Source organism: Gracilinanus agilis, chromosome 5 (genome assembly GCF_016433145.1).
Source record: "Gracilinanus agilis isolate LMUSP501 chromosome 5, AgileGrace, whole genome shotgun sequence".
Classification (NCBI taxonomy): Eukaryota; Metazoa; Chordata; class Mammalia; order Didelphimorphia; family Didelphidae; genus Gracilinanus; species Gracilinanus agilis.
In genome coordinates, this window is record NC_058134.1 from 197,360,847 (window position 1) to 197,423,182 (window position 62,336).

At 43.8% G+C, this 62,336-nt stretch overlaps 4 protein-coding genes across 10 annotated transcripts; 2 read left to right on the forward strand and 2 right to left on the reverse strand.

Annotated features, from left to right (window-relative positions):
- Window positions 1–14,239: 14,239 nt before the first annotated feature.
- Window positions 14,240–16,761, reverse strand: CDCA3 (cell division cycle associated 3). The gene is made up of 5 exons (XM_044678311.1): window positions 16,642–16,761; window positions 15,662–15,806; window positions 14,933–15,223; window positions 14,677–14,780; window positions 14,240–14,567 (listed from the first exon to the last, which is right to left on the reverse strand). The coding sequence occupies exons 1-5, from the start codon at window positions 16,759–16,761 to the stop codon at window positions 14,418–14,420; spliced, it is 810 nt and encodes a 269-aa protein (XP_044534246.1). The 3' UTR covers window positions 14,240–14,417.
- Window positions 16,762–18,026: 1,265 nt separating this feature from the next.
- On the forward strand, window positions 18,027–32,754 carry USP5 (ubiquitin specific peptidase 5). 5 transcript variants are annotated; one of them, XM_044679927.1, is made up of 20 exons: window positions 18,027–18,137; window positions 21,920–22,045; window positions 22,291–22,357; window positions 22,550–22,680; window positions 22,840–22,985; window positions 23,273–23,457; window positions 24,017–24,111; window positions 24,510–24,703; window positions 25,521–25,592; window positions 26,135–26,222; window positions 26,325–26,450; window positions 26,848–27,001; window positions 27,338–27,512; window positions 28,048–28,136; window positions 29,862–30,053; window positions 30,528–30,671; window positions 30,758–30,903; window positions 31,111–31,264; window positions 31,585–31,669; window positions 32,299–32,754. In XM_044679927.1, exons 1-20 carry the CDS (start codon window positions 18,027–18,029, stop codon window positions 32,390–32,392), a joined length of 2,574 nt encoding a protein of 857 aa, XP_044535862.1. In that variant the 3' UTR covers window positions 32,393–32,754. The 5 variants fall into 5 exon arrangements, with proteins under 5 accessions (XP_044535862.1, XP_044535863.1, XP_044535865.1 ...); XM_044679928.1 differs by having other exon boundaries at window positions 29,862–29,984; XM_044679930.1 differs by lacking the exon at window positions 25,521–25,592.
- A 1,379-nt stretch (window positions 32,755–34,133) lies between these two features.
- Window positions 34,134–37,248, forward strand: TPI1 (triosephosphate isomerase 1). The gene is made up of 7 exons (XM_044677805.1): window positions 34,134–34,316; window positions 35,294–35,417; window positions 35,539–35,623; window positions 35,701–35,833; window positions 36,091–36,176; window positions 36,703–36,790; window positions 36,913–37,248. The coding sequence occupies exons 1-7, from the start codon at window positions 34,205–34,207 to the stop codon at window positions 37,032–37,034; spliced, it is 750 nt and encodes a 249-aa protein (XP_044533740.1). The 5' UTR covers window positions 34,134–34,204; the 3' UTR covers window positions 37,035–37,248.
- On the reverse strand, window positions 37,226–39,638 carry SPSB2 (splA/ryanodine receptor domain and SOCS box containing 2). 3 transcript variants are annotated; one of them, XM_044677801.1, is made up of 4 exons: window positions 39,551–39,638; window positions 38,443–39,216; window positions 37,562–37,670; window positions 37,226–37,472 (listed from the first exon to the last, which is right to left on the reverse strand). In XM_044677801.1, exons 2-4 carry the CDS (start codon window positions 39,110–39,112, stop codon window positions 37,226–37,228), a joined length of 1,026 nt encoding a protein of 341 aa, XP_044533736.1. In that variant the 5' UTR covers window positions 39,113–39,216; window positions 39,551–39,638. The 3 variants fall into 3 exon arrangements, with proteins under 3 accessions (XP_044533736.1, XP_044533737.1, XP_044533739.1); XM_044677802.1 differs by lacking the exon at window positions 39,551–39,638 and having other exon boundaries at window positions 38,443–39,227; XM_044677804.1 differs by having other exon boundaries at window positions 37,385–37,670.
- Between the last annotated feature and the right edge of the window lie 22,698 nt (window positions 39,639–62,336).

Here is a 62,336-nt window from a genome sequence, read left to right on the forward strand (position 1 = left end):
TTCTTTCTTTCTTTCTTTCTTTCTTAAATAACCCTTACCTTCCATCTTTAAATCAATAGGGTATATTGGTTCCAAGACAGAAGAACAGTAAGGGCTGGGAAACGGAGGGGGGGGGAGGGGGAGAAGAGGTTAAGGGACTTGCCCAGGGTCACACAGCTAGGAATCTGAGTATCTGAGTTATCAACAAGTATCTGAGGTCAGATTTGAACCTAGGACCTTCCCATTTCTAGGCCTGGCTCTCAATCCACTGAGTCCCCTAGTTATCCCCTCCCCTTCTATTTCTATGGTTTCATTACTGCTCTAGAACCCTATCCTTTCTCATCTCTCCACAACTACTGCCCCTGATTCTTTAGAGGGGTTGTATCCAGCAACAAGAGATCAAGGTAAGAAGTGAAGGAGGATTCCCACAATTTCCTGTTGGCCTTGGAATCAGAATGCTAGATTTAGAGACAGAGGATCTAAGTTCAAAGCCATTTAATAGCTCTGGGTGTCAGTTTTCTCAATTTTAAGATGGGGGAAGATTGGGCTAGAAGATGATCAAAGATTCCTTCCATCTCTCAGTTTCTGGTCTTCGCTATTCCCATTTCCCCCACTCCCCAGTTATCTAACCATGTAGGACCCATCCTATTTCCCTCATCAAGGGGCAGTGAAAGATATGGATGAAAATGCCTGAATATGGCCTCTTGTATAGCACCCACCATAGAGTGGTTAGCCCTGGCTTTCGGCCAAATCAGCCATAACAGAATTTAGCCCCTTGGGGGTATCCTAGAACCGATCCTCTCTCCCAGGATCTGTAAGTAGTCTGGGAGAGATCCAGATACATCAGGGTACCCAGAAGAATTTCTCCAAGGACTCCCTGAACTGTTCTTGACCCAAATGCCAAAGAGATAAGCTAGAACCAGCCTGGCCTTGGAGAATAGCCTTGCTTCTTCTTGTCCTCGCCTCCTCCAGCTTTCACCAGAGAACGGAGAGAACTCCCCACTCCTCCTTCTTTATAGCCACAAGACCTGGTTTTCCTTTGTCCTCTACCAGAGAGGAATGCCTTTTCTAATAAGCTCTTTGACTCACAGAAAATCCCACTGGCTTTTTTTAAAATCTTTACCTTCTGTCTTAGAATTGATGCTAAGTATTGATTCTAAGGCAGAAGAATTGGATAAGGGGTAGATAATTGTGGGAAGGGTCTAAGACCAGATTTGAACCCAGGTCCTCCCGACTCTACACCTGGTGCTCTATCTACTGTGCTCCTAGCTGCTGAGGGTAAGAGAGAACCCCTTCTTTTGGGGGGATAGTTCTTCTCCCCATGGGTGAGGGCTGCGGCTGCCATTGATCAGAATATTCTCTTCTCTGCTCAAACCCAGAGGTCTAGAAGCTTGTCTTTCTTTTCCTTAGGGACCCTCTCAGGCCATGACAACAGGGTCAGTTGCCTGGGGATCACAACTGATGGGATGGCAGTAGCCACAGGCTCCTGGGACAGCTTCCTCAAGATCTGGAACTGAAAAGGGTGGCAGAAGATGAGAGATAAGGGGCAACTTGGACTTCTGATGCCCACATCCTATTGAAGATTTGAACTCTCCTGCTATATTTCCTCAGGATGTCCACCTTAGAGGGCAGGTGGGGTTTAGGAAATGTAGACAAGAAAGAACATGCAAGTAGCAAAGCTTGGGTCAGAATGGCCATAAAAGCCGCCTTCCCTCCTACTTATGTGTAGCTTTCCTTCCCACCTTCATCAGTGATCATTTTGACCCCTACTTAACGTCTTCCTCTTTCTCTCCAAATACCCTTCACAATCTCCAAAGCAAGATGGCTAGCTCTGAAAGGAAGCAGGGATTTATAAAGTCTGAGATTCTTCACCAATAGTTCCAACAACCACCACAGAAGACCAGATCTAGAAGGTTTTGGGTAAACCAGAACTTCTTCCCCATCTCTGTGCCCTGCTTAGTGACCCTCTTGAATCCCTGGTCCTTTTCCTTGCGGCCCTTCTCTTCTAGCTCAGATTCAATAAAGGGTTGATTGAATAAAGCTCATGTTCAACAAAGGGCAGCTCTATTGTATAATAATCTTTGTGAACTGGCTCACATTCATTCTTCTTGGGCAATGAGGCTCCATACTTGCCCTTCATACACTGATTGCTGTAGGTGACCCAACAAGAACCTCGACTTCTCTTTCCATCAAAATGGAAGGTCCAAAACTCTAGGACATGAAACTTCTAGAACTTTCCAGAGATCCAAGAAGGGGAAAGGAAGAAGCCTGTGCAGATACTAGTAACAATAGTCCCCAGGCTTTATTTAATCTTGGGCAAAAGGTGGAATGAGGGAACCAACTCAGAATCCCTTATGTGAGGGCAGTTATAGGAAGAAGGAGTGAAGAGGGAAATAATGGTACCCATGGCTGCTGGGCAAAGTCTGGAGCTAGAACAGGTGACAGAATGAGAGGTCGAGAATAGAATCATTTTGCTACTTTGGAGAAGACAGAAAGTAGAAGAAAACGAGACTTGTCTCAGGGTCTCCTGCTAGTCAGGGGATAAGGAATAGTTTTATTGGGAGTTCTTTAATGAAGCTATAATATTATCTATGTAATTACTCCCTCCAGTGGTACATTTTATCACCCATCTACAACTTTTCCAAAACAACTCTGTCTATGTACCCTTATAAGCCTTTCAAAGAGGATCCTACTGACACAGTGGAAGTCTTCCCCTTTTAGCATCCCCTCAGCATTTAACTGAGCTCTGCACTGGTTATCCTTGCTCTTTCTATGTCACTAAATAACCTCCTTTTTCACACATTTCAGTATGTAACCCAGGATCAAGATCCTCTGAGTGCTGTACTCACCCAGACTAGGTCAGATCTTGGAGATGGGTCCAAAAAAAAGGTCATTATCTCTTTGGCTTGCATGCCCTTATTGAGAGTTTGCTCTGAGAAATCTCCAAAAGTGTGTGTGTGTGTGTGTGTGTGTGTGTGTGTGTGTGTGTGTGTGTGTGTATTGTCCACAAAAGTGATTAATGGGATTCCCAACTCTGGAAAAAGCACTCAAGGTAATAAGTATATGTTAGGTAGAGGATAGTCTTTATTTGACCTCACAGAAAAAAGATAGAAGGTACAGAAGACTCAGAAGAGCCTATAAACCAGTGATTCCCAAAGTGGGCGCCACCGCCCCCTGGTGGGTGCTGCAGCAATCCAGGAGAGCAGTGGTGGCCACAAGTGCATTTATCTTTCCTATTAATTGCTATTAAAATTTAAAAAAAATTAATTTTCAGGAGCACTAAGTAATATTTTTTCTGGAAAGGGGGTGGTGGGCCAAAAATGTTTGGGAACCACTGCTATAAACAAATAAGAAAACACACATGCCACTTATCCTTTAAGCTCAGTTGAAGGCCACATTCTGATATTCTAGTGAAATAAATTTCTCCTAGATGGTGCCACGTAGGATTGTATTTGGAAGGCAAACACACTTTGGAACTGCTCCTCAGGCAAACTCTTTCCCAATGAACCTCGTCCAAATAAGTCACATCAATGATAGAAAGTAAAGTCTTCTGCTTCTTTATCTTATTATAGCTTTGGTTTTTTACTGATGCCGTGGTAAGTGGCATTTGGGTAAACTTTTTCCTTTTCCAAAAGACATGCTGTTCAGAAACTTCTTTCCAAAAGATCAAGTCTCTGAACTCTCGGTCTTAGAGCTATTGTTGAGACAATTCTCCCCAAATGGTTGCCACCTAAGAAAATCACCCTTTCCTGCCAGAAGGATTCTGGGATCATGTAACCCAGAACATCTCCCTCCCCTTACTGGGATATACCGTACCTAGACTTCAACTGTAGGCCATAGTAGTGATCCTATATTTACCCCATCATATATTTCTGCCAGAACTCTTGACAATCTCTCACTGCCGTGCCTACAAACCAAAACAAACCAAAACAAACCAAAACAAAACAAAAAAAAAGCATCCGTGACCCAAGTTTGATGAAGGAAAAAAGCAGTCTCTTGGGTTAGAAAGTTCTCCTCTAACTTCTTAAATCTGGGGAGGGAGAGGCAGAGGCATACTGGTTTTGCCAGCCAATTACTAGCCGATGCTTTCTAAATGGGAATGACCTATCCACAAAATTCGCATCCTGGGAGGAAAAATATGCCTCAGAGTACATGAGCCTAGAGTGGACAAGTCCACCCCACTGTCCTCTGGTCTGTCAATTGAACAGGAAAAGTTAAAATTGGTACAAGGAGCAAAAGATGAGGTGAATGAGAAGACAAAAGCGTAATCTTTTTTTTTTTTTTTTTTAAACCCAACCCTTACCTTCTGTCTGGTTCCAAGGCAGAAGAGCACTAAGGGCTAGGCAATGGGGGTTGAGTGACTTGTCCAGGGTCACACCGCTGGGAAGTGTTTGAGGGAGGCCATATTTGAACCCATTTGAACTCCTGTCTTCAGGCCTGAGCCATTTAACTGCCCCCAAGGTTTGATCTTCTAAGGATATTGATTTATTAAGCGATGCTTAATGTGTCCATTGCTAATCAGGACTGGGCCCCTTCCTCAGCTTAGGACTGGACCCCAAATACAGAGGGAGACAGACTTTTAGACATGAAAAACAACTCATCAAGGCCAATTATAAGGAAATTCCTTACATCTGTCTTAGAATCTGACATTTTCCCGTCAACATATCCTAAGGGTGTCTAAACAGCGGGGGTCAGGTGGTCCCATTTCCCAGCTACACAGGGCTGGGTTCAAACAATGCAACAATGCAATAAGGTTTTCTCCCAATTCCCAAGGTTATATAGGCTTTTCTCACAGGCCCATAATTGAATAGAAGCTAAGCTAGCTCCAGAATTCAGTCACAAGATGGCGTCACTTCCTGTGGTTCACTCCATTCTCCCAATGGCCCATTTGCTGTCCTAATCTCAATTTCTTCACAGGGATGGAGGAGGGTATTGGCTTTCTGTTCTAGACCAGCAGAGAGGAGTCATTTGTATTCTGCCTCTCACCTGGACTATGCCTCTTAAGTGATCTTCCTATCTCACACTTCTACTCCTAGCTGCTAAAGTGAATTTTTTCTTTTCTTTTCTTTGGGGTAGAGTGGAGGGCTGGTAGAGGTGGAGGTGGTGGGGTGTAGGTTTGAATTTCAACTTTATTTATTTTTTATTAATTTTTATTGGGAGCTTAAGAAATACACACAAAAATGAGCATTTCTACAAACAAAGTAGGACAAAGAAGATTGTAAACATTTAGAAAGGATGAAATTGTGAATCTCGAATCACTTCTTTGTAAAAAAATATATGTAGAGTAAATTTTAACATATGTATTTATTTAACAAACCCCTTATCTTCTGTCTTAGAATCAATGCTGTTTATTGGCTCCAAGGTAGAAGCATTATAAGGGTCAAATAATGGGGGCTAAGTGACTTGTCCAGGGTCACACAGCTAGGAAGTATCTGAGAGAGATCAGATTTGAATCCAGGATCTTCCATCTCTAGGTCTGGCCCTCAATCCATAGAGCCACCCAAATGCTCCCTAAATATATTACTTTAAAAATTGTCCTGCTTCTCTCTGTTGCCTTCTATACTTCCATCTGTCCTTCCCTATGAGCTTATAAAAAATTGTTTTAATGTCCCTTCTTTTTTCTTTTTTACTTTTATCATTATCATCATCATCATCATCATCATCATCATCATCAACTCCTTCCTGCTTCCCCCTCCTCTTCTAAGTTAAAAACAGGGGTAAAAAACCTCTTATAATAAGTATAATTAAGCAAAACAAATATACATTTTGACTCTTCCCCAAAATGTATCTCTTCCTACACCTTGAATGGATAAGTCTTCAGCAAGGAAGTAGAATATAATGAATGTTTCATTAATCCTTTGAAGTGATGCTTGATTACTGTATTGACTGGTGTTTTTAAGTCTTTCAAAGGTGTTTTCCTTTAAAATGTTATTATTTTATATAAATTCCTCTCTTGATTATGGTCAGTGCCTGGCACATGTTTTGTTTTGTTCAGTCATTTCCATTATGTCCAACTCTTCTTGACCCCATTTGGAGTTTTTTTGGCAAAGACCCTGGAGTGGTTTGTCATTTTCTTCTCCAGTTCATTTTGCAGATTTGGAAACTGAGGCAAACAGGATTAAGTAACTCGCGCAGGGTCACACAGCTAGGAAGTATCTGAGACCAGATTTGAACCCAGGTCTTCTGGACTCCAGGCCCAGGGTTCTATCTGCTATGTCAACTGGCTGTCCACTTAGTATGTAGTAGGAGCTTAATAAATAAATGCTTGTTGTGTAAAATGACTGACGAATCTATTCTCATCTGAGGGTCAGCTCAAGACGCTGAGACCTTTTCCAAAGAAGAGCTCCAAACTAGCCAACATATTTCCAGTTCTAATCAGTAATTATTTTTGTCCTCTTCATAAGGTACCAGTAGGCACTTCTCTACTCCAAAGCAACAAGAAGGGGCTCTTTCAAAAATCCCAATTATGGGCTGCCTGCTGAGGAAGCCCATCTAGTTAATTGGAAACCTGTGTCGATTGATTCTGCTTACACCTTTGACACTCTTCCTTGCATACAAAATATCCTTGGGAATATTTCGTTGCCCAATATTTATGCCCAACGTATATTTTTCTGCTGCCTTTCGGGCCATCCACAAATCTGATTCTTAAGACCGTGATAGTCTTCGTTTCGCAGCCATAGGATCATCCAAAGAATCCAGTGTTGAAGGGAAGGAGCCTTGTTGCAGGAAGCAGCGAGGGATTGGTGAATGCCCAGCAACTTCTCAAACACCGCCTTCCATTCTGGATCCCAATCGCTCTTTACCGGTAATGTTTTTCCAAGAGCCTGACCTATGGGGAACGCATGTAGATCAACTCCTCTTGCAGTATTTTATTCTCCTCACTCAAATACAGATGGATCTGCCTGGGAGATCTTGATTCAAGCAAATATGGGAGATTTTTGCTGTGATCTGGAAAGTGTACTATATATTTTTGGTGATACTATTCCCATTCCACATATAACACCCATGTATGTCAAAATCTTGTCCTAGAGAACAAAATGAAAAGTCTAGGATAGTGTGGCCCCTCCATCACTCCAACCTCCAGGCATGCCACCTACAACACTCCCAAGTGATGCCCTAACTAGATTAAAATATAATTGGGGAAGACACTTCCCAGCTGTGTGACCCTGGGCAAGTCACTTGACCCCCATTGCCTACCCTTACTACTCCCCTGCCTTGGAGCCCATACACAGTATTGACTCCAAGACAGAAGGTAAGGGTTTTAAAAATATATGTAATTTGGGATAGGGGCAGATAGGGAGGCTTGGTAAATAGAATAAACCAGGTCTGAAGATGGGAGGCTTTGGGTAAGTCACTTGACCCCCATTATCTAACCCTTACCATTCTTCTGCTTTGGAACCAATACACAGTATTGATTCTAAGAAGAAAGGTAAAGGTTGGGTTTGTTTTTTTTTTCATTTTTCATTTTACAATATTTTTACATGTTTACATATTTCATTTTCTTTCCTTCCCATCTTCTGTAGAGATGAAAATTAATATACAAGAACTAAATATTATATTTTATAAGGTTTTACTTATAATAAACTAACATAAAAAAACTAGAGTGAAAAGGTGCTAAACTAACTTCAGCCACGCTTGTGAAGAAGAGAGTAAGAGGGAGGAGCTACAGAACTTATAAAACAATAACATGACCATGCAAATGTGACCACACACAAACATGGAGGTGCAGGAGAGATTAAAGGGAATTTTGGGAAATACTAAGGGACTTCTGGGGGATGAAGTCCAAGGTTCAAAATCTCCATTTATACACTTCTCTCCCCACTTCTGGATCCAATAAATACTTCCCCTGGATTATACAAATGTTATTACTTATACCTATTTCCATATTATTCATTTTTGCAATAGAGCAATCTTTTAAAACCAAAACCCCCCAATCATATATCCATGTAAATAAATGATAAGTCATTTGTTTTTCTTATGTGCTTCTACTCCCACAGTTCTTTCTCATGATGTGGAAAGCATTTTTTGTCATAAGTCCCTTGGGATTGCCTTGTATTAGCAAAGTCCATTGCATTGGATAGTCTCACAATGTTTCACTTTCTGTGTAAAATGTTCTCTTGGTTCTGCTCATTTCACTCTGCATCAATTCCTGGAGGTCTTTCCAGTTCACATGGAATTCCTCCAGTTCATCATTCCTTTCACCACAATAGTATTCTGTCACCATCAGATACCACAATTTATTCAGCCATTCCCCAGTCAAGGGACATCCCTTCATTTTCCAATTTTTTGCCACCACAAAGAACACAGCTGTGAATATTTTTGTACAAACATTTTTCATTATTATCTCTTTGGGGTGCAAACCTAGTAGAGGTGTTGCTGGACCAAAGGGCATGCATTCTTTTTTTTTTTTTAAACCCTTGTACTTCGGTGTATTGTCTCATAGGTGGAAGAGTGGTAAGGGTGGGCAATGGGGGTCAAGTGACTTGCCCAGGGTCACACAGCTGGGAAGTGGCTGAGGCCAGGTTTGAACCTAGGACCTCCTGTCTCTAGGCCTGACTCTCACTCCACTGAGCTACCCAGCTGCCCCTGGGCATGCATTCTTTTGGAGCCCTTTGGGCTTAGTTCCAAATTGCCTTCCAGAATGGTTGGATCAATTCACAACTCTACCAGCAATGCGTCATTAGTGTCCCAATTTTGCCACAACTAAGTATTGTTTTTTAATGTAATTGAATAATATTTAGGAAAATATATAAAAATAAAAAATAGACATGTTTACATTTTTTTTGTAGTTCTCTCATCTCAATTGTATCCAAGTCTTCTTGACCTTATTTGGGGTTTTCTTTGGGGTGATTTGCCATTTCATTCTCTAGTTCATTTTATAGATGAGGAAACATAGGCAAACAGGGGTAAGTGACTTGCCTGGGGTTATACAGCTGGTAGACTGAAACTAAGTTAATATGTGAATAGCAGAGATCCTTGTGTCTGGATTAATGGTCTCCATTTGAGTTTGACATCATTGGTCTAAACTAGAGGTACTTGCTTTGAAATAATGGATATACTTTGAGGAAACAAAACCAGGATGTAAAGAGGCAGAAAAGAATTCTCACTTAGGAAGCTGGAGGATGGAAGAACTTGACAACAAGAAGGAAGGACAGAAGAACCAATCGAAATCTGGAACATTATGATGGGCATGAAAAGTTCTTTCTGTAGAGGGAACCAATGGACCATTTTGGGGAAAAAGAGCTTCTTACTTTTCATGGAATGATGATGTAGACCCTTGGGTGCCATTGGATAAGAGATAATGGCCAAAGGTAATCTAATAATGGTCAGAGGAAGAAGGGAATAGTGGTGGATGGAGGTGATACTGAAGGATACTGAAGCAGCCATTTGTTGATGAGATCCTGAGAGGTCTTCCACCTTCTTGGGACACATAACTAGGACATGAAGGACAACATTACAAGAATTGTCTAACCTAATGACCAGTAACAGTGATTCATGCATGGACAAAAGGAACCTTCAAAAAATTTGAGGAACTGGGTGGGAAGGAAGAGGCCACATATGTAACACTTGCTTTATAGTGGAATAGTAACAAAGAAAGGAGATAGTAATACCCAAGAAGAAAGCCAGAAATAATAATTCTATAGTGCTTCGTGGCTTACCAAGGATTTTGCATAAGTGAATCCTCCTGAGCTATATATCTCATTCGCACACCCTAACAAGCCTAGGAGGCAAGAACTTCAGGTATCGTTGTTCCTAATTTAGAGATGAAAAAACTGAGGCTGAAGATCATTAAGGGATTTTCCTGAGGCCAAATGGGTAGAAAGTGGCAGATAATGAAATATGAATCTAGATCCTCTGACTTGAGAGTCAACACCTTTTCCATTCTATCACAGGGTATTTTCTGTCTCATTCGTAGTGGGCACCAAAGAAAAAGGATAGGGATGGCCACTAGTAAGAATGAGATACCAGTAGAACTGACCAGCTTCTGAAGCAGCCCTCTGCACTTTTAGACAACTCTAACTGTTTTAAGAAGTTTTTCCTGATGTCAAGCCTAAATCTGCCTCTTTTCATCTTCCCCCGACTGTTCTTAGTTCAGCCTTCTGGGGCCAATCTGTTCTCCACATGACAGCTCTTCTAACATTTAAAGGGAGTTAGCATGGCTGCTCCTCCCTACCAAATCTACAGGTGAAACATTCTCAGTTGGGTCAGCCAATAATTATAATAATAATAACCCCCAACATTTAGATAGCACTTTAAAGTTTGCGAAGTCCTTTCGTGGTTATTTCATTGGATCTTTAAAACAACTTTGGGACTCTAGAGAGACATTGTCATCATCCCCACTTTATAGATGAGAAAGAGCCTTGCTCAGAGGCACTGAGTTATTAAGTGTCATTTGGCTTCAACTCAAGTCTTTGTGACTTCAAGTCCAAACTGTCACTCTATCCTCTATGCCACCCAACTACTTTTTCCATCTTTGTTGCCCTTTTCTGGATACTCTCTAGTTCATCGATGTTTTGTTTTGTTTTTTTAGATGATAAGATTCACTTTTAAATGATAAGATGATAAGATTTTTTAGATGATAAGATTCAGAGTGCAGGGATTCCCTTGTCTCTTTTTGTATCTTCAGCTTTTAGCACAGTGCCTGGCACATAGTAGATGTTTAATAAATAAATTGATTGATCAATTCTTTTTTTCCCCCTTAAACTCCTATCTTCTGCTTTAGAATCAATGCTTCATATTGGTTTCAAGACAGAAAAGTGGTAAGGGGTAGGCAATGCAATGGGGAGTTGTGATTTGCCCAGGGCCTCAAAGCTAGGAAATGTCTGAGGCCAGATCTGAACCCAGGACCTCCCATCTCCAGGCCTGACTCTCAATCCATTAAGCCACTTAGCTGCTCCCTGCTTGATTGATTCTTAAAACTATGGCTCTCAGAATTAAACATAATATTCTAAATGTCTAAAAAGGGAGGACAGAACATGGAGGGACTATGACTAATAGCGTGATTGAAAAAGTTGAGAGAAACCTATCATGTCTCCTCTTTAAAACCTTTAGAACTTGGAAATGACCCTCAAGTTGTTGCAAGAGTTGTCCTAATTTAGGATGACATGCAACTGGAAAATGTCAAGAGGAAGGCAATCAGGACAGTGAAGGGCCTTGACATTATATCATGTAGCAGTTGGAGGAACTGAGGATGTTTGACCTAGAGAGATGTAAGAATTTAAATTTAGAGGTTTGACTAAATATGAGAATTCTGAAGTAATATTGTAGTCACTGATTTAAAGATATTATAACTTAAATCAAAAATGATTTTAGTAGCTTTATTTACAAAGAGGTAGAAAGAGTGAAAATGGAAAAAGGTAGCTAAAGAAATAGGTTTTAACAAGCCTACTAGCCCTTCTCTAGTGAAGTGAGGCTCAGCCCCGCTTCCCCACGTCCCGTGGTGTCTTCAGACAGTTACTCACCCAAGGCGAAATCCTCCAACACCGAAGTCCAAAGGAGAAGATCCAGGAGCAGCCCTCCAAGAAGCAGTCCAAGAGTCAAGGTCCCAAGTCAAAGTTCAAAGTCCAAAGCCACCACCAAGAGGCAAGTCACTAGCCAAAGATCCATGGACAGGAAGTTTAGGACTTTTTATAGTCCTTTTTCCATGTCACTTCTTGTCCCCTCCTCTACTTTATGGGAACCAATTGCAGCCTTTCAATTTGCTTAGCATTGCCCAGGGGGTGGAGCATGAATCATGTAACCATGTTAAAAATGAATATTAATAAATGTTTGAAAAAAAAGCGATGATTGATAGACAAAGAAAGTTTGATTCACTCTTCACAGAGAAGAAAACTTAGAAGTGTTCAGGTAGCTGAACAGTTGTCATGTGGAATAAGGATTAATTGTGATTGGCCTCTAAGTGCAGAGGTGGGAACAACTGGTAGAAATAGCAAAGCAGTAAATTTAGGCTTGGTGCAATGGAAAAACAACATTTTAGAGGCATCCCACAATGGAATGGGCTGCTGGGGGGGACGAAGGGAGGGAATAGTGGGTCTTCTCTCTCTAAAAGTCTTCAAGTCAAAGCTTAATGATTGCTTCCAAATGCAGATGAGACCCTTGTGAAGGTTGATTCTTGACACAAAAGTCAAGCCTTTGTGGTCCACTCCAGTTCTGAGATTCTGTGGATTTTTGAAACTGCTATTTGTTTTTCCATTTGGGAATGGGCTAGAAGGGGTGGGCCTAGAATATGGCATGGGGGTTAGGGTGACCCCCCTTTACTTAGGTCACGTGTTGAGAAGAGTCAGAGAATTCTCATTGTCCTTAGTACGGCATCAAAAGAGAGTGAGGACTTTGATCAAGGTCCAGAGTATGAACAAAATGGTGACTCCTTGAGGTCCTGGTTGGTGGCTGGAAGTAACAGAACTGATGGTTTCATTCTGCTTTTTTTGAGGGGAGGGAGAGGATAGGGGCAGGGTGGGCCAAAGTAGAACAAGGCAGCAGAAAGGAAGCCTAATCCTTTCAGGAGAGTTGTTGAATATCTCAGGCTTTGGTTAAATGCAAGAATGGAGGGAAAAGTTTTTCTAATCAGGTCTACTTCTACAAGGTGGGAACTGAGGAGTCAAAGGGCCTCTCTACTGTTCTGGTCATTGATTGGGTTTGAGGTAAGGAATTCTGGGACATATTTGGACATGGAAGCTAGGGAAATAGAGCTTCCCTCTAATTGGGGAATACAGGTGCTCCTGGAGCTCTGGTGGAAAGCAAAGGGTGGGTGAAGGACAAAGATAGGTCTCTGTACCCCTTGCCTTCTAAACCCAAAGAGGTGGGGAAATGGAAGAAAATGGATAATTTTGCTTGGGCTAAAGGGAGAAAGGATTGGAGGTAGCAATGAGCAGGGCTATGGAGGAAAGGGGCAGGAGATCTGGCATTCCAGAGAAGCAGGACTGGGTTTTTTTTTGACAGTGACTATCTCTTGGGGCAGTTAGATGGTACAGTGGACAAAAGACATCTTCCTGAGTTCGTATCTAGCCTCAGATACTTAGTAGCTATGTCAGCTAAGTGACTGGGCAAGTCACTTAACCCTGTTTACAACTTCCTCAACTGTAGAATGAGGTGGAGAAACAGCAAATCACATTTTTGCCAAGAAAACCCCAAATGAAGTCACAGAGGAGGGAAATGAACATCTCTTCTTCACATGATTTTTCAAATATTCCTTGCTTTTGAGGGGATAAAAGAGGCAGAGAAGAATGGAAAACTTTCTGTTTTGAGGAGTTTTGGACAGTGTTGGTTCCCTTATTTTTTTCCCTGTTCCTCTGAGGAAAACCTGGCCAAAGATCTCATATTTAGTTAGGGGTTTAGTCCAACCCTTTCATTTTACAAAGGAGGAAGCCAACATGCCCAGGTTATAAAACTATGACTTGTCTAAGATCACAGAAATAGTGAGTTAAATATTTATTAAGAACTTACCAGGGGGCAGCTGGGTGGCTCAGTGGATTGAGAGCCAGGCCTAGAGATGGGAGGTCCTGGGTTCAAATCTGGTCTCAGACACTTCCTAGCTGTGTGACCTGGGTAAGTCACTTGACCCCCATTGCCTAGCTCTTACCACTCTTCTGCCTTAGAACCAATACACAATATTGATTCTGAGGTAGAAGGTAAGGGTTTAAAAAAAAGAGCTTACTGCCAAGAGGGATTATAAAAGGGCTATAAAGAAATGCAGACAATTCTTGGCCCCAAGGAGCTTACAATCCAATGAGAGACACATAAATGACTAGATATATTCTAAGCAGCTATGAATTGAACTAAGTCTTAAAGGAAGTCAGGGAGATTTAAAAAGATGAGGAAAGTGTGTTCTGGACAAAGGGGACAGCCAATATAAAGGCTCAAAGATGGGACACAGTGTGGGTACACACGTGTAGGTCTGACCCAGCTAGATCACAGAGTGTACACAAAAGCAATATGGACAAAAACTGGAAATGTAGGAAGGGGACATGTGAAAAGACTTAAATGCTAAGAATGTCCTATTTTAACTTGAGGGCAATAGGGAAACATTGGAATTTATAGGACAGGAGAATAAGAAGTCAGACTTTAGGGGGAAAATTCACTTTAGCAGCCGAGTGGAGAAGATAGATTAGTAAAGGAAAGAGACTTAAGGCATAGGCTGTTCCCTGACTTTTCTTCAATTCTTGAGTCTTTTGATAAGCGCTTTTAACTTTTTCAACATTTTCTTTAATATAAATCATACATACTTCAAATACACACTGTACAAAGTGGAGATGGGGGAATTATCTTGAACACAGAAATATGGAGAGCATGAAGATAACAGCTGACAAGATATGCTCTCTGTCAGAGCTGATTACTTCAGTTTTGTGGGGAGGTGAGATGAACAAATGGGTTCATTTCTTGGCCATTAGGAGAGGAGATAAAATGAAGCATCAAAGTCTAGGAGCAGAACAAATTAGGCTCTAGTTCTCAACCAAGGAACAATGCTGGTTTTCTTTGTTATGACCCTGATCCCAGGCCCATCCAGTGATCTTCAGAGGGTGTCCAGTTACCAGAATAGCCCCTTCTTTCCGATCTCCCATATTCTCACTCAGCACTGTAGAACGTTTACTCTATAGGGGAAGGAGAGGAGAGACTTAATAGAAGCAATTCCAGACAAAGAAGCTGCTTTGCTAAGGACCAAACTACTCAGTAAACCCCCTTTCTCCCCACAACCTTTACCTGCCGAGGCATCAGGGGACCAGGGGAATTATCATCCTGCAGGGTGGTGAGGGGTGATCTCCCTAGGACCTTGCTAGCAGGTTTCCTTCTAGGGGGCTTAGAACCTGAATGGTGGTAGGGTGAAGGGAGAAATAAAAATCAGAGTTGTCCTACAGATACTCACCTCCAACATAGGTCACTCCCTTCGTTACATGAGGAGTCTTTCCCTCTGAAGGGAAACTTGTTTGCTACTTTTTCTCCCACTAGTATCTTGTACCTGAAGAACAAGGAGTCTCAGAGCCTCTCAAGAACTTATCAGGGTCCTGGCTGGTCATTCGAGGTGCTGGAGGCTGTTCTGTTACTTCTGTAGTGTTTGTCTGTTTTCGGGAAACCTCAATTTGGCTCAGGGAGGTTGGTGGTATTTGGCGTTCAAGGGAGAGTGGAGACAAGTCCTGCTCAGGCTGGGATGAAAACTTCACAGGTAGGGCTGGTTCAGTAGAATGCTCTGGCTTAGAGGCTTCAGCCCCAAAGGCCTCACTAAGCTGCTTTACCAGCTGGTTTGAAGGGTCTGGAAGAGACAAGCTGGAAATAAGAACTGTTTCCAGACTCTTTGTCAGTCATACAACAAGAGCATAGAGGGTAAGTCTTGTGACCTAGTCACTGGAGCAGGAATTTTAAAGTTTTGGTGTGTGTTATGGAATAATTTTTTAATGTATAAAATATATAGGACTACAAAGAAAACCAATTATATTGAAATGAAGTCTTCAAAATATTTTTTAAAGAGTTCACTGATCAGCCCAAAGTTAGATAAGGATCCAATCATGAAGGGACAAAAATTCATGGGATAGAAAGATATAGGGGGAGGGGTGAAGATGGGGAAGGGAGGAAAAGAGAAATCTTCGTTCCTTTAGAAAGAAGGATAAGAGTTTTGGATAGGGGGTTGTGGGGATAGTTTTATGTGAAATGGCTCTAACAGATCTGTGTTGGTCCTGGGTGTCATACTCACCCACAGTGCTGGTTTTCATGGGTGTTCGGATAATGCCAAATGTGGGAGAACGGGGATCTGAGCCCTGAGGTTGTTGTATGTATTTGATCCCCACTTTCTGCTGCTGTTCCTTGGCAGAGGGACTTAGTTGTGGTGAGCTCTCCACCTGCCAATATGACATAGAACCTAGGCCAGTTCTCAGGCCTAGGGTGGCCCCTACCTCCTCTCTTGTGCTTCCCAACAATATAATTGCATCAACTGAAGATTCACATGATAGATCCCTTTGTAGGCACTACTATCACCCTTTGTAGATAGATAGACAGATAGCTAGTTAGATAAAAGAAAGCTCAGAGAGATTAGATGACTTGTTCATGGTCACCAGGGGTAGATGTTGGCAAAGTGGACAGAGTTCAAATCCAGCCTCAGACACTTACTTGCTGTGTCACCCAGGGCAAGACATTTAACCTCTGTTTGATTCAGTTTCCTCCTCTGTAAAAGGGGATAATAATAGTACCAACCTCTTGGGATTGCAGTGAGGAATATATGAAATCTTCTGTAAAGCACTTAGCATAGCACCTTGGTACACAGCAAGCACAAAATAATCGTTAACTATTATAGAAGATAATTATGGTCACAACATGCAGATGTTGGAATTTTTGTGATTGAGACTTAGGTCTCTTGTTTCCAAATCCAGTGGAACTACCCTCTAGTCCATCTAGGGTAGAATGGAAAAGAACTCTCACTTTGAAGTCAGAAAGACCTGGGTTTACCTCCCGGGTTTTGCTATGATACCACCTTGAGCTAATTCATTTCACCTCTCTGAGCCTCAGTTTCCTCAACTATAAAATGAGTAAACTGGATCAAACAGTTCCACACTCGGGGATAGGGCTTGGGTTGCTCATCTCCCAGGGGTGGGGAGCACAAGGAGCCCCTTTACACCTACAGCCCAAAGGGATCTAGGGCAGACTGGGGGCCCTTCAAGCTTCCCACCTTCCCAGTACCTGGATGGGGGTGCGCAGAATGCCTGCGCTGGGAGAACGAGGATCTGTTACGTGTGCCAGGTGCTTGTTGCAGGGCGCAGGACCCGCCGGGGTGGCCGGGATGCTCTTGGCCGAGCCCATCCTCACTGCTCCGCTGGTCAGCGGCCCGCGAGGCCGGGAGGAGGGGAGGACCTAGTAGGAGAAAAGGGTCGCTCAGGGATCTGACTCGTACCCCGCGCCACTTCACTCCCACGCCAAGGGGATTGACCTTTGGCTTCTGACCTGCCTTGGTTCCCAGGAGTGAAGGCCCGAGCGCCGTCCAGACTGAGAGTCCCGGCGGAGAAATTAAGGATTTTAGTTGGAAGGAGATGGTCTTCTCAAATCCGAAAACACGCTCACTTTCCGAGTTCAGGGATCGCCTGCAGATCTGTTACCATTCGGTCCCAAATTCTAAAAGTTGCGTTTCAAACCTCCCGCCACGCCCCCATGCTACCTCTGATTGGCTGAACTTCCTGTACGTGAGACGCCTCTTGCCAATCTGGGCGTTCATTGGGCCTGCGGGCTGTCTGTCGAACGCATCACTGGGGCCAATGGGCATTTAAAACGGGACTCTGGTCCAGAAAGCCCACCTACTATAGTGAAAACCCTTAGATCTTTTTCGAGGTTAACCTTTGATTAAATGACTTTTTCTCGAATTCATGCCGGCTGACATTCCGTGAATCCCTCAAAAAGCGTTAATGAACTGTTTCGTGTTGGCTATCACTTAGTATTTTAACGGGGAACAGAAGACTTAAAAATTATGGATAAAATATGAATGAAAAGACAGAGCAAGCTTTGCCAAGTTAATTTTCCCCCTTGCCCCCTTCCCCCCAAAAAAGGTTATTCTATTGCATCTATTGGATAGGGCTACATCAATCATGTATCTCCTAAGGTTTCCTCCTCCTTAGAAAATGCTTTTCAAATGCCTGGAAAGAAGCTATTCTCTCAATCCTTCCATTTTTTTCGATTAGGCCATTCCCAGTAAACGTTTCACGGATTGATTAGTTAAAATATCTGTCAATTACTTGAAAAGTAGATTTGGATTGGTCAGCTGAAGGCGCGTGAGGGGTCGACAGAGGTGGCATAGTCAGGAGAGCAAAAACTTCGCTACCGGCCTCGCAATCCTATAAGCATTCTTTCTCTGGGGGTCGTGGATTGGCTAAGCCAGCTGCCAATTGCTGTAGGAATGATTTTCATTGGTTTCCATATAAAGTAGGGGAGAGCAATTTTACCTAACCGCCAGCCGCGCGCGTCGCTTTTTAGTGCGCGTGCGCTCAGAGTGGTTTACGGATTGGTGGAGGGAGTAGGGGCGAGGAACGGTGGGAGTCGCGGGAGCCGTTCTGTGTGGAAGCGCTGCTGCCGGTGTCATGGCGGAGCTGAGTGAGGAGGCGCTGCTATCTGTATTACCGACTATCCGGGTCCCCAAGGCCGGAGATCGGGTTCACAAAGACGAGTGCGCCTTCTCCTTCGACACACCGGTAAGCCCACTCCCCATGCCTGCGGCGAGCATCGCCCTGGTCATTCTGCCGGGGCCTGCACGACCGGGACTATCGCAAGGCACTATGGGATTTGTAGTCCTCCGCGCCCTCCTCCGCCGTTAATACTCACGAGCAAAAGGACTGTAAGCGACTACCACCCCCAAGTGCCCCTTATTCAACCCTTCTTTTCCCTGTCCTGTGGAGCACTCTGGGGGTTGTAGTTGCCCATGCCTTTCTCTGTCATTGCAAGCCTCAGGTGCACCCGAGCCAAAGGACTACATCTCCCGAGTGGTCCTGGCGACCAGCTGGAGAGTTCTCGCTGGGCGCGTGGGGCCCATCGGGAGTGGTAGTCTGCTGGGAGGTTTGCCTTTTCTCCCTTCCCCCCTTCTTCCCACACCCACCCAGGCTGCCATGGGGGTAGCTTTAGTAGTGCACTGCGCCTACCCCAGGTGCTGGTTCACTTTAGGATCAGTGATTGAGTAGGCCTGCCACCTTATGGGGAGGGGCTCATATTGGATCATGAAATGCAAGTGTTTCCTATCCACTGGCAAAGACTCATCCTTATTCCCCTTACCTCCCCTCCCTCTCTCTCCCCACTACTGTTATTGCTCCCCGAGTAAGGCCCGGAAAGACGGCTCGTCTCGAAGAAATGCAAAAGAATCTTACTCATCTCCAGTCCCGACTTAGATACTTCACAAAGCCACCACCACCCACACACTATGCTACATACTAATCACCCAGTGCCTCTTTTCCTGCTTGTATTTCATTCTCAACCAGAGATATCCAAGAACAGAGCATTGTGCAGTGTAATGGCAGTCTAATGGTGAAGGCTTAGAATGAGAAGGCAGTAAACTGGGTGTGTTCTCTCTTTCTCTGTAGCTCTTGGGCCTTGCCTTGAGGTGTTCAATCAAGACTAGCTCATATTTGAAATCGGCAAGTCAGAGTGGAAGGCCCTCATTATATGCATCATCAGGGCTTAAAATAGATAGTTCTCTGTTCTGAAGCTTTTATCTAATGCCTTAGTGCAGTTTTTATCAATTGTGATTTTGCGGTCTGGAGATCCCTGGAGCTTGTCTTTGACAGGTGATGGGAGAGGATTCCTCAGACTCGAACTCTAGAGACCTTTTTTTGCATTGTGAAAACCACACGACTTTTATTTCTAGAGCAGAAATTGAATAATGAATTCTATGATGCTTACTTAGTGTAACTGTTAGGCCTCTCCCTTTTCAGATTATAGGGTTTGAATAGTTATTTGTTTATATGTTAAAAGTGGAAGTTGAACTTCTTGAAGGCAGGGACTGATTTTGTTTTGTCATTTTATCCTCAGATAGCATAGGTAGCACCTTGTGTGTAATAAGAATTATATGTTATTAATACTTGTTGAATTCATAGATTGGGTGAAGATCCTACTTTCAAAGCAAAGGTTTTAACTCTGAGACTGATGCGTTTTTTTTTTTTTTAATGTTCTCATCAACTTCTGTCAATTTCTGTTCTTGATGGCTTAAAAAACCCAGAAAGGACACTCTCTGTCTTTTGACAGCTAAATCCTTTTAAGGAACTGGCAGCTCTAGATAAAGAAACTAACAAAGCTTCCTTTACCCAGAACAAATATGGCCCACTTTGTGGAGCATTGTGGCCTCCTCTCTGGATAGGTTTAGTTGTTCCCATTTGGGGTGAGGGTGGGGACAGTGAAACGGGTTTAGTTTGTTTCTCCCATGGGAAAAGGCTATCAGGAATATTGTGAACCATACAGTAGTGTTAGGTTCAGATCTCTGCAAGGGCCTAGGATTTTCTTTGACCTATTCCTTGTAATATGAGGATTTTATAAAGCTATAAAAGTCCTTATTCTGAGGTTACACCTGTTGCTCCCTAGAGTATGTATACATCGTCATCACCCTCAATTTTCTCTTCCATTTTCTCCATCACTCGACCTCAAAGGAAACCTATTTTTCCTCCTCAGATATGCACAGATTGAATTGGAAACTTGTCTTTCCCAGTATTTTTCTCTAGTGCATACATTGGTGACTTTTCAGAAAAGATAGCCTTGGAAATGGATGTGATTTCTTTGGGTGGGAGGCCCTGGTGGATTCTGATAATTTTGAGCAGTCTCTGGGAAGGGAGGAGGATTTTGCAGATAAGGAATGCTAGATTATCTAAGCTTCAGATTTTGGACATCTGAGATTTCCTAGTGCTTTGTGGAGTCACAATTCATCCAGCTCCCCACTATAGTATATTCTCTAAGGTTTAGTTCCTTTTGGTCAGATTTTTCTAGAGATATGAACCTCAATTTAGTTTCAAAGAAACAGTTCCCTAATCTGTCCTGCCATCCTGGCCATTTCTGAAGAAACCTTGTGGGTAAAAACCAAGGATATTTGAGTCTAAAAGGAGTAAAAGGGCTCTAGAGATGTAGACTTTGTATTTATACGGAGTCCAACATTTTGGAAAGCACACTCCTAAGACTATCTTAATCTTTGATATGGGATGGACAGTCATAGTTTAGTCTATATTACAAGCTTTGTTTCTGTTAGAATTTCTGTTGAAAAATATTATAATAAGCCTCTGATTTTTGCTTATAATTATATCATAAAATGCAAGTTTCATTTTGTTTCTTTAGCATTCCTGCTTTTGACTTCAAGCAATATTGACTAATCATAAACTATTTTCATTTTGTTTTCCATAGGGAATTCTGTAGCTTTCGTTCTGGAGTATAGATTGTCAGTGCTTTCAGATTTCTTTACAATAATGTCTTTTCATTTAAAAAAACAAAATAGTATTTTATTTGGGGGTTTTAATTCTTTTGAGACCACCTGAGGAAATATCCATTTGCCTACTAACATCAACATTCTCATTATACAGTTTTTAATCCAGCTTGTTAAATTAGGGATGCATGGTTAATTTGGCTTGAATTTGTAGTAATTATTTTGCTTTTGACCTCTTAAAAGCAAACTATGAATTAGTTTTCCCAGCACTAAATTTGAAATTAACTTCCTAAGTTGTCATTGCTTTTGATAGGTAATTCATGAATAATTTCTCTTAAGATTTCCATTTTAAATGGCAAATAGGAATTAGAATGGATCTGTATATTTATATTTCTATAGCCAGCCAAGTAAAGGAGAAACCATTAGTACATGAATATAATGATTATAATCTAATGGCTTTGATATCTAAGCACAGAAATATAGGTGTAGGCTCCATTTTTTCCTTAATAAAGAGCATAATTTTAACATTTTTTAAAAAAAGTATGATAGTTTTCCTAGGAAACTGTTTTAGACTATATTGGTTCCTAACTTTCTAAATCTTATGTGTATAATTTTATAGTGTGTTCATTTATAGAGGTATGTGTATGTATTCACAAGTACTTTTGTTTCTATATTTATTTTATAATGGACTTTGGTATCCTGTGATATTTCCTTCTTTTCTTTCAAATGTACACTGTTTTGTCTCAGTCCACAATGTAATACTACAGTACATTGTATTGTTTTCAGGTCAAAGGATGTATAAAACATTCAGGGATTAATATTTGAGAAAGATGTTCTCTATATTTTATTAGAATACAAATCTTTGTAGGTTTACTAAGCTGAACCATTATAGTTTTTTGGTATATGATTGCTTTGGGTTACTATTTAAAAACTAACCCCCCTCATTCATGTCAGTCTGACATAGATCTAAAAATAGCCTGGTTCAGTTAAATAATATTAGAATCTCAATATGGATTCTCATCCCTTTGGGAAACCCATATGGCCAGCTTTCCCTTCCCTCTGTTCCTATCTCCCATCTCTTAGGAGTCCGAGGGTGGTCTCTACATTTGCATGAATACCTTCCTGGGCTTTGGGAAACAGTATGTTGAGAAGCACTACTGCAGGACTGGCCAGCGGGTCTACCTTCACCTCCAAAGGACCCGCCGTCCGGTAAGATGAATGGGCACGAGCAGGGTGAAGTCACTTTCATGTTAGGCCCTCAGAGCCTGGCCATTTGAATTGCTTTCAAGAATCTTTTCTCTTTGCGCTTTCTGTTCTTATTCTTGTTTCTCAGGTTTTTTTCTTTTCACTCAGTGAATTTTTCCCTGCTCAGTTCTTTCCTCCCATTTTCTACAAAACACTGTATTTATTCCTATGGTCCTGGCATTGACCCTGATCTCCTTGCCTCATTGTAGAAAGAAGATGATAGCACTTCAGGTACTGGAGATCCTCCCAGGAAGAAGCCTACTCGCTTAGCTATTGGTGAGCATTTTGCACAGCATCATCCCCTTATTCTCTTTACTAGAATAGCCCATTTGCTCTCATTGCTATGAAGACTGCCCTAAAGAAGGGGCACTCAGTTTTGGAGCAGGTGGGAGGGTCAGGGGTCTAGGCCCCTCTGGGATGCCAAGCCTCAGCTGTTTCCCTCTTTGTCCTTTCCTCTCTGCTTACCAGGTGTGGAAGGTGGCTTTGACATCACAGAGAAATATGAATACGATGAGGATGTGAAGATTGTCATTTTACCCGACTACCTGGAGATTGCCCGAGATGGGCTGGGAGGGCTGCCTGAAATGGTCAGAGATCGGGTATGGACATCCCCCCTGCCACATTGGCACCAGAGAGCTTAAGGCTGGTGGGGGATGCGAGGGTCTGGGGAAGGCTGCTGGGAAAAAGGTAGAGCAGCATACAGAGCTAGGCGTCCAGTTCTGCCTCTGATGTTGGTGCCCTTCTGTCTGCTCTCCCAGATCACCAGTGCAGTGGAGGCCCTGCTGGCAGCAGACTCGGCCTCACGGAAACAGGAGGTGCAGGCTTGGGATGGGGAGGTGCGGCAAGTCTCCAAGCACGCCTTCAATCTCAAGCAGCTGGAGAATCCTGCCCGAATCCCTCCCTGGTGAGACCTAGCCCTGTGGCTTCCACAGACAGCATAGCGTCTCAGTGGGGAAAGAGAGGGCACTCCTCCAGGTTTGGAGCTGGTAGGGAAAAAGAATTAGGGGAGAGGGGGCAGCTACAGCAAAGAGGGGAGATCAGGGGCGAGTAAGTGTCCTTGTTGTCTTCATTGTATAAATACACATTTGGGAATGCACAAAGAAATTTTGTTGGTGGGGAGGTTTAGGCTGCCATAGCCCACTTGAGGTTTCAAAGGGAAAGCTCAGCCTTTTCCTTGTTCTGTTTTGGCAGTGGCTGGAAATGTTCCAAGTGTGATATGCGGGAAAACCTGTGGCTCAACATGACGGATGGTTCCATACTCTGTGGTCGTCGATACTTTGATGGCAGTGGGGGCAATAACCACGCAGTGGAACATTACAAAGAAACTGGCTACCCTTTGGCAGTCAAGCTAGGCACCATCACACCTGATGGTGCAGGTATGGCCCCTCCACCTTCCTCTTATGTCCATCTTCCTTTGCTTTAACAGACCCTTAGTTTTAGCGACTCTTCTGTTTCTTCAAGAAATCCAGCAGGGGCTCACAGGTGATCTTTACTTTGAGATACTGGCTACCTTGCATGCCTGGAATGCTCCCCTTCCTCATCTCTACCTCCTGGCTTCCCAAGATCCCTTCAAATCTCAGCTAAAATTCCAGCTTCTACAAGAAGCCTTTCCTGATCCCCCTTCCTGAAAATATTTTCTAGTAGTTTGCGTATATGATCTTATTTGTAAGTAGTTGTTTGCATGTTGTCTGCCATTAGATTGTAAACTGCTTGAGAACCATTTTCCTCTTTTTTAAACCCAAGCTCTTAGCACAGTGCCTGGCATATCAAAAGTATTTAATACATGTTTGTCTAGTTGGCTTGAGGTTCTGGGAGGGTGTCCTAAATAAATTTTGTCATTCCATCCCATGAGGGCTTCTTCCCCTTTGGAATCAGAGAGGCTGAGAGCAAATCCATTCTCCCCATTGGTAATGGCATTCCTTCTTTTTTGCCCAGATGTTTACTCATATGATGAAGATGATATGGTTCTGGATCCCAACCTGGCAGAGCACCTAGCCCATTTTGGTATTGACATGCTGAAGATGCAGAAGGTGAGCAAGCTGTTTCCCATAGCTTCTTCTCTTCACCCCCACCACCCCTCAACCACAGTGAGACCTGGAACTTAGATTGGGGGTGGCCTGGGGCTTGAGCTCTGGCCTCAAGCAGCTGGCATTGAGAGAGAATGCTTTAGGATCAACCACCTCTACTAGGTGGACAGGGTTTGGTATTTCCTCTGAAAAACTTCTGTCTAGGATCAAGGATTATCTTTTTCATTCCTTGATTCACATAGAAGCTAGATGACTGTCTCAGATTTCTGTTTCATGTTCCATGGAGGAGATGGAGAATCTCTGAGATTCCATGGCTTGCGCTCTTATGTTGTGCACTATATATAGTAGGAACAAAGAGAAAATGATGGCTCCCAAAGCTCACTTGCCCATTCCCACTCCAGACAGACAAAACAATGACGGAGCTGGAGATAGATATGAACCAGCGGATTGGTGAATGGGAGCTGATCCAGGAGTCCAGCGTGCAGCTCAAACCCCTCTATGGTCCCAGTTACACTGGCATCCGAAACTTAGGCAATAGTTGTTACCTCAACTCCGTGGTTCAAGTGCTCTTCAGCATCCCTGACTTCCAGAGGAAGTGAGTGTTTCCCTCCCCTAAGAACTTTATTTGGCCATTTTGCTTAAGGGCTCTGGACTTCAGTATCTCTCATCTTCCATTTCACAGCCTGCTTGATTCTCTCCTTCTTCAGATTATCCTCAGCCCCCCTACCTCGATTTGCATTCTGTTCAAATCTCAGAATGATTCCTCAGAAGCTTACTGTGACTCTGCAGGCCCCAAGCATTATAAAGGGATAGAATTGAATAAGATGAGTAACAGTCCCCAAGCCCCTATGACCCCTCTGTATAATTCCCCTCTCTCTCAGGACCTAGATCTTGTGCTTAAGCAGAGAATCCATCTTTATTGGCCTTGTGTAGGATTTAGCCTAAAATTGGATTATCTGACAAACAAAGCCATTAGGCCAGAAAGGGCTGAGGGTTTGGGTTGCTATAAGATGAAATATTAAAACACTGCCAGGAATTTAGTCTAATTTGCTAAAGAGGATACACAATGAAAAACAGTTGGAAAACATTTACAATGCAGCATACCAACAAATACAAATCAAGGTGGTACAAATTGTATATACAGATTGCCAATTCTAAACCCTCCTTTTCTCCTTTCTCTTTTGAAAGAGTTGCCAGAGAGTCACCTTGCATTGAGACTAGGAAGGCCCATCCTATCCTGTTAGGCAGTTTTTCTGGGCTCCAAAGTCCATTTTCACTTGGGGAGAGTTCCTTCTGAGTATCTCTTTCTATGGAATCCTCTTCTGGCTTTTTCTCTAACTCACTCGTAGCCACTGACTTTCCCCTTAGTCTTGTCTGGCCTGGAGAGTTATAAGCATTCTCTTGGCCCCTAGGTACGTGGACAAGTTGGAAAAGATCTTCCAGAATGCACCGTCGGACCCTACCCAGGACTTCAGCACCCAGGTGTATGTGGCTGAGCCCTGGGGTGGAAGAGATGGAAGGGCCTGGGGTTAGATTTTTGTCATGGCTCCTAGGGACTGAGTGGAATGGTGGGGATTGGGGGAGATGATGGGGCATCATTGTTTATTTGCCTCTTAGAGATGTTTCAAGTTGATAGAGTTCTTGATGAGACTAATAGCAAGGACCCAAGAGGAACCATAGCTTAGATTTACTTAGGACTTTGCAATTTGAAAAAATTTTCCTTAAAACATTCTAATGAATTGGGTGAGGCCGGGGTTATTATGCTCATTTTACAGCCTAGGGAGGTTAGTTGGATTGCCCAGGGTCACACAGCTTCTGAGATTGAAGTTGGAATTCATTCTGGCATCGTCTGGCTCTTAGGCCTGTTCTTTTTCCCATACCACTCTGCTTTTTGTAAAGTTTTTAGAACCCTGGAGTAAGGTGCCTAAGGAGAGGCTGTGTGTTGTATGTGTGACAGTTGGTGCCCATGGGCTGTGTGTTGAGTGTGACAGTTGGAGTCTGTGTTGACTCTTGGGCGTTATCACAGAGCCAAGTTGGGTCACGGCCTTCTCTCGGGAGAGTATTCCAAGCCAGCACCAGAATCTGGAGATGGGGAACAAGTGCCAGAGCAAAAGGTGAGTTTGGTTCTCTCCCTTGGAAGGAAGGGATGGTCTCTGGGAGATTCTTGGAGTGGAGAACTTTGAGCACCAACTGAGCTACTTTTCTACTCCCTTCAGGGAATTCAGGATGGCATTGCTCCTCGAATGTTCAAGTCCCTCATTGGCAAAGGCCACCCAGAGTTCTCTACCAACCGGCAGCAGGATGCCCAGGAGTTCTTCCTTCATTTTATAAATATGGTTGAGGTAAAAGAGGGACTCTTGACTAAGAGAAGGGAAGAGAATGAGCTGAGGGTGGGTAAAGCAGCCCTCCTCCAGGACTTAACTTCTTTTTCTGTCAGTCATCCTAACTCCCTTAACTTGGCAGTTCTCCCTGTGTCTAGAGCATCTGAGGAATAGAGTGAAGGGATACATAGCCCCTGCTATCAGGGACATTACTGCCTAATTGGCAAGACATTTTACTTGCAGAGAAGCACAGGTGCCCCTCAGTGTTGGTGAGGTTTACTAGGGAAGGCCCCCCCCCCCCCACTTCACCCTTGTATCACTGAAGGCCTTGGTGGGCTTCCCTTTCCTCTCTAGGCCCTCATTCCCTATCTTGGATCCCTCAATCCTTCCTCCTCCCTGCCTTCCCATTTCCCTTCAGAGGAACTGCCGAAGCTCAGAAAACCCAAATGAGGTATTCCGATTCCTGGTGGAAGAGAAGATCAAGTGCCTGGCCACAGAGAAGGTCAAGTACACGCAGCGAGTGGACTATATTATGCAGCTGCCTGTACCCATGGATGCAGCCCTTAACAAAGGTTGGGAGAGCAATATGGATGAAGTAGCCCACTTGGACCCTACATGCCCCTGGGATGAGAGGAGGCAGTGATGTTAGGCGCACGTTTTGGGGCAGCTGAGGTGGGCAGGTAGTGATCTAAGGGTGGGGCCCCTTGGGGTCAGGCATGATTGACCTTCCTTAATCCTCTGTTCAGAGTCTGTTAGAAGGCAGGAAGGGTTTATGTGCCTTCATTTTTCTTCCCTACAGGGCCATTAAACTTTGGTGGAGAAGGGAGCCAGAGTAGGCTCTGGGAGGGACAGGCTAGGGGAGGGAAGTGTAAATGAGCTGACCAGAACAACTGACTTTGTGCCCCCAGAGGAGCTTTTGGAGTATGAGGAGAGGAAACGCCAAGCAGAAGAGGAGAAGCAGCCTCTGCCAGAGCTGGTTCGGGCCCAGGTGCCTTTTAGTTCCTGCCTGGAGGCCTTTGGAGCTCCTGAGCAGGTGGATGACTTCTGGAGCACAGCCCTGCAGGCTAAATCTGTGGCTGTCAAGTGAGTCTCATTTGCACCAGGCCCATGGATATAATGTTTAGAGTCTTGTTCCAGGGATCTCATTGTCCATGGCTGGTATTTCTGTTCAGAATCCATTGAGATTGGGAGTCTGTTCTAAGGCCCCAACATGAAGTGCCTTCATGCACACATATACACACCAGGTTGGGCTTTTTCGGTGTTTTCTGCACTGCCTTCTCACAGATAGGAACCAGGCCAGGAGCTTTATCCCTACATTCTATCATGACATCTTTAATTCAGCCATATTGTTTGGGCTTGTGAAAAGAATTCAGGCTGCTGCAGGCTAGTACAATTTCAGACTGCTGTTGTTCCTACCCATTTATATTCACTGCTCATGTCCCTCCTTTAGGATTTTTCAGTTGCCTTTAGAAGCATGAGCAGCTTTCTTGAGGGGAGGCATTTTTGTAAGGCAGTAGCCTTCTTGACGAAGAACAACTGAATTTCAGAGAGGAATGTCTCAGGAATAGGAAAGGGAAAGCCTGGGATTCCTCATGTATAGAGCCTTTCTCTTACTTAGGACAACACGATTCGCCTCGTTCCCTGACTACCTGGTCATCCAGATCAAGAAGTTTACGTTTGGCTTGGACTGGGTGCCCAAAAAGCTAGGTATGTGGCCTTGTCCATCTTAGCCAATGAGTCCCTTTATTTTACTTAGCTCTACTCTGTTGAGAGAAAGGAGAAGGGCCTCAGGTGGTGGCGGCAAGTGACAACAATTTTTGTTTTTTAAAAAGTGCATGTAGAGGGGGCATCTGGGTAGCTCAGTGGATTGAGAACCAGGCCTAGAGACAGGAGGTCCTAGGTTCAAATCTGGCCTCAGACACTTCCCAGCTGTGTGACCCTGGGCAAGTCACTTGGCCCCCATTGCCTACCCTTACCACTCTTCTGCCTTGGAGCCAATACACAGTATTGACTCCAAGACAGAAGGTAAGGGTTAAAAAAAAAAAAGTGCATGTAGAACAACTAAAAAGAATTTTTTAAAACTAGGGATGGAGGCTAGGTGATGGGATAGTGAGGGTTAAGAGAAAGTAAGGTTGTGATTGAGTTTTAAAACTTGAAAACATGTCTAGAGGAAGGCCATGGGAATGAAAGGCAGAGCCAAATTGAGATAAGAGAGACAGGCAGTTTTAAGGCACAAGAAGTGTGGGAGAGGGAGATAGGAAGACACATTAAGAAGATAGATTTAGGACTGGAAGGGACATTAAGAGATCATTAAATTGGGTAGCTCAGTGGATTGAGAGCCAGGCCTAGAGATGGGAGGTTAGGTTCAGATCTGGCCTCAGACACTTCCTAGCTGTGTGACTCTGGGCAAGTCACTTGACCCACATTGCCTAGCCCTGTAACAAATTAAAAAAAAAATAATATAGAAGGATATATAAAAATATTAGGATTTAAAAAAAAAGAGAGAGAGATCATTAAATCCACCCCGTCATTTTATAGATGAGGAAACTTGATTAGAGATAGAAAGGGGTGTGCTCAGGTTCACAAATAGTAAGTAGCACAATTGAGATTTGAATTCAGATCTTGTGATGCCAAACATAGCTTTTTCCATTCCTCCCTGATGCCTGTCTCATAATGTTGACTTAAAAACATTCAGTAGAGAGCACCAGGCCCGGAGTTGGGAGGGACCTGGGTTCAAATCTGGTCTCAGGTACATCCTAACTGGGCAAGTGGCTTAGCCTTTATTGCTCTTCTGGGTTAGAATTGATACCAAAATAGAAAGGGTTTAAACAAATTCTTGTGAAAAGTCAGCTGTGTTGAAGGAAAGGTTCAGAAGTTCCTGCTGGACAAAGCAGAAGGAGGGTTTTGTGAGGAATGGTTGGAGGTTCTGGGAGGTATTAGATATCTAAAGAGCTATTATATAGAAAGAGAATTAAATGTAGCTGGGTAGCTCCAGAAGGCAGAATTATTCTCAGTAGGTGGAAATTCTAGGGAAGCAGGTAAAGGGAGATTTCCCAACCTTTGTTGAGGCCAGGCACTCTCTTGTCTCTGCAAGTGTCTAGGCATTATGGAATGGTTTAATCAGAGAACCTCAAAGGTCCTTTCTAATGCTTAGGATTATATGGTTCTAGTCCAGATTTCTCATTTTACAGATTATCTTTTCTCTGAGGGTCAGTCCCCAAAAGTAGCTGTCATTTAGTGAAAGAACCAAGAGGAGAATTTGGGGTTCCTGACTCGAGGGTTTTTTCTACAATGTTGTGCTATTCCACTTTGATTTAGTCCTTGCCTAAAAGTAGTTCCAGTGTTTGAGTAAATGCCGGGTCCCCCTCAGAGGACTTGTTGAGGTTAAACTGCTGGGAGCTCTGAAGTCACCTACCCGCTATGTGGTTCCAGATGTATCTATCGAGATGCCTGAGGAGCTGGATATCTCACAGCTTCGGGGGGCAGGGCTGCAGCCTGGAGAGGAGGAGCTCCCTGACATTGCTCCACCCCTGGTCACCCCAGATGAACCCAAAGGTAGCCTTGGTTTCTATGGAAACGAAGATGAAGACTCCTTCTGCTCCCCTCACTTCTCCTCTCCGACATGTTAGTGACTCTTCTTCCTGCCTGCCTTCTTGACCTTGCTAACGGTTGGGGAAGGGAGGCTGCACCTTGCCCCCTCCCTGGCCCTTTCTTCCTCTCTGTACTTTGCCTGTCGGTCCTCCCTTTTGCATTCCCCTTTTCCTATGTGTTAGAGAACCCCTTCCCACAGTTTTTGTTTGGGGAAGTAGGGATACTCCTCTGGGTGGATGGAAGGGGGTCTTGTTAGTTGTGCGCGCACCCAGTATCTCTGCCTCAAGGCAGTAGGAGGAGGTAGCTGTGGTTCAGGAATGGGATGGGAGTCACCTCGATTTGTTTGTTGGGCATATTGAACCCATAGTAGGTTGGTGAGAAAGTCTGGGAATATGTGCAGCGGAAGGGAGGGGTTAAAAGAATGGGGGGAAGGCCTGGGAGGAAGGATGGAGGGAAGGCAGTGTTCAGGGAGCTGGATGACACCTGTCTATGCCCCACCCCCTACAGCACCCATGTTGGATGAATCTGTCATCATTCAGCTGGTGGAGATGGGCTTCCCCATGGATGCCTGCCGCAAAGCTGTCTACTACACTGGCAACAGTGGGGCTGAAGCTGCTATGAACTGGGTCATGTCTCATATGGATGATCCAGGTATAAAGGAGGGTGTGAGAAAGTGGGGGGTCAAGGGGCAGGGATTCTTGACCCATTCCACCTATCAACACTCCACCCACCTGCAGACTTTGCAAACCCACTTGTCCTGCCTGGCTCCAGTGGTCCTGGCTCCACCAGCACCGTGGCTGACCCCCCATCAGAAGACTGCGTGGCTACTATTGTCTCCATGGGCTTCTCCCGGGACCAGGCCATGAAAGCACTTCGGGCTACGGTAGAGGCTGTGTGGGCTGGGAGGGTGGAGGAGGGGGAAAGAGGCAGTGTGGGAAGGGAGATTACACAGTGGGTGAAAGGAAAGCTCTTTGTACCAAGGGAATTCTTGGAGCTTTCCCTGTCTTGTCAGTGTTCCTGCCTCACTTGCAATCCTTGCCATGTAATTTTGGTGGGGGAAAAAAAACACCTTACCTTTCCTCTTTCCCAGAACAACAATCTTGAACGGGCCGTGGATTGGATTTTTAGCCACATCGATGACCTGGACGCAGAGGCTGCTATGGACATTTCAGAGGGGCGCTCAGCTGCAGATTCCATCTCTGAATCTGTGCCTGTGGGGCCCAAAGTCCGAGATGGTCCTGGAAGTGAGTCTCTCTGAGGAAAGGGGCCCTGTTGCTTGTCTCAGAACAGTCCCTAGTGTCTACCCTAGACCTCCCCACTAGAAACTCGACCTTTTATTGGGGCTAAAAGCTCCTTCTGTTGTCTGTCTTTAAGATTGGGAGTGGATGGCTTGGAAGCTAATTTAATACCATGGTCTGTGACATACTCGCCTATAAATCATGTCTTGATTTTCAGTCTTTTGGGTGGGTCATAAGAAACAGAAAATTTGTTGGGGTCTTAGGGAGTGTGACTCAGATTCCTCCCTTATTCCTCCTGATTCTTTCCTCAAATTTTTCTTTCCTAGAATATCAGCTCTTTGCCTTCATCAGTCACATGGGTACCTCTACCATGTGTGGTCACTATGTCTGCCATATCAAGAAAGAGGGCAGGTAAGAAACTAATTGGGGGTAAGGGCAAAGGTGGTTTGGAAAAAGAAAAAGGGGGCGGGTCATCATTTATTTGGGTGGAAGGAGGGAAAATTGATAATGCTAGAGCTGGAAGAAAACCCTAAAAATAAAAAGAGTATCAATGAAACACTCAGAAGTGCACTAGTGAATGTTCAGGAGATGCTGAAGCTGGGGAGTTTTGTTACTATTGTGTAAGATGTCAATAAGTACACAATTTCATATTCAGTCCTCCTCTTTGAACAGAAATGGTCATTTAGTGTTTTCTTTTTTAACTGATCATAATAAAAGGGGGAGAGGAGAAATAGGGAGTTTGGAATTATTGGAAAATTCCATGGCTGAAAGGTCATTGTATGGGAGAGCCAGGAGTGGAAGGTTATGTCTAAAGCAGGAGTGCCTTGAAATGCCATCTGTGGGTCCTGGCTGTGGAGCTGTGGTTGCTGGAAATAGTCATATCTGGCCATAGGCTGGGGCTGAGGCACAGAAAGTTGGGGATTACTATACCAGCTCTCTAGGCTCATTTCTTAGTCATTCCTCCAAGTGGCACAGAAATGTCATTGGTGCAGCAAAAAACCCAGTTCACCCATCTTCTCCTCTTCCTTCCTTGCCTGCAGGTGGGTTATCTACAATGATCAGAAAGTATGTGCCTCGGAGAAGCCACCCAAGGACCTGGGCTATATTTACTTCTACCAGAGAGTGACCAGCTAAGAGCCTGCACTCTGCCTCACCTCTTCCTGAAAGTGGGGGCCACGCAGTGGTGGCACCACAGACCAACTGGCATGAGGAGGGGCTGGACAGAGAAAGGAAACCCAGTTCTCCTCCTCGATTCCCTTCTCTTCCTATCCCTTATAGCACGCTTGAGGCAGGCCTTGAGGGACTGGCTGAGTTAAGGGGAGAGCTGGAATGCAGGGGTCACCCCTCCAGACTGAGGGGGGAGGGGGAGGGGGGATGGACCTTCCTTCTGTAATGAGATCTCCTCAGTTCCCCATCCTTCTTCCACACCCTTTTCCACTCTGCTTTTGATTCTCAGTGTAACCTTGCTCAGGCCCTTCAAGGGAGAGAGAGAGAGAGAGAGAGAGAGAGAGAGAGAGAAAGAGAGAGAGAGAGAGAGAGAGAGTGTGTATGTGTGTGTGTGTGTACGTGTGTACGTGTGTGTGTGTGTGTGTGTTATTGTGAGTGTGTTAGAGCGAGTGCGGGTGGAAGAGAGTACATGTGTGAGTGTGAGTGCACCACGGTTTAGGGATGGGGCAATTCTTTGTCTCTCTCTTTGCCCCTCCCCCCCCCATTTCCCCTTATTCCATCTTTGTGTACCTTCCCTTATGGGTGGGGTAAGGAAAAGTGGGGGGATGTTGGGGAGTTCTCCCCATCCCTGTGCTACTGGTCTTTTCCCACACACCTCTCCTCTAGAAAATGCCAAAACACCAGATGTGAATAAAAGTCTAAAGGGTGACATGTGTATGGTGACATCCATTTGGAACTGACTTCTTGCCATCTTCTCTAGCCCCCAAGAATGAGGCCCTCGTAGGGAAGGGCCTCCTCCCCTTACCATCCATGTCATGCTGGCTTCAGTTGTCCAGATGTCCAGCAGGCTCTTGGGTGAAGATTGCCAGCCCCATTCCACAGAGAGCACACTCCATTAGAATTCCTTCATGCCATGGGATCCAAGTAGGGTCTGGTGGGGGAAGCTAGAGGACCAGTAGGCCCAAGGACCAAAGCTACTTTGCCTGAGATCCTGCTGAGCCCCCAGCATCCCATTACTAAGGTGAGGCCCAGCAGCATCCTTCCCTCCAGGCCTTTGTTGCCTGGCACCCTTTATATGGTCTGCTGGTGAGGGCAGAGCTGAGATTGGCCATGTACTAGCTAGAGGAAGGAGCTATGGCAGACCTGCTCCCAGCTATTAGGTCCCAGGAATTGACTGAGCAGAATCTGGCATTCTAGGAACTGAGTCATCTTAACCCCTTGAAAGTTAACATCCAATTTCTACAAGCTTTTGCCAGCCTTCAAGGGGGAAATCCCCTTTCCCAAGGGTGTCACCAACTGAGGAGGAAGTAGTTTAATTCTGCCCCCTGACCCTCAGCTGACATTGCAAAGATGCAGGTGGAATGGAATGTGACGGTGGGTAAGTCACCTCACCTCTCCTGGCCTCGGTTTACTCTCCTGCAAAATGGGGTTGTACTAGACAAGTTCCAAAATCCCATTTTGCCCCTGCCCTATCCTGTAACGGGGGTAAGAAGGAGCGCAGCTCATGGGGTAATCTTTGCACGGAAACCGGAGGCGGCGCTCGACGGAGCTCAGCGGCTGGCGGGGCCCCGCGGGCGACCAGGACACCTCCCCGGAGGTGGAGCAGTCGGGGCGGGGTGGGGCGGCACGTAGAACGCGTCCGGGGGGCGGGCTGTCAGGCTAGGGCGGAGCTTCTCGTTTGGCCTACATAAGCGGCGCCGGGTGGGGGCGGTGGTGGTGCTCCGCTGCTGACCTTCAATCTCCTCCCGAGTCACTGCCCGTTACCGACGACCCAGCTCCATGGCGTCGCGGAAGTTCTTCGTGGGGGGCAATTGGAAGATGAATGGAGACAAGAAATGTTTGGGGGAGCTCATCACTTCGATCAACGGGGCCAAGGTGCCCGCCAACACTGGTGAGCGCGAGTCGAGGGGCCCGGGCCCTTCCTCCCCACGCCTCCCGCCACCTTTACCCCGGCCTGGGAGCGCAGCTCGGGCGACCTCCAGAGCCCCTCTAGGGGAGGCCTCGCCATTCATTCCTGGGAGGGCGGCTGCCGACAGCTCACGGGAGCGGGGAGAGGAAGCGGGCTGCTCCTCTGCACCCTTCGGGGTAGCGGAAGGTGACGCCTCGAGATGGGCCCGCGGCAGTACGTCCTCCTCCCATGCTGTGCAGGGCGGTGCAAGGGTCGGGGGTGGGGGGGTGACTTGCTGCATGCGGGCCGGGGGATGTGCTCAGTGCGGGGCTGCACGTAGCCGCCGGTTCCGCCTGGCCAGGCACGTGGCCGGCCCCTGGGCTGGAGCCCGGGGTGGCTGAAGCTGCGCGCACGCCAGCCTGTGTGAAGGGTAGCTGCGAATCTGGGACATGTGTGTGTGGGGGTCATCGTCTTCCCCCTTTTCCACACTCAACGCCCCCATATGGTCTGAGGAGAGTGATAGGACTCTGCAGGTCGCCTTGTGGGAGCCCTCCTCTAGCTCTTAATTGGCTTAATCACCTCTCTACCCCCTCCCCCAACCCCTCTTTCCCCCCTTTTTCTATTTAAATGCCCCAGGTGGCTCTGGCCTGGGGCGCTATTTTGGGAAAAGGGTCGGGTTGCCTCTCCGGGAATGCCGAGGACCGGTGCTTAGAATAGCCTGGGGGAAACCAGAGCTCCTCCTGCCTAAAGAGCAAGGGGGCAGGGCCTTTAAGGAGGATGGACCCGCGGACTTTAATGGAGGGTTACCGAAAGGGTTAGGGATACAGGGAGGCAGGATAGCCCAGGCAAGTACACACTCTCTTCTGGCCGCGCAGGGAGGAAAGGAGATTTCCAAAGAGGGAAGAGACTTAACGGAAGGTTTCCTAGCATGGGCCCTTATTTCAGCCTAATTTCAACTGTCCCCGTGCTTCCCTCCCCAGAGGTGGTGTGTGGAGCCCCTTCTATCTACCTAGACTTTGTTCGGCAGAAATTGGATGAAAAAATTGGTGTAGCTGCTCAGAACTGCTACAAAGTGGCCAAGGGAGCATTCACTGGGGAGATCAGGTAAGGTACCAGGCTGGGCCAGGCTGTGTGATAATTTTCTGAGCCTTGAGCTGGATAATACATTGGGGTGGAGGGAGAGAAAGAGGTTCAGATGTGGAGCTGTACCTTTTTCTTTTCTCAGCCCTGCCATGATTAAGGACTGTGGGGTCACCTGGGTGATCCTGGGACACTCTGAAAGGAGACATGTCTTTGGGGAGTCAGATGAGGTGAGTTTGAGGGAGGCTGGAAATGGCAAGAAATGGGAAGGGGGCATGTCTTAATAATATATCCTTTGGCCCTACAGCTGATTGGGCAGAAAGTAGCCCATGCTCTGGCAGAAGGTTTAGGAGTGATTGCCTGTATTGGTGAGAAGCTGGATGAAAGAGAAGCTGGAATCACTGAGAAGGTTGTTTTTGAACAGACCAAGGCCATTGCAGGTAAGTGTTGGGAGAGATAAGGATCCTGGGACCCTAAAGTGGGGGGGCGGGCAGAAGGCCCTGGCCATGCTCCCCTGACTTCTTGGGTATCTGCTGAGTGGGGGAAAGAGGAGAATGGAATTCTCCTGCACTTGCTCCTAGGACTCCCATCTGCCCTCTTGTGCCACCTTCTGGCTTGGAAAGGGACTGGAGGAAGCTCTGGGAATTAGCTAGGTTGAAATTCCCAGTCTACAAGCCTTGATCCCTCTGCCCCACAGATAACGTGAAGGACTGGAGCAAAGTCGTACTAGCCTATGAGCCGGTCTGGGCTATTGGGACTGGCAAGACAGCGACACCCCAGCAGGTAAAAAGACTCTTGGAGAAGAAAAGACACTGGAGGGAAGAGGGAACTCCAAGAGGTCCTGGTGCCTTCTTGAATCATAAAACTTCAGAGATGGAAAAAAAGATCTCAAGTCCAGTCTCCACTGGGGATGAAAATAGTGGCAACCTCTCCTGGGCCACCCAGCTACTTAGTGATAAAATTGGGATTAAAGCCCAGATCTGTTGACTTTTGTTACCTCCCCCCCCCCCATTTGTCCCTATAAGATTTCCTAGAAATTGCTATGAACATCCCTCCACATTTTGCCTTTAAGAGGTCAAGGAAGAGGGGGCATTTTGGTGGCTCAGTGGATGCCTAGCCAGGCCTAGAGGCAGGAGGACCTGGGTTCAAATGTGGTCTCAGATACTTCCTAGCTGTGTGACCCTGAGCAAGTCATTTAATTAACCCCCACTGCCAGCCCTCATGGCTCTTCTCTCTTGGAACCAATACACAGTATAGATTAAAAAGGTTCAAGGAAGAGATTTGGGAGCTGTCTGGATCTCTGTTCTAGGCCCAGGAGGTCCACGAGAAGCTTCGGTGCTGGCTTAAGACCAATGTCTCGGAACCCGTATCCCAGAGTACCAGGATCATTTATGGAGGTCAGTAGACACGGTCCCAACAGGAGGAGAAAGGGGGGCTGTTAGGAGGGAAGAGGGAAAGGAGATGGGGAAGCAGAGACTCTCCAACCTGGCCGACTCACTCTTTCCTCCCTTCTTTCCAGGCTCTGTGACAGGGGCTAACTGTAAGGATCTGGCATCCCAGGGGGATGTAGATGGCTTCCTCGTGGGTGGAGCGTCCCTCAAGCCTGAATTCCTGGACATCATTCAAGCCAAAAGCTCCTAGGCCTTGTGGCCCACTCCCTCCCTGCTGAGTGGGGACTGGGCAGAACCAGCCTGGCTCCCCCTCCCCCTCCCATGTGATTGTGATGCTGCCCCCCACGGTCAGTCCAAGCTGCACCTTCCTCAGCCCAGGGCACCGTGTGCCCCGGCTCTCAGCTCCTTGGCTCTTCTTCTGTGGACCAGGCCTTTCTCCACTTACTGTAAATTTGAAGGAAGCACGCGGTGTTTGTGGCTTTTTATTGGCTGGGGTGGAAAGGGAATGGGTGTGTCTGGGTGCTCTGGCTCCCTTTCTCCTTCCGTCTCCTTCCTGTTTCTCAGCCTCCAGCCAGAGTTGGTGGGGTGGTGGGGATGGGGTACCAGCCTTCTGCCAGCATGGCCCTCCAAGCAGGCCCGTTCCCTGGCAGTGCTCTTCTCTTCCTGCTCTGCAGACCCTCGGTGGTCCCTGTTGTCATCGACAGACAAACAAGCTGTGGCCTGGGGCTGGGCTGGTCCATCAAATGTTCGACAAGGGGTCACTGGTAGAGTACATACCGTTTCATGGCAGGAGGCAAGGGGAGAGTGGAAACCTCACCCAGCCGCCCTTCCCCAAGAATGGCCCGAATGCACAGCCGGCTCAGGTGGAGGAGGGAGTGAGGCTCTGCTGCAGAGACAAGAGGAGGAGCATTACGGGGGTCCCTGCTGGCCCAGCCCCCCTCTGGGCTTGCCCAGCCTTGCTTTAATCCAGCCCAGTGTGTTGGGAGTGTTGACTGCTACCCTGGAAAGGGCTCTTAAAGCCTGGCAGCTGGTGCTATCCAGACAGGCCCAGGGCAGAATCCTGAATGGCAGTCCAGCACCACTCTGCTATGACCTGGGTGGCCTAGGAGACTCTCAGCTCAGGCCAGAGCCTCAGACCTCACCCCACCAGGCCACATTACTCCCCTGCACCCAGGTCCCTGGCCTTTGGGTGCCCAGGTTCCACTTATTTATTAAAGAGTTTTAAGGAATTCAAGTGAAGGCCAGTCCCTGACCCTACTAGCCTGAGTGTTTTTAGGTCTTTTCCTTCATGATTTCACATTTAACTCCTCTTGCTTTAGCTTCCAGTAGGCTGACCCCTAAAACCCCCCTGCCCTGGTGGCAGTTGTTCAGGCAGTGTCTACACTTCATGACCCCATTTGGGTTTTTTTTGGCAGATACTGGAGTGGTTTTGCCATTTCCTTCTGCAGGTTTTTCTACAGATAAGGAAATTGAGGCAGACAGGTTAAGAGATTTTCCCAGGGCCACACAGCTAGGCAGTGTCTGAAGCCAGATCTGACCTGGGGAAGATTGGTCTTCCTGCCTAGACTTTTCCCCCCCCAAATAGAAAACAGATGGGGGCTTCAGCTGCCTGAGCCCTACAAGTTTAGCTCCTCCAAGTTTGGCACCCCCCAGCTCACCTCTCCTCTCTCCGAGGTAGCGGATGCGGACCTGGCACTGTCCCCACACAGCACTGACAGCAGGGTACAGGGTCCTTCCTTTAAGGCCCCTGAAGGCAGGCCCCAGGTAGGTCCCTCCAACAGCGAACCCCAGGGTTCCTTCCTCCATGTCCAGGATCACCAGCAGCGTCTCTGGGACTTCCAGAGGCTCATCCCCAAGCCCTGTGGGGTACCGGGTGGTTTTGCTGCCCTTGCTTTGGTGATAGAGCCTCCCTCGGCCGATATCCCAGCCCCAAGACTCCTCGTCGCTGCCCAGTAGGGCTGCATAACGGTCAGCCCGCAGCGGGGCCAGAGCTGTGGCCACCCCCACCACAGCGTGGGTGCCCCTCTGCTCAGGCGGCCAGCCAATCTCCCAGGCGTGCAGGCCCCTGGAGTAGCCTCTCTTGCCCCGGGCCCCGTCCGTGCTCTGAGCCACGGGCCTTCGCTCAAAGCTCAGCCCCTCTTCCTTGACTTCGATGTTCTCTGAGCAGTCCTTGGGGTTCCAGCCGTGGCATCGCTGCAGGCTCGGATCTGCAGGCGGGGCTGACAGCAGCTCCTCCAGCCCCTCCGGGAAAGACGGATCTTGATAGGAGGCGGCTGGGGAAGGGGTGCTGCCCGTCCCACTGTCCCCAGCCAGGGCAGTCTGGCCCATAGGAGGGGGCTAGGACAATCCCCTGGGCGTGCCTCTGCAGAGGGGCGGCCAGAAAAGGGATAAGAGAGTGGTTTCCACTCACTGCTGCTAGAGAAGAGCTTCACCTGGGGAGAGAAGAATAGTGGGACATCATGCTGGAGGAGCCGGAGCCTCGCAGATAGAAGTGCCCCCCCCCCCCCAAGCCGGTCCTTACCTTCTCCCCCAGTTTTCCCCACTGTCTGCACCCGGTGCTTCCCTTCCTCCCTGGTCCCGTTCTTTGTTTCCTTCTATCTGGGATAGATTCTTCTATCCTTCACCCCGCCGGCGGCCGCCCCCACAGGGTCTCTCAATCCCTGCCACAAGGCCGCCTCCATAAACTGACTCCTTGTACTGAAAAGAGCACTTTGTTTCGAAAGTTCGAAGCTGTGAGTTCGAATTCCCAACTCTGCGGCTTATTACCTGTAGCCTTTGGGCCAGTCACTTTCCCTTGGACCTCAGTTTCCTCATCTGTAAAATGAAAGGATCCAACTAGATCCTAAAGCCAAAGATCCCGCAGTTCCTTCCGGAGAAATCCGATCCCCGACAGCTTCAGCTCCTCTCAGCTTCCGCCTCCTACGCTGGACCCCGCCTCTCTCCCCCTAACTCCGCCCCAGGCCTCGGACTGGAGCGTCCAAAAAGGGGGTGCGGGTGAGAGGGGTAGTAGGCGCTTGACCCCAGGAGCAAGAAACTTCCTAGGATTAGGACTTGGCGTCTAAAGGACCCTCCATTTTGCGGAGCAGAAAACCAAGGTTCCAAGAAGTGAACTCGCTAAGGGTCTCCCGGAGCACAGGCTCAATTCCAACCCAAGTCCTGAACTTTAATGTCAGTGTGATCTCTCTCCTACACTGCCCACGTCCTCGTGGGTCTAGACTCGGACTTAACCTTTTGCAGGCAGTCACTGCTTTAGGAGTCCGGGGCACGATAGAAAGGGAGTAGAAGCGAGGCCTCTCTTGTCCCGCTTGTTTGTGCTTGCACTGGTTAGGGCTAAAATGTACTGGCAGCCCCGGCTTAGATGGCACGGGGGAAGTAGGGGCTGCGTGTGCGCGCGCACCCACAAGGAAGCCCCTTCTTGCCTCGGAAGAATGAATGACTGTTCCCGCCCAGTCGCATAACCAGGATTCTGTCCTCCCGCCGCTCTCACGTGAGGTGGGCGGGGAGTCCGCTGCCTGCACCACTCTCTGCGTGCCCCGGCAGAGCCAGGGAATGGTAGCCGGGGCGGGCGGGGCGCGCCTCGGCACCCCCTGGTGGCCGACGAATGATGCTACACTTTTCAGCTCTGTTCTGGAGCTGGATCCTGGAAAACTGAGCTCCGGCCCCCGGGGCTCCTCGGAGGCATTCTCCCTCAGGCTCCGGGGGGCGGCAAATGGGGGCAGAATCCCTTAGGGATGGGCTCAGCCGTCATCACATTCTTCCTGCTGGTGGGAAGGACTTCAGAGACAATCTAGTAAGTCAGAAAAGAAGCATTTATTAAGGACCCGCTGCGGGGCTCTGTGCTACCCGCAGGGGATACAAAGGCAGAACCAAACCAAACCAACAGGAAAATGACCCCTGCCCCCCAAAGGGCTCACAGCCTAACGGAGGGGACCACGAGGAAAAACTGTACAAATGAGAGCTAGATAGTTTAAAATGGGGATCCTACGGAGAGAAGGCGCTCGGATTGAGAACAACTGGGGACAGCCCCAGGCAGAAGGTGGGAGTTTAACAGAGACTTGGAGGGAGCCAGGAGAGAGCATCCCAGGAGAGAGCACAGCCAGAAGAAACTCAGTCAGATGGCTTGTCCTGGACCTGGACCAGCCCAGCGTCATCCGAAGGCAGAGTAGGTGTGAGAAGCCTGGAACGGCAGAAAGGCGGCAAGTTTTAAAGGGCCTTAAAAGTCAAGCAGGATTATATATGTGATCCTGGACACAACAGGGAGCCCGTGGGAGTTTGTGAAATAGACTTGTGCTTTAGAAAGATCGGTTTGGCCGCTGAATGGAAGACAACCAGAGAGGGGAGGCAGAGGCGGTGACTGGTGCCATAGTCCAGGCACGAGACCCCCTGTGCAGGGTTAGGGATGGTCCGGCAGGAGTGCCAGGGGAGAGAGGGTGGCATATCCAGAGATAGGACAAAGATGGAAAAGACAGACTTTGACCAGAGATGAGAGTAAGGATGGAAGAGCTGAGGATGATGCTTAGCCTGGACGACTGGGGGAATGTCGATGTTCTTGACAGTGATAAAGAAGTTAGGGAGAGACTCAGGATAAAAAAGGCTATTCAAAGCCACAAAAGGAACTGTTGCAATCTGTTTATAGATCAAAGCATGCCATCTTTGGCTTTGTTTCCTTCATGAATTTTTAATTGTATATAGTATGTTTTCTGACACTGCATGGAGATATGGACATGTGTATTGCATGAAACACCAGTATAACCTATAACAGGCCATTTATTGCTTGGGGGAGGAGAGAGGGAGAGAGAGAATCTGAATCACAAAAGGTCAGAAAACAGTTGTAAAAAAAAATGTTTATGTGTAATTGGAAAAAATAAAGAAGTTAAGTAGAAGGGAAAGTTTTGGGGGAAATATGAGGAGGTCAGTGTTGGACACTTGGAGTTTAAGGTGTCTGTGGAACATCCAGTTAGTGATGTCCAATAGATAATTGGCTGGTAGTCTGGAGAGAGGGCAAGACCAGGCAAAAAACATCTGAGAACCATCTACATAGAGATGATCACTTAATCCATGGGAGCTGGTGAGATCACCCAGCAAAATAGTATAAAGGGAGAAGAGAAGAAGGCCAGGACAGAGCCTGGGAAGACCATGTTAGCAGGCATGAACTGGATGAAGATTGGAGACCAAGAAGGAGCAGTCCAACAGGTAGAACCAGGAAAGAGCAGTACCATGGAAACCTAGAGAGAAGACAACAATAAGAAGAGGGTGATTGTGACAAAGGCTGCAAAGAGGTCAAGAAGAATGAGGCCTGAGAAAAAGCCATTAGAATTGGCCATTAAGACATCAATGATATCTTGATGAGGTCAGAAGCCAGATTATAGAAAGTTAAGAGAACTTAGAAAAAAGAAAGAAGTGGAAGCAGCCATTGTAGAGACCCTTCTTGAGTATAACCTTGAAAGAGAAGGAGAGATATGGGGAAATTGCTTTTAGGGTCAGGCAAGGATTTTTAAGGATAGGGAAGCCATAGTAATGTGCAGTAGGGAAGCAGCTAGTGGATGAGGAGAGATGGAAGATTAATGAGCTTGGGGATGATAGAAGGAACAATCTGTTGGAAAAGATGAAATGGAATGGGATCACTTGTAGATAGAATTTCCCTTGGCAAGGAGAAGGGCCTATGTGAAATAGGGATGAAGGAGGAGATAGTAGCAGAAAGTATCTAAGTGATATGAGATGAAAAGGAGGGGAGATAAGGGAGTGTTGAGAGCCATAGAGAAACACATGATCAATTGGCATAATCTGTGAATCCCATCAGATCCAGCTGTAGTTGATGGCTATAACCACTCTCTATGACTCCTCTCATTAATAAAAGTTTTTGCTGTATAATAAGTCACTTCAATTTAAAAGAAAAGGGTAGGGGGCAGCTGGGCAGCTCAGTGGATTGAGAGCCAAACCTAGAGATGGGAGGTCCTAGATTCAAATCTGATCTCGCTAATGCAAGGTGGCTAACAGAAACTTTTTGCTTCTATAATTTCTAACGGTCACAAAAAGTCAGTTAAACATCTTAGAATCTTCAAAAAAGTTAGTTAGGACTTGAAGCTATAAATAGAGGTGAAGTTCCAATTGACAAGGCTTTTACCTTCTGGCTTTCATTGTGGCTGGAGGCTTTTGCTTTGACTTAGCCTGTTAGCTGTGGCCTTTCGGCTTGGCTTTGTTTTGGCCTTGGCCTGTGCTTATCTTGTCTTGGGGAAATTTAAACGTATCTCATTTCTCTGGACCTCTCCCTGATCTCTCCATTATAAATATGAAAAATAATAAAGGCTGGTATAATAATATAAATTAGTAATTTAATTAAAGCCATGCTGATAGATAAGTTATTAGACCACGTGCTTGTAAGCATTCAAAACTGCCGCCTCCATTACTGTCTCCAAGTCTGCTAGCCAAGAGACCACTCCCTCCTAACCCAGGAGATTATAAACTCTTCCCTATGTCAAGACGTAGGCCTCCCCAAGCCCAAAAACCGGGAAACGGAAACCAGTTGGACCATGTTGGATCACGGGAAATGTAGTTTTAATACATTTCCCCTGTCCATAGAAATATATACACTTTTTAGATGGCATTTCCCAAATTTCACTTTTAGACCATCTACATTCCCCTCCCTTCCCCTGAATTTCCTTTGGGCCCTGGGTGGAAGGGAGGGCTTGGTGATTGAACATTGTGGGTTTTAGTTTCTATAGACAAGTAGAATATCCTCAAATAAGTTACTCCTAGTTTTAGTGATTTAATAAGGACTTTACTTAAAAGGCAGTCAAATCTCTGACTGGGAGAGCAGGCTCTCTCAGTCTAAACCTCGTGACCCATCCCCCACCATCACCCCTCTCCCTAGCAGCAGTTTAGAAAACCCTGAACCTCATCCCTCTGACTAACCTAAGATTAATCCCCTTGTTTCCTATTCAAGCCTCTGGTGAATCATTGTATCAAAAATTGAGGCAAGGGCTAAAGAGGGAAGGGATAATTTTCTTTTTATTTCTTGAGAGAACTGGGGGCATCCATCTTGGCAGGAAGTACCTACCCAAGACTTCCTCCAGCCATCAGTTTGACTGGCAGGGAGGGGCCCTCTCAACTCCTCCCTCAAGAGACTTTAGAAACTAACAAGAGAAACCCTCCAGCCAAAACCTAAACCTTTCTTACTGGCCTTAATTTCCTCCCTGTATCCTCTGTCTCAAGCCTCTGGGAATAAACTTGTTTGAGCTGCCCTCTCCTACATACCCCATTTCCCTTATCTCCTATATACCTTCCCATACCTTCATTCCTCCTCCAATCACCTTATAATCACCTAATATCCCCTTTATCCTTCCTCACACCCAAATTGCCTTCATTGACCCACTCAGATTACCTTACTTTTTATAACATCTCAGATACTTCCCAGCTGTGTGACCCTGGACAAGTCACTTAACCCCCATTACCTACCCTTACCACTCTTCTGCCTTGGAGCCAATACACAGTATTGACTCCAAGATGGAAGGTAAGGGTTTTTTTTTTAATAAATAAATAAATGAATGAATGAATGAAATAAAAGGGTGAATATGTGGGAGGCCAATAAGAGAAACAGAGTCTCAAATAGATATTTTTATCTGTACCCCATTGAAAGATCAATGCCACCCAGCAAAGTGGTGTGTTGACCCTTCTCTGCTAGTCAGAGCCAGACAGGATGGGTTATCTAAGATAAAAATCTAAGACTCCTCTTTTGACTTCTTTTCTGATCCATACCTTTTCTTATTGGAAAAACATTATAGTCTTATTGGAAAACTTTAAGTTCTTAGCAAACCAACAGTCAAGAGGTTAACAATTTCTCTCTCAGTTAAAATGCAGGTGCTTAGGCTCAAAACTGATTCTAGACAGTCAAGGTCAAAAATTAGTCAAAACCCCATTCAGCAGGGGCTTTCTGCCTGAGAAAAGTATCCCGGAATTAGCTTTCTGATAATAAGGTGGCTGAAACTTGGCCTTGTTCTATTCCTGACTTATCTTCACCTTGAGCCACTGAGAGGCTCTTTTGAATTTTGACATGACATAATTTGTATTTTCTATGCAACTGCGAAGTTTCTTTGTGCCTTTCTGTGAAATGAGGTTTGAATTCTGTATATATTAAACTTGTGACTCAATGGCACTTTGGAGAAGCAGCCATGAGCTGACAGACAAGATCATCTCTTGCTTTTTTCTTTATCACCTAAGCTGTCCCTATCAGATTCCTGGACCTGTTGGATAGCTTTCAACAAGGGAGCCCTCTAAAAATGGCCTCAATTTTTTCAGTGAAATAGGAAGCAAGGTTCTCAGCTGAAAGAGTAGGAAAGGGAACCTATGGGAAGTTCAAGGAGGGATGAAAAGGTCTGAAAAAAACCACAGGGGTAAGTGGGATAGTGAAATGATTTGGCAGGTCCAACTACTTCATTTTACAAGATGATAAAACTGAGGCCCAGGAGTACTAATTGATTTGTCCAATATTGCTCATCAGAAATATTGGAAACTAAATTTAAATATAGGTCATTATATTTCAGAGCTAGTGCTTCTTCTACTTTTGTTATTAAATCAGTCATGTCTGACTCTTTACAACTCTATTTAGGATTTTTTTTGTCAGAGAAACTGGAGTGGTTTGCCATTTCCTCCTCATTTGACAATGAGGAAACTGAGGAAAACAGGATTCAATGACTTGCCCAGAGTTATACAGCTAATAAATATCTGAGGCAAGCTTTGAATTTAGGTCTTCCTGACTCCAAGGCCAAAACTGTGTCCACTGTGCCACCTAGATGACTTAGTCCTTTTATTTTTTCCCTGTTAATAATAATAATTATTTTTAAAATAATGTATATATAGCATTTATTCTGTGTCAGGCATTGTGCTAAGCCCTTTACAGTTATCATATCAGTTGAGTCTCAGACCAACTGTGGAAGGTGGGACTATCTCTGTTTTTCAGATGAGGAAACTGAGGCAAATGAGTGGAGTGACTTACTAGCTAAATGTCTGAGACCAGATATGAATTCAGTTCTTCCTGACTCCAGGCCCTGCTCTGTATCCACTATACCACTTAACTGCTCTGTTGCCTCTTTGAATTAGGCAACCTTGAGTGAGTCACTGAGCCTCAGTTTCATCATCTGTAAAAGGAGGAAATTAGATTAAGTGTTCTTTAAAGACCTTGTAATTATAACTACAGTGTGGGCTAAGCATACACTTGATGAATGTTCCCACAGGAAGAGCTACCTACCCCAGGTTCATTTCCTAGCTTTGTACAAAGTGCAGAAAAGCTGACAGCCTCTTTGTTAATGATTAATTAATTCCTCAGCATGCAAGGGAGTATACTCTATAATTTGGCCACCATATAGATACCCTCAAGCCATCTGCCAAGTGGTTTTGCAAGAGTATCTCTAGCCTATGCCAAGGCTTTCTCAAGAGCTTCAATGTCTCATTGGCTAAAGGCGGTTTGCTTACAAACTTTTAAACTCCCTCCCGGTGTCACAGACTTGTCATGCTCATTCCTTAGTGTCTTCAGAGTCAAAATTTAGCTCCTGGAATAAGAAACTGGATTTTGCTCTGCAAAGAAAATTTATAGAAATCTTTATTTGTCTTGAAGACCCCACCCCACATTTAGGAAACCTCTTGCTCATGACTGACCAACTTAATCCATAGATACAGTTAATTATCTTTTTAAATAGCCACATGATTTTTTTTAAACCCTTACCTTCTATCTTAGAATCAATACTGAGTATTGGTTCTAAGGTAGATGAGTGGTAAGGGCTAGGCAATGAGCGTTAAGTGACTAGCCACAGCTAGGAAGTGTTTGTACTCAGGACTTTCCTTCTCTAGGTATGGCTCTCAATCCACTGAGCCACTTAGATGCCCCACCCCTCTTCATGATTTATTAATGATTTATTAAAATAGAGTCTAAGTTACACTGTCCCCTTAAAACCCTTTCCAATGGGCCAAATTAAGGAAAAGGTAAAAAGGTAAAAAAAAAAAAGTATTTTTGTGTAAAGTAAGCATTTATATCAACTGACAAACAATATTGCCACTATCACCCATTAATATTTTGATGTGTAAAAAAAAGTTTGGAAAGAATGCTTTAAAAGTAAAACTGTTAACATGTAGATAAACACAGATTTAAGATTACATTTGAGAAGTTTTGGGGCTTAAAATGTGGTGTAAATTTTAAGACACAAATCTCCCTTGTGAAAGATGTAGAATGATGCCTTGCTTGTTTGGGAATAACTCGATATGTTAAAGAGGTAGAGAAAGAGCTTTTCTTTTATTTGTTGAAAAGTCAAGAAAATAGAAAAGAAATACAGTTTCAAGGACACCAAGAGTTGGAGAACTGTGTGGGTGACTTACAGATGCAGAGCATTATGGTTACATTTGCATAGTCCTGTTTTATAACTTTAAAAAAGACTCAAATTTTAAAGTGAGAAGTGATATAAATAATTGGAGACTGAAATGTGATTTTGAAAGCATCCTTTTAATCAATTTGATAGAAGGCATTTGGGAAGTTGTGACTTTGTTATTGAGAGTCTCTGAAAGCCAGGAAGCTTTCCTTTAAGATCCTGAAGGAAAGGAACTGGGTACCAGAAAGGAAGATGAGGAGGGGGAAATCCAGGGAGAGGGAAGCTCAGCTAAAACTACTGCCAGGTAGGCATCCACCAACTGGCTTCTGTTATGTGTTTCCTGATTTGTGGGAGGCACAATGGATTTCATTAGTCAAGAGTTTCCAAGGTACCTCTGGGTCTTGAGTATCACCAAGAGTTGGAGCCCCTTCTGGCTTAAGAAGACAAAGCAGAGGGGACTTTGGGCATCCTAGTGAATCCTCTCCAGGTTTATAGAGTTCCCCTGAGTTTGTTGCCACGAGCTCTGTTCTGATGAGACAACGCAGCATCTGAATGAACAAAAATACCGACTGTTCTATTCTGTATAGCCCTAAAACTCTGAGGAGTTTTGCTTAAAGAGAACTGCCATTCGCATGAAGAGATGGCACTTTCTAAATGCCCTTCTAAAGGAAATATTGAAATCAAAGAATTGGTCAATGGAGTAGTCCAGTGGAAAAGAGGAAGAGGATTTGGCCTCACAGTGTCAGGGGGTGAGCAGAGTACCTTCCTGTGGTGCCCAAGTTCCAGACTGGACCAGTAACAAGAAAACCTGGAGTCCAGAACTGTGAATCACCCCAAGCATGTGGGTTTTCCTTCCTCATCTGCTTTTCTACCAAATTCTTATTAAGCATGTGCCCACTCTTCATGTATATGCCTAAGGGAGATGTGTGAGGACCTTACACACTATGGGTTGTCTACACACATTATAATCTCTTGTAGATATTATGTTATAAGGGCACCCTTTGAGATATTTCTGCCCCCTCCATAATCTACAATTAACTGGAGTTTTTCTTGGGGATTTTAAAAAAGGATTTCTTTTGCATTGGAAAGGACCCTTTGGAAATCGTCTTTATTTGGGATTCATTAGAAGTATTAATATCACAGGGAATTAATTCCTTTAATTCTTAAACTTAAAACTTAACTTAAAACTGCATTTCAATATAATTGGTTTGCTTTGTAATCTTCAGTATTTTATTTTGTGCATTCAAAAACATTATCATGAAAAGGGGTCTGTGGTTTAGGCTAAAAACCCTCACTATATTAAAGAGAAAACATTGACTAGATAGTTTAAAAATGAATAGTTTTTCTGATGCTTTTATTTTGATCATCCAGACCATTTCTGTGATATAATTTGATTAATCTCTGAAGCCCAATTTTCTCATCTGGAAAATAGAGATTACAGTAGCCTCTATATCCAAGGATTGTTGTGAACTAAGTAAGATAACATAGTATAAAGCAGTTTGCAAATTTTAAAGCTCTCTATAAATGCTGGCCCTTTTTTGGTGTTGTCAATATTCAGTATGGAGATTAATTTAATTAATCCAGATGTACCATGTTTAGAAATATTGGTTCTTAGCAATGCAGATAAAGCACATAGAAGATTATCAGTTAAGGGATTAAGATTTAAATGATAAACCTATTGAGTGTGTTTTACAAAATGCTATTGAAAATATAGGAAAACTTAAAGCATTAAGCTCATATGAGAAGAAAAATAAAAGATCTTTTTTTCTGCAAATTGTCAGAGAATGTAGACCATTCTAAAATTCCTGGTAGGGTAGGGGATACAAAGAGTGATTGAATTCAGGATAAAACATTATATAGGAAGAGAAAATATTGAAATAGAATTGAAGGATAGGAATCAATTAGAGAATACTAGAAGAAAAATTATTGAAATTAAATTAGAAGGGGGCAACTGGGTGACTCAGTGGATTAGAACCAGGCCTAGAGATGGGAGGTTCTAGGTTCAAATCTGACCTCAGACACTTCCTAGCTGGTGAGTCACTTAACCCCCATTGCCTAGCACTCTTCTGACTAGGAACCAATACACAGGATTGATTCTAAGATGGAAGGCAAGGGTTAAAAAAAAGGAGGGGGTGGAAAAAAAAAAGAAAGAAAAGAAAATTAGAAGAAAAAAGGCTTTTGAAAGAAAAGAAATATCTACAGGTGCTAATAGATTTCCCCACCCAATAAAATAAAACATCATAGAAAACCATAAACCTCAGGTAGGATTTTTATCTGGGAAGGAAACATGGAATATTTGGGTTAGAAAGGTAATTACAACTATGTAGAACTAGATGTATGTTTTTAGACACAGCTAGTGTAGAAATTTGTTTAGCTTGATTATTCCTATTACAAAGATTTGTTTTTCTTTTTTTCCCTGTCAGTGGGGAGTGAGTGGAGATGGGCAAGAAAGGAACTAGATGAAAAAAGGAAAATTTAATTTAAAAGTTTTTACTAATTAAAAAAGCAAAGTAATTAAAAGATTATAATAACAGTGGAGAAAATACCTGAGATAGAGGAAGAACGAGACTATTAGAAAGTCTTAAATGCCCCAGAATTTTATAAAGCATAGAAAACTGAATCCCTGAAAGAATTTGGCAAGAATATTTTCAAGGACAAGAAAGAGAATTTGGTATTGGTGGGACACTGACAAATGTAAGCAAATTTTATGTAATATTGTTGTTGCTTAGTCACTTTTCAGACACATCTGACTTTATGTGATCCCATTTGAGGTTTTCTTGGCAACGATAATGAAGTGGTTTCCCATTTCCTTCTCTTTTCATTTTACAGATGAGGAAACTGAGGTAAACCAGATTAAGTGACTTGGCTCATAGCTAACAAGTATCTGAGGCCAGATTTGTGAACTCAAATCATCTGGACTCCAACCTCTGTGCTCTATCCACTGAGTCACTTAGCTGCCCACTTTGATATTCTTTTCTACAAAAAGATGAAAGACTATTTTCAAATTTAACTAGATTAGACAAAGCAATGGGAGTCAGGTGCCTGTGCACATTCTATCAGCTTGCTTGACCTCTGCACAAAGAAGACACTGGCAGGTTTCCTTCTGGGAAAGTCACAATGCTGGGTAATAGCAGATTTCCAAGGCATTTCCTTTATACTACTAGGCATAATATAGCTGGAAAATGGCCTCAGACTGGCTCTGTGGGCATTGGAAAAAGAAATTAGTCCTTTATCATCCACCATTTCTCTTTGCTTTTTTTTTTTTTTTTTTTTTTTTTTTTTTTGCTTGTTTGGCTTCATTCATTTACTCTTTTACTCATGCTGTCTGATGCTGTGTGAGGAAGACCACTAGGGCTTTCTCCCCTTAGAGAAACAGACCGTGGATCCTGGCCTTTTCATTGGTTCTTTTCCATTCTACGGGAAGGTTAGGAGAACCCCAAGGATCCTGTTTTCTATCCTGCCTGGCATAGAAGTCCTGAGGAACAAAGGGGTGATCTTTGAGGTTCCAGCCTGGCGGTCAGACTCACTCAGCAGTCTGGCTGTGTCTAAAAATGAAATTAATGGGATCAATGAATACGATGTAAGCAGTGAACTAAGTTTTAAACTCAATACCACTTCTTGACCTCAGATGCCAAGCTATGGTAGGAAAACTTTTGCCATAAGGTTGCTAGAGGAAATGTTTGTGCATTTGTTCTTGTCATATCTTTGAAGTAAATATATTTTTGTAAAAAATGAACTTATGTTAAGTGGTTCAATTGTTGTGAGGAAGTTTTGTGCCCTGCCCTGTGTAATGCAGGATTTATGCAAGATTTCTTGCATTTGCAAAATTACCCTAAGCAATCCTGGCAGTTAGGGGAATGGAACTTTGGCTCAGCTAGTGCCAGTCTTAAGACCTGACTGTTGGAGCTGGGACTATAAATACCCCTGGAGAACCAACCTGGGGGTTCTGATTTCCTTGACCTCACCCAGACACCCAGCTACCCCTAGATTTCCCTCGGGACCCCGGGTGGTGGATTGTAGATTGTGGGTAGGAAATTAGGTTAGGTCAGCCTTGGTTCAGGGATACCCCTAAACCAAATCATCACCCTCATCTGTCTAGCTGGTGGACCACTTAACATCAGGGCAGTGGAAATTATCTCTGGCTGAGGGGCTGGTTCCCTCAGCCTGATCTTACCTTCTGAGGACCTCTGCCAACACTGGCCAGTTAGCAACAGCTTCTCCAGACCCTAACCCTCTTTCCTCAGTTTTCCCTCCTGCCTTTAAATAAACCCTTAGCCTGATACTGTGAGCTTCTATAGTTATTAATAACATCATCCAGGGCTAAGGGGCCGTGGAGAGGGAAGAAAGCAACCACCTGGCTTCAGAGGGAGTATTGGCCAGGCAACCATTTTATTCAGGAAGTATGGCAGCTTCACTTCCTGTTGGTTACTGCTCTCACTCCAGCAGGGAGGGGCTTCTCACTCTCCACCTTAAAGGAGCCTACAGACAGCAGGGAGACTGACTGGGCATCACAGCTCAGGCATACACATCCCTGGCTGTCTCAATCATCAATCACTGTAGTTGTAGGCTCCCTGGCCCAGGTGACTCACTGGTGTCACCAGCTCCCCTAATATCAGCCACTTTATCCCCTTATTACACCTGATATAGTTTCTAGCTTAGTGTAGATAAGTTCATTCCCTGTCCCTGAGGCTTTCTCATAGACTGGTAGAATAGAGCCCCATTTTCCCTTCCTTAGACTTTAGTTTTCTTTAATTAAACCTGTGTTTATAAACCCTCTTGTTATCCACTTGTTGGTTTCACAGACTCCCTGGCTGGGTGGATCAATGTGACAGTTAAGGCCCAACTGTCACTCCTGTCAACTGCCATTCACCAAAAAGCTAAACCCAGTTTCCCTGGTTTATTTGGTCCCAGTCTATTGTCCATTCCTGTCTCCTACTCACCCTTCTGAACCCAGATAAAAATATAAGTTAACCCCAGATTTTACCCTTAAGAGTTTGGCAACCCAGATGGTGAGTTAAGAGGAATACAGGAAGTTCACTCTTGGGCACACAGAGCCAGACTGGAATCCAGAGGATTCTGAACATTCTGGGGGGAGAGGGGGGCGGTGTAGTCATTGGCTGTAGTCTGAAAGTTCTAAGCCAGTGGTGAGCTACTCAGAACTGCTTACCTTCCTTCACCCCCGCCCCTGCCCCCAGTTCATTGATAAAATCCCTGAGTGAAGCCAATATACTATCAAGGCTGAAATAGTCACAGAGAAAGGGTTTTTCCTCATTTTTTTTTTTTTTGCCTTTTACTGTTTGTGTTATCCTGTTTGATTGTAGATTGGTTTTGTTGTAGGAATATTTGTATTGTATATTAGTCTTTAGTCTTTCATTGTGGCTAAAAATACAACTGTATTGTACCACTGGTCTTTTGTGTCAGTGTTTGGGAAAATGGTAATTGAAGACTATATTAATTATTTACTATTGGGGTTATGGCAAGGGATATTGTTTATCTCATACTTGTGGTTTAAGATCATACCCAGGTATTGCAAAGTTATATTGGAGTTTGAGGTAGCCCAACCTGTTCTTACCATAACTATTCTGGATATTATAGCACACACACCTATTATTGTTTTAACTAGTTACATCATATACAAAATAAGATGGATATTTTCCTGTATTAATTATTGTTGCAAGATTGTGGTTACCTGGGTATTTTAGAGATTCAGAGATGAAGCAATTATTAAAGTTAATGCAAGTTAAAATAGACAATTTAGAGATATATATGCAAACTGGTGGTGCTTATGGTCGAGCTCCTGGTAATGGTAATGATGGTAATGATGGTAAAGGTGTTACATCCGAACTTTCTAAGGCGGAATTGGAACAAAAGGCATTAAATAAGGGGGACAAACCAGTTAACCTTTTTCCCCTACTCAACTTTCCAGTAGTGAGGGATGATGGGATTTTTCATGTGAGACAGCATACTAGATTTAGGACTGAGGATGTGGAGAACTTGAAAAGGAAAATCCCAAACTTCCATGACGATGCTGGCAAATTTGTTAAAATCTTTAGAGCATTTGTTAAGGCACATGACCCAGATTTTGAGGACTGTTGGTATGTTTTAAGGGAGATCTTGTCTAATCATGATAAAAACACGTTTATAGAAGAAACTAGAAATACTGAAGGGATGACACCATGGCTGGTAGCTTGGGAGGAACTGGATCTAAATTCAGTTCCTATTTACAGAATGCTCAAACAGGCAAGGAAATCACTAATTAAGATTATGGAGAAAAATTTGAGGTGCCCTAATGCTTGGTCAAAACTTGAGAAAGTGAGGCAGACCAATCAGGAGACACCAGCTACATTTTTTTGGAATCATTGAAGCTGCCGAAATTTACTTAGGCCTAAATGTCCTGGAAGATACCACCATAGAGCATTTTAAACATATATTTGTGAAAAATGCTGTTCCCCAGGTGAGGAAGTTTTTCAGTGAGAACTATCCAGATTAGGAACTTCTTAGCCTGGGTGAACTGGAACAAAAGGCTGCCTATGTTTTTGCTCAGGAGAAGGACAAAGGGAATAATCAAAAGGATGCAATGATTGAGAGCTTCAGGAAACAACTTAGAGAGGCAAATAGTAGAGCAAATAAGAAGGAAATTAGGGAGGTAAAAGCAGTGGCAGCGTTGAGGGTATCTGAAAAGAAAAATAATGCTAATAACTATAAGAATAATGCTAATGTAAACACAAGATATCAAAGACCACAAACATGTTATATGTGTGGCCAAGTTGGACATTTTGCCAGAGAATGTAGGTTTAGAAGAAGATCTTATGGGCAGAGGTACAAGAATAATAATGGATTTAACTGGTTTAATAATAATTATAGATATAGGGGAAATAATTGGAATAATGGATTTAATTATGGAAATAGCTAGCAAAATGTGTTCCAATGCCAAAATGCTTGCTGCCAGGGTATTCAAGCTCCCAATATGGCAAGGATTACATAAAGGCTGGGGCCCATCTGAAATGTAGCCACATTGTCCAGAATGTTAATCATGGTAACCTGAATGGAGGAACAGCTTCATTATGAAGGTGTACCCAAAGTTCAGAAGTAATTAATCAAGGTAATGGGAATAAAGTGTATGTTGATGAAATTGTATGTGTTAAAGATAATGATAATGTAATTGTGGATAATGGAAATGGTGCACTTGGCATTAATATTGATTTAATTGGTAATAATAAGAATTTAATTAATAATGGTGATGAGTTGATCAGTGTTAATGTTAACTTAAATAGAATCAATGATAGTTTAATCAATGTGAATGATAATTTGAGGAGAATTAATGACAATTTGAATGGTATTAATGTTAAATTATCTGAATTAAATACTGGTAATGGTGTAAATTGTAATTTAACCAATGTTAATGGTAATTTACCTACTGATAGTAGTAATTTAACTAGTGTTTGTAATAACTTGATTAAAATTGATGGTGGTTTGTATGGTGTTGGTAATAATTTGATTAGTGTTGTAAATAATTGTGAGAAAAAGAAAAAGAAAAAAGAAAAAGTGTTGTAAATGGTGTTAGAAGTTCTATTAATTGTGTAATTAAGAAGAATAATGGAAATTGTGATTTGATTAAGGATAATTTGATTGTAAGTAAGAACAATGATACCAGAATAGAAGTGAAAAAGATCAAGGGTGCAAAATCCTGAGAAAATTCTATAATTCAAAACAATGTTAACTTGGATGGACAGGAAATAGCTGAGTTTTGTTCTGATGTTACTGTTTTACCTCCTATGTTGGAAACTTTCCAACCTCCTAATAGTACAGAACCATACCTGTCTGTAATTACTGGAGATCAGATTTATGATCTTCTCATAGATACGGGAGCCAGTAAATCAGTTTTGCAAAGTTTTCCTGAAAATTGTAGAACTGTTGGTACAATGGATGTAGTTGGTGCTACAGGCATAACTCAGAAAGTAGCCAAATTGCAACCAAAAATGGTAACCCTAGGACCTCTTTCTGTAGAACACGCATTTTTGTGTGTTCCAGAATGTCCAATGAATCTTTTAGGAAGGCATTTGCTGTGTAAATTATGTGATACTATCCAATGTACTGAATCTGGTGATATTTCTTTGCATCTCCCAGGGGAATCTTTGAAGGCCTTTCCATTGCTTTTCTTAGATTCTAGCAGTATAGAGGATAACCTAGGTACTATCTGTCTGAGGATATATCTAAGGACTTGTGGTCAAGATCATCGACAGATGTTGAGTTTCTAAAATCAGTTACTCCAGTCAGGGTGAGGACAAAGGAAGGACCAGTTCCTTCTGTGCCTCAGTATCCCTTGACTAAGGAGGCAATAGATGGTATACAACCAATTATTGAGTCCCTAGTCCAATAAGGGATAATAATATTATGCTTTTCTGAGTATAATACACCAATTTTGCCTATAAAGAAGCCAAAATTAGATGAAAATGGCCAACCTGTTTACCGATTTATTCAAGATCTAAGAGTGGTAAATGATTATGTCATCAAGACTCATCCAGTTGTTCCAAGTCCAGTTGCTATAATTTCTTCCATTCCAAGTCAGGCTAGATATTTCACTGTGGTAGATTTATGCTCTGCGTTTTTCTTGATACCTATTCACGAGGATTCTCAAAAGATCTTTGCTTTTACTTGGGAAAAAACTCAGTGGATGTGGACTCGTCTTCCACAGGGGTATACAGACTCACCTAGCCAGTTCTCTCAAATTCTAAATCAAGACCTAAAAAAAAATTAAATTTAAAGAGAGTAAATTGGTGCATTTTGTGGATGATATTCTTTTAGCATCCCCAAATGCAAAGGCGTGTCTTAGGGATAGCAAGATTCTTCTGATTGAATTATATAAATGAGGGCATAAAATCTCCAAGGCAAAATTACAATGGGTTTTGTATCAAGTACAATATCTCGGTTTTGTGTTGTCGGAGGGTTCCAGAAGTATCACACAAAAGAGAATAGCTGACATACAGAAATTGAGTGCACCTAAAACTAAAAAACAACTTAGAGCTGTTCTTGGGACTACTGGTTTCTGTAGGCAGTGGATTCCTGGATATAGTGAGATCACTAAGTGTTTAACAGATCTGACCAGGAATACAGAACCAGAACCTCTGAAACTAAACAATGCTTAGCTTTAGATATGCTGAAAGAAGCCATTATATCTGTACCTGCATTGGGAATTCCAGACTATGAGAAACCTTTTCAGCTATTTGTCATTGAAACAAAAGGTATAGCTTCTGATGTGTTGACACAGACTTTAGGACAAAGTTATTGTCTAATTGGATATTACAGCTGTCAATTAGATCCATTAGCTGCTGGGACAGTACTTTGTCTAAGAGGGGTAGTAGCAGCAGCTGTGTTTTGGGTAATGTAAATAGTATCACTACATACTCATATGCATCCAACATTGCACATAAACTATCAGGAACTTCAATGAAGAAAAGGAGAGGAGAAAATGGAGAGAAGAGAAGATTTCCTTGAGGAATGGAACATCATAAGAAGAAAGGAGATCGGAAGTTTTGGTAGGTATCATACATCCAACAGTAACATGTTGCAACACAATATAGCAAAGAAACAACATAACAAATCAGATACATAAAACACAAACATGTTAGAATACATTGTATTCCTCATGGAAAGAAACAATGTATAAATACTAACAAAATTAGAATTAGTTATAGGATAAGTAAGTACTAAGAAAGGATAGTTAGTTACTAACAAAGATTAGCTAGTTATTTAGGTAGATGTAGCTAGACTAATATTCTAATACCATAGGGATAGTTTAGAATACTTTAGAATAGTTTAGGGAAATGGTATTATATTAAGTTAGAGGATAAGATAAGGTACTAATGTACATTACACTGCAAATACAACAAACATAACAAAATTGTATTATATGAAGAACATATAACATATTACAGATCACATATCACAAAATAATGTAAATAGATGTGTAAATAGTATGTGTATATTGTAAATTGTATTATAGTGTAAGTATTGTATATATGTAAAGGGTGTATATATGTATATCTGATATGTATATATTATGTGTACATATATGTATATCATGCATGTATATATTATATATTGTATGTATGCATCATATGTATAAATGTAAATTCTGTGAATAATTTGATATAATTGAGTTGCAAACATTTAAATGTAATTTGCATAAGTGAGTTTAATGTTTTGTTGTAATTTTGCTGTAAAAACTTATGCAATGTTGTGTTAAAATATATTTCCAAAATTGTTTGCATTTATTAGTTAGTAGGACATTTCTGTATTAGAATAGGAGTTGTGTTTAAAGTTTGTTTTGACTTTTGTGTTGATGTTTCATATTTGTTGTTGATTTTGTTAATTTTTTGAAAATTCTGCATTGTTACTTGTTACTTTGTGCTTTAAACTATGTAACTATTCAATGTATTTATTCCTTTACCTTTCCTTGTTAAAATCCCTAGTGTAGGGTAGAGTAGGATAGTGTTAGATAGAATAGAGTTAGTGTAGGTTGTTTGTTATTTTGGGTTAGAATTTTAGTTTAGTTTGTAGTGCACAAATACCAAAATATTGTTAATTTTGGCTTTGTGCAAAGTGGGGAACTGTTGTAGGAAGTTTAATAAATTATTATTTAGAAGGTTTAGCAGGTAGGGCTGAAGGATTCTAAATGGAATGGGGAAGCAGGAAGTGTTGCTTCTCTCTCTGAGATGGACTCCATGGTGGCTGGGGACAAGTTGTAACTGACCCCCTGGGAGACCTCAGAGGAAGTGGAGTTTGTACCCTGATTTCCTGGGACCCAGAAGGAAGACAGTCATCTGCTTGTGGGAGATTTTTGGTAGAGACTTTTAAACCCAACCTGAGTTGCTGGTTAACTTGGGCTGGGTTAGCTCCCAGATCTACCCACCTGAAGGAGTATTGACTGTGGTCCTGGAAGATCTGCAACATTGCTGGAGTGTGACAGGACTCTGCTGTGAGGATTCCCACATTCATTCCTGATCTCCATTGTGCCCTGCCCTGCTATAGTTTCTAGCTTAGTGTAGTGTTGTTATTAAAAATGATGAAGGCAGATATTAAAAGGGAAAATAGTATTTTAATAAAAGCCATGCTGATAGAGATAAATTATTAGACCACACGCCTGTAAGAATTCATACTGCAGCATCAGTCAATTCACATTTCATACCTTTGCATGCTCAGGTAACAAAAGAGACCACCCCTCCTGACTCCAGGAGTCTTATCCCCTCTCTTACATCATCACACTTCCTGTCTGCCTCCATTTTTACAAGAGGAATCATGGGAAATGTAGTTTTCCAATGTCCCCTAAAATGTTCACCGGAATTTTGTCATATATAATCTACATACCTTAATGCTCAAATGAGCCCCAAATAGCTCTTAAATAGAGTCCCAGAAATTCTAAATAACACAGTAGATAAGTTCATTCCCTGTCCCTGGTAGAATAGAACCTCTCTTTTCCCTTCCTTAGACTTTAGTTTTCTTTAATTAAACCTGTGTTTATAAACCCTCTTGTCATTCACTTGTTGGCTTCACAGACTCCCTGGCTGGTTGGATCAGTGTGACAGTTAAGGCCCAACTGTCACTCCTGTTGTCATATTCAAACTCTGGAAGCTGAGAACCTCACCTTGACTGACAATTGAAGACAGTTGGAGACAAGCTGTGAGGACAAGAGGAAAGGCAGTCGGTCAGAGAGGGTATAAATACCCTGGTAGCCTCCTGACAGGGACCCCTTTTTGGCTTTTGGCTTTGGCTTTGGCTTTGCCTTGGCTTTGGTTTGGGAGCCCTGCCTGAAACCCTTGACTTAAACATTAATCTGATCTTGGATATTGATTGACCTGTGGGTCTGAGTGTGGAGCCCTTGTTTCTTTCTGAATTCCCCTAGATATTTAGGCATCTAAACCCCCTCTCTCGATATTTAGGTATCCCAGGCCTGGGGGCGGGGGGAAACCAGAAAGTGGGCAGGAGAAGAAGCAGAGGGTCATAAGGATGGTATTTCCTGAAGGCTGTAGAATTGGCACAACAACTGGCAATAAGAAGCTGAGAGAGATCATCAATATCTGTGTCAACCAAACAGATTGCTTACTCTGGTTTGGCTGTAGCCAGGCTGAGCCAGAGGAGGTGAAGAACAGAAGCTCCAGCATTACTGAACAGCCCACAGTCCTGAGGGATTATTGTCTTAGCTTTAGTGATAAGGTCTCCTATCCCCAATCCATTCCTGATCATTCCTTTCCCTTATTACCAACATAGATAAAATTTGTTAAGTACCTTCCTGTAGTAGTTATTCCATCACCACTTTGGGGAGGGAGTAACACAGTCAGATGAACATTATCCAAGGCTAATAGAGCCCAATACTAATAATCAATCAACCCCATGGGACCTGAAAGGGTTACCCATCCACTGACCTTTAGGGATCCTGCCTGGGCACTGTTATAAAGAAGGGCAGTTATTATAACATCCAGCTGAGTGACAGGGGTGGGGTGTCCCTGCACCAGTCATCAGGGGAATTAAATCACAGCTTCCCAGATTAATAACAACTATAATAACTAGCCTAGTAGTAGTAGTAGTAGTAGTAGTAGTAATAGTAGTGGTATAGAGATACCCTTTTTATTTTTATAACAGTCAACTGCCATTCCCCAAACAGCTAAACCCAGTTTCCCAGGCTTATTTGGTCCTAGACTATTGTCCATTTCTGTCTCTTACTCACCCTTCTGAACCCAGATAAAAATATAAGTTAGCCCCAGATTTTACCCTTAAGACAATAAAACTGAGGTGGTAGTCACAGGCCCCTAACAGTGGGATAACATAGTTCATGGGGGTTCAAGCTAATAGAGAAAATTCAACCTTCTTGAACTCTAAGGGGTAGATATAGTACACCTGGCCCTGAGAGAGGTCTAGAGCATGTAGATTATAAAGATTAGTATGGCAGCTAGGTGGCTCCATGGATTGAAAGCCAGGTCTAGAAACTGGAGGTCTTGGATTCAGATGTGGCCTTAAAGACTTCCTAGAGCTGTGCGACCCTGGGCAAGTCGATCAATCCACATTGCCAAGCCTTTACTGTTCTTCTGCCATAGAACCAACACACCATATTTATTCTAAGATGGAAGATAAGGGTTAAAAAAAAATAAAAGATTAATAGTGAAAGAAGCAGTAAAGCCTGACAAAACCAAATACCACTGGAATGGAGCAAATATGTCAGGATATGATATATTTCCAAGGCTTGAAGAGATACTTCGTTGGACGTGGTAATAAGAAAAAGATACCAAGTTTGGATGATTTATTGGAAATAATTCCTTAGTTTGAATTTAATGAAAATGTAACTAATATAGTTGCATCAATCTCTCAATCAAGAAAGAGCATACTTCAGATTGCGGAGATTCAATAGAAGGAATTCATGAAAGCCCTACTAATAGAGCATCTCACCAGACTATTATAGTTGGTGTACCCAGAGAGCAAGAGACCAGAAATTCAGATTCTTTCACAGAAAACTACTTGCCTGCTATCAAGAATGGAATTACAAATTTGCCTTTTAACAGTGGCCTGGAGGGACATAAAAGTCATGTGTATAAGGCAGTTTTGGTTTATATGAAAATAGATTCTACCATCAGCTTTAAGAAATGGAAGGATGAAATAGTTAAATTGACTTTATCCTTAATTAATTGACCAAGTAGTCAGTGTAAGAACACAACTATCCAGATATCATTCAAAGAAATGAATTGTTATTTGTTATAATTGTGGATTACTTGCTTATAAGTGTATATAACAAGGATAAAACCAAGTTGGCAGAAAAGGTACACAGACCCATATGATTTCTACCAAATTACCCTCCCCAAAACTATGATTTAATGACTCAGAAGAAATTCTGGGGCAGCATAACCCACAAAAGAAGATGGGGTGAAGTAATTTTTCAGCCCAAAGCAACTTAGAAGGCTGGTATGAGGGATCTAGTACACCGAGGAAGAACTCAAAGCAACACACCAGGGCAGGCCCCACCACAGCAATAGGCCCTAGTTTCATCAGAAGCAGCAGCCAAGACTTCCAGAATTCTCAGCCAGACAACTGCTCAGAAGGAGATTACAGGGGTTTCTTTGCTGGCTCTGGGTGCATGACTTTTGTTGCATTGCTCATGCACAGAACCAGGTCTAGTCTGGGGGGGTGCAGTCACAGGATAAGGAGGAGCACCAGTCCTTGAGGCCACAATTGAGCAAGAGACCCTAGTCACAATTCCAAAGTAGAAATGAATGCTTGAAGTTATTTGCAAAAAAAGAGCAAAAGCCCAGATAGTACTAAACACATCTCTTCTTAGATCATACCACCTTGGAAGAATTGAAAGCAGATAGATCCCCAGAGCCAACTCTGAAGGCAGTTGCACAGAGAACCTGCAGCTTGGAACAATACTTCCTTCACATCAATTACAGAGCCCAACTTTAACAGCTTTTTTTAATTTAAAAGAAAATTTAAAAGCTGGAAAATGAGCAAACAAACAACAACAAAGCTCAACATAGAAAGTTATTTTGGGAAGACTAAAATACAAACTCAGAAGAAGACAGTAAAGTCAATATTACTGCATCCAAAACATCCAAAAAAAATATGAATGGCTCTCAAGTCCAAAAAGAATTAATAGAGGAGCTCAAAAAAGGATTTTAAAAATCAAATAAGAAAGGTAGAAAAAAAAGTGGCAAAAGAAATGAGATACAGAGAAATCATGAAAAAAGAGTCAACATGTTGGTAAAGGAGGTACAAAAAAAATTCCAAAGAAATTAATACCTCAAAAAAAAGCAGACTAGACCAATTGGCAAAAGAGGTACAAAAACCCAAAGAAGAGAAGAACTTTCTAAAAAGCAGAATTGGCCAAATGGAAAAAGATATACAAAAATGCACTGAAGAGAAAATTTTCTTGAAAGATAGAATTGGCCCTTTAGGGAAAGAGGTACACAAATTCACTGAGGAAAAGAATTATTTGCAAAGTAGAATTGACCAAATGGAAAAGGAGGTACAAAGGCTCATACATGAAAATCATGTCTTAAAAATTAGAATTGTTTAGCAAAGTTGCAGGATACAAAATAAATGCACATAAACCATCAGCATTTCTATACATTTCCAACACATTAGAGCAGCAAGAGGTAGAAAGAGAAACACCATTTAAAATCACCCTAGACAATATAAAATACTTGGGAATC

Bases quoted from the DNA above. Each gene is read 5' to 3' on its own strand.
- CDCA3 (XM_044678311.1), bottom strand. From the start codon at position 16,761: ATGGGCTCGGCCAAGAGCATCCCGGCCACCCCGGCGGGTCCTGCGCCC. The intron at 15,807-16,641 runs GTACTGGGAAGG...TCATATTGGCAG, and splicing joins TTCTGCGCACCCCCATCCAG to GTGGAGAGCTCACCACAACT. The intron at 15,224-15,661 runs GTGAGTATGACA...TGTCTCTTCCAG, and splicing joins CATGAAAACCAGCACTGTGG to ACCCTTCAAACCAGCTGGTA.
- USP5 (XM_044679927.1), top strand. From the start codon at position 18,027: ATGGCGGAGCTGAGTGAGGAGGCGCTGCTATCTGTATTACCGACTATC. The intron at 22,046-22,290 runs GTAAGATGAATG...GCCTCATTGTAG, and splicing joins TCCAAAGGACCCGCCGTCCG to AAAGAAGATGATAGCACTTC. The intron at 26,451-26,847 runs GTAAAAGAGGGA...ATTTCCCTTCAG, and splicing joins ATTTTATAAATATGGTTGAG to AGGAACTGCCGAAGCTCAGA.
- TPI1 (XM_044677805.1), top strand. From the start codon at position 34,205: ATGGCGTCGCGGAAGTTCTTCGTGGGGGGCAATTGGAAGATGAATGGA. The intron at 35,624-35,700 runs GTGAGTTTGAGG...TTGGCCCTACAG, and splicing joins TCTTTGGGGAGTCAGATGAG to CTGATTGGGCAGAAAGTAGC. The intron at 36,791-36,912 runs GTCAGTAGACAC...CCTTCTTTCCAG, and splicing joins TACCAGGATCATTTATGGAG to GCTCTGTGACAGGGGCTAAC.
- SPSB2 (XM_044677801.1), bottom strand. From the start codon at position 39,112: ATGGGCCAGACTGCCCTGGCTGGGGACAGTGGGACGGGCAGCACCCCT. The intron at 37,671-38,442 runs GTGAGCTGGGGG...TTGTCTCTGCAG, and splicing joins CTACCTCGGAGAGAGGAGAG to CAGAGCCTCACTCCCTCCTC. The intron at 37,473-37,561 runs GTATGTACTCTA...CGATGACAACAG, and splicing joins TTGCCTCCTGCCATGAAACG to GGACCACCGAGGGTCTGCAG.